Below are 71,787 nucleotides of genomic sequence, written 5' to 3' on the forward strand. Positions count from 1 at the left end.
CTATTAGCATGGCTAAACATCGAACAGTGAACAAGTGATGACAAGGATATAGAGAAAATAGAACCCTTTTACACTGTTGGTGGGAAATGTAAAATGGTGTAGTCACTTTGGAAAACATGTCTAGTTGTTGCTCAAAAGTTTAAATATATAGCAATTTCAATGAGCCAGCAATCCCATTTCTAGATATATTCTCAAGAGGACTGAAAATGTATAGTCCACACAAGAACAAATGTACACAGCAGCATTGGTCATAACAGCCAAAATGTTAACTCAAATGTCTATTTTTTTTTTTCTTCTTGGGGCCGCACCTGCAGCATATGGAGGTTCCCAGGCTAGGGGTCGAATCAGAGCTACAGCTGTCAGCCTAAGCCACAGCAATGGGGAACCACCGCATCTGCGACCTATGCCACAGCTCATGGCAATGCCGGATCCTTAACCCACTGAGCAAGACCAGGGATTGAACCTGCAGTCTCATGGTTCCTAGTTGAATTTTTTTCTGTTGCACCACGACAGGAACTCCAACTCAAATGTCTATTTACTGATAAATGGATAAACAAAATGTGGTATATCCATTCAACAGAATATTATTTGGCAGTAAAAAGGAATGAAGTGCTGATACATGCTATAAACATGGATGAAACTCCAAGCTGTTAGGCTAAGTGAAAGCCAGGCACAAAAGATCATGCAATGTATGATACTATTTCTATGAAATGTGTAGAATAGGCAAATCTATTCATAAAGTAGATTAGTGGTTGCTTGGGTAGGGGACAATGGCCAATGGGTCCTGGGTTTTTTTGGGGTGACAAAAATGTAGAGTGGATTGTGGTGATGGTTGCACACCTCTATCCTAAAAATCATTTGAATTGTACACCTTAAATTGGTCTTGCTTGGTATGTGAATTCTATCTCAGTAAAACAAAAAGCATGAAAGCATAATACATGATGAGACTTTTTCTAAAAAGCCTCATGTTTTAGCTACTACACTATCATTGAAGTAAAAATCTAAATAAGTGCATGCTTTGTCCATTTGGTATGAAACAAAGTGCTGTCCTACAGTAAGAACAAGGTGTTTTCAGATGTCAATGCTTATTCCTTTTCTATCATGAGCTTTTTTTTTATTTTTAAAATTATTTTTTTTGGCTATGCCTGTGGCATACAGACGTTCCCAGGCCAGGGATCAAATCTGAACCACAGTAGTGACAATGTCAAGTCCTTAACTACTAGGCCACCAGGGAACTCCATGATCTTTTTATTTTTAGGCTGCCTTGCTTCTCTCAGACACAGGGAATGACTGCAAGCAGGATGTTCCAGATGGAAGGACACAATTTTAGAACATCTTCAGCTCTGCCTCCCGTAAGTCTACCACAGCCTAGATCTGGAATTACTTTTCACCTGATACGTAGATGAAGAATTAGAATATGCCCCGTTCTTCACCTGTGTAACACCCCTTCCTGGGCTTACCCACAGCTTTGGAGGAAACAGCCAGTACCCCTTCACAGGCTCCAAGGCCCATGTGACCTGGCTCTTGGTAACTCCATCCTGCAGTGCTGCTTCCTGTCTCAGAGTCTGCCTCCTGCTGCTGTCATTTTCTGGATTGTCCTTCCTTCCACATGGGAGCTGGTCAATATTTGTTAAACTAATGAACAATTTAATATGAGTTCTTTATTCCTCAGATACAGCACATTTTCAAGCATGTCATATTATGGTAAGTTAAAGGGAAGGCTTAATTGTTAAGTCATGAGGAGTTTCCATCGTGGCTCAGTGGTTAACGAATCCGACTAGGAACCCTGAGGTTGTGGGTTCAATCCCTGGCTTTGCTCAGTGGGTTAAGGATCTGGCGTTGCTGTGGTATAGGTTGCAGATGTGGCTTAGATCCCAAGTTGCTGTGGCTGTGGCATAGGCCGGCGGCTACAGCTCTGATTAGACCCCTAGCCTGGGAACCTCCATATGTCGCAGAAACAGCCCTAGAAAAGGCAAAGACAAAAAAAAAAAAAAATTGTGAAGTCATGAACTTCAGGGATCTGTGAATTTTCTAATGTATCTCACACAACTGTTTATATGGGAATGTACATTTTTTGGAGAAAGCATCCATAACTTCTATTAGATATCCAGAAATATCTATGACACAAAACAAAGCATCTGAGTTAAGGAAATACTTTCATCAGTAAAGAAGGACAAGACTGAAGCAGCCATCGCATATTATAAAGAAGGGTGTTAGCAAAAGATCAACTGCTCTCTTTTTTTTTCTGCCTCACCCTTGGCATGCAGAAGTTCCTAGGCCAGGGGTCTAACCTGTGCTAAAGCAGCAACCCAAGCTGCTGTAGTGACAATATAGGATCCTTAAATATTAGGTCACAGGGAACTCCAGCTCTCTTCTTCCCCTTGATGATCCTAACCACTAAGGACTCAAGGACCCCTACGCCTAAAACAAGAACTAGCCACTTAGCTGCCTCTTTTCTTACTCCCTGTGGTTTTAACTACAGAAACTCACATGATCCCTTCTGGGGTAGAGACTCATGTTGGCAGTGATTTGCAGTAGAGTATCATGCTCTTCAGGCCTTTGAAAAAATCACCTACACTAGCCCCCATTCCAAGATCTAATATGCCTTCTGCTACATCAGGGGTGTGTGCTGGGTTATGTGTGTGAACTTGAGAATCACAAATCTAATAATGTACTCAAAAATCCATCTAAAATCCCAATCGTGGGAATTCACGTCGTAGCTCAGCAAAAACAAATCCAACTAGGAACAATGAAGTTTCAGGTTCGATCCCTGGCCTCACTCAGTGGGTTAAGGATCTGGTGTTGCCGTGAGCTGTGGTGTAAGTCACAGACGTGGCTCAGATCTGGCATTGCTGTGGCTCTGGCGTAGGCCAGCAGCAACAGCTCCGATCAGACCCCTAGCCTGGGAACCTCCATATGCTGCGGGTGTGGCCCTGGAAAAGACAAAAAAAAAAAAATTGTTTAAAGAAAGTCAAATGTCCAAACAGCAGTGTATGTACATGAACCAATAAAAAGTCTAAGTGGCAATTTAATTTTAATATTTTTTCAAAAAAAACCCCCAAGTTACAAATTACTATGCATTTGTGTATGGGCTTACACAAGTAAATACACATCATTCATTCATCTTAGATTCAGCCTTCTTCAGAAGCAGGTTTCTGGGGCTCCGAGATGACTTTGCTAGTCGGAGCTGGTGCTCTGAGGAGTCCCTCCGTCTTGAACTGGCTGCCAGATGTGCTTGTGCATCACAAGGGCAGGGCCCGCCCTATAGCACCATGGATGCACAGTGCAGATGCCATCCAGCTGAAGCCCAAGTTCATGTATCCAGGTGCTTATAGAGTCTACGACTTTTCTCTTTTTTATTTCTGTTGCCATGTTTTTTCCAAGGCTTCCCAGCCCCCCTCTCAGAGCTCACAGTTGCTGCCATCACCAGGCCACTCCCAGGCTTGTAGCCCATTACAGCCTGGACTCCTTTGGTCAAAGCTCTTACATTTTCCTAGGAAATAAAAGAAAATATTATTTGCATTGTCAGCAGTCTCCTTTGGAGGATTATGGAAGATCCAAGATAGTGGACTTCTATCTCTCACTGGTTCTCCTTCTCCCCATTCCTTAAATGACAAGTTACTCAGTTTTTGTCTTCAATTCATTTTCCTTGTCCTCAACTTTGTTTAGTCCCATAGCTTCAAATACCATGTATAACTAGACTGGTAATACCAACTTTTTTTCTGGAATTCTCTCTTGATATCAAAATTCAATCTGTCACAACCCACAGTTAGTTAGTTAAGAGCTGACTCTCCATTCTTTTCTGCTAGTGGTTCAGAATCTGCCCAGCGTGAAGATAGAACATGCTGCCTTCCTCATCTGTCACATAACGTCAGGCTCTAAGTCTGTGGATTCCAGTCCCTAGAACTTTGCATACCCTTCCCGTCTTTTCCATCCCTCCTGCTCTCACGGGAGGTATTCATCAGCCTTCCTGAGACACTCAGGACTACTTGAATCCAGTGTCCACACCTCCAGCAGAGCTCTCTAATCTGCACCTCTCTAGTCCTGTCCTCACTGATCTCTGACGGCCTGCTGTAGCCTGGGGAATCAAGTTCATGTTCCCGTATATGGAATATAAGGACTTATATCATGGGCCCTTTACTGGAAAACCCCAAACTCCCGTATCTTTTTGCCTTTGTCTATGCTACTCTTGCCTGGAAAGTTGGCCTTCACCATTTCATCCAAGGGACACTTTTTTTTTTTTTGGTCTTTTTGCCTTTTCTAGGGCTGCTCCCATGGCATATGGAAGTTCCCAGGCTAGGTGTCTAATTGAAGCTGTAGCCACCGGCCTACACCAGAGCCACAGCAACACGGGATCCAAGCTGCGTCTGCGACCTACACCATAGCTCACAGCAACGCCGGATCCTTAACCCACTGGGCAAGGCCAGGGATCAAACCCGCAACCTCATGGTTCTTAGTCGGACTCGTTAACCACTGAGCCATGACAGGAACTCCCAAAGGACACATTTTTATTTGCTCCTCAAAGTCCAGCTTAAATATCACGTCTTTTCTATAGCTTGTCAAGAATGCAGAGAAATTAGAACCCTCAAACACTGCTGGTGGGGGTGTACTATGGTGCAGCCGCTATTGGAAAGTTTGGCAGTACTCAACCAAACTTAACATGGAGTTCCCACGAGACCCAGCAATCTCACTTCTAAGTATATACCTAAGAGAAATGAAGTATATGTCCACATGAAAACCCACACATGAATGTTCACAGTAGCATTATTCATAACTGGCAAAAAGTGGAAACGACCCAAGTGTACACCAACTGATAGACAGATAAACAAAATGTAGTCTAGCCACTCATTGGGACATTAATTGGCAATACAAAAGAATAAAATAAAATACTGATACATGGATGAACCTTAAAGCCATTCGTCTAAGTTAAAGAAGCCAGTCACAAGGGACTATATACTGGATGACTCTATTTATACGAATAGACAAATCTACATAGAGAAGGTAGATTAGTGGTTGGCAGGGGCTGGGGGGAGAGGGGAATGCAGAATGAATGCTAAAGGGTACAGTCTTTCTGGAATGATAAAAATGTTCTAAAATTAGATAATGGTTATGGTTACCCAACTCTGAATATACTATAAACTACCGAAATTTAAAAAGGTGAATTTTATGGTATGTGAATGGGATTTCAATAAAGCTGTTAGACAAAATGTCTTGGATCAAAAGTGCACGAAAAACTTTAAAACTTACTTGATGGAAAAAAGTTTTGTCCACTACGTTTTCAATCTGATTTGCTTTTTTATTTCTGCCTGGTGGCATTTTTACTTCCCCACCATTCCTTCTGTTCTCTAGGAGTCGCTGGTATTGATGCTGAAAGGTCACAGGATCTCTCCCAGGAGGAGGGTGACAGTATAGGAGTTTGCCCTGCAAAGACAACACAAATGGTAACGGCGCATCCTCAGGGCCAGGTGTGTGAAGTCCAGAGGGCTCTCCACGGGGCACACTCTCATGGACCTTTCTGCCTTCCGATTAAGCTCAGTGAATTGAATTTTTGGTCAACTGTAACCAAAGAGTCCTAATACCTGGATGATGGTCCTTGGTGTTCTAGAGGCCTGGCTCTTCCCACAGCCCCACACTAGAATGCAATCTTTCTTCTCTGTGCCCCCCCCTTACCTTATTTAACGTATGCTTCAGTACATGGATAGGATTATACTTGAAAAGAACATTTCCCAAAACAAAAGCCGTGGGCTGGGGCACGGGTTCAGAGGGTTCGAATCCTGGCCTGGGAACTTCCACATGCCAGAGGTTTGGCCAAAAAACAAACAAACAAAAAAAAGCCAGGACACAGTTGGACAGTGTGGCTGTACTCACTGGGCCTGCCACAGTGGTCCACAGGGTGCAAATCTATCTCTTTCCATCATAAACACGCTAAAAACTTTTTTTTGGGGGAGTGAGGGGGCATATGGCATACAGAAGTTCTGAGGCTAGGGGTCAAATCAAGCTGCAGCTGCCAGTCTACACCATAGCCACAGCAACACCAGATCTGAGCCGGGTCTACGACCTATACCACAGCTCGTGGCAATGCCAGATCGCCAACCCAATGAGTGAGGCCAGGGATCGAACCCACTTCCTCATGGATACTAGTTGGGTTTGTTTCCATGAGCCACAGTGGGAACTCCAAACTGGTTTTTTTTAACTCATCTTGCCCATTCTCCAGCTTTACAAATGGTAAATGACTCATTTATCCATATAAATATTCTATGAACCATTTTCTTCCTAAATTAAAATGAAGAGAGAGAGAGAGAGAAAAGAGACAATGGCTGTTCTCTTTTATTTCCATGCTCTGATGATGACGTATTGACATGAGGCGGGGATAAAAGGAAATTCTCACAACCAAATCCATCAAAAGAAAAGAGACTCTAACTCCAGTTATAACAAATCAATGAGAAAATATCTCCATAATAACTCAGCTGGTTGCCATCACCCTAAACACAGGTTGTGGAGAAAGAAGACTGACTTATTCAGGAGAAACAAGGAGGGGTGACTCACATTGACATAATCCTTCAAGATGTACCGTGCAGATCGAGGTTGGTCTGGCTGTCCATGTGCGGTCATGAATCCTCGCATGTCTGTGAGAAAGGAATTTTGCAAAACCTAGGTTAGAAGACATCGCAACAAATAACTGAGGTGATAGAAGTTTAGTCTTTTCTGTTACTACACTGTGCATTCTTACTCTACCTTAAAAAAAAATCAACTAATGATGTAGAAATTATTTTGGTTAGCATTACAAAATCAGATAATCCAGGAGAAGACACTATACTGCTATATCTGAATGTTTGACAACTACCTAGCATCACACTGTGACAGGCAACCCGTCTCTACTCCAGTTATTTCTTCCATCTCTTGATTTTAAATATTGATTCAAGGAGGCTACTTGCAGAGTGCAGTGTATATTGTCAATATTATTAGCAAAACCACAAGTGACAGAGCAATTGCTTAATGATTTACCTACACCTTTTTTTTTTTTCAGTTTCCCAAACATACAACAAAGATCCCTTTGATACTAACTCGATTAGAAGGGAGGAGCAGAGCACAGTGGGTAAGAACATGGGCTTGGACAGGTTCAAAATTCAGCCCCTTCCTGTACTAGCTGCATGTTGGTTCTTTCAGATTAGAAGTAAATAGTTTGAAATTCTAGGTAACAGTACACACAAAAATACATTTAGGAAGATGAAAAATCCAAAGTTTTCTCTTTTTTAAACAAAGGCATTATAGGAAAACAGTTTTCCCCAAATATAACACCAAACCCAACCAAACTAAGAGGGACAAAAAAGCAAAACAAACAAACAAAAACAAGGGACTGATGGAAGGGGAACCAAGCTCCAGTCTTCCCCAGTCTCTCAGGGCTTTCCTGTCATTCTCCCCTCAACTCTCCTACCCGGCTCTGATATGCATATTCAATTTCTTCCCAATATCCTTTTGGAAGAAGACTCCAGAAGAAGCCAACATAGCCTTAGATCAGAACCCCTGTGTCTACACTTGGGTCCCAGGCCTCCTATGGAAGGGCCCTGAGCCCAGGAGAGCACGGAAGATGTGCCTTCCAGGCATTCGTTTCTACGATGAAGATCTGGGGAAGAGGCAAAGGATTCAGAGCATCTCCTCCTCTAACTGTAAAAAGCACTTAACACTGAAATAAAGTATCACTTGGGCAGCAGCTGGCTCTCCCTTCTTCACTGTTGGGCCTTGAAACCACCACTGAGCCAGCTACCTGGAGGCCGCTTTGTGGGCAAGACCAAGGGGACAACAAAAATATCAATGCTGGAAAATGACATGATAAATGCTAAGGAAAAATTCTGAATCCGTATTCTTGCCGGGTACTTCTCTCAATAACTCTCTTGTTATTTTTTGTTCATGTTTTTAAAATAAATCACAACTCACATCCATAAGCTGTCAAGAATTCTTCTGATGTTGGCGGTCGATGGGGATCTTCATCCTCTCTAGGCTTTATGATGTCAATGCCGTACGTAGCTTCTAAAACGCGTCTTGGAATATTCTGGCAAACGTAAGCTTGTCAAGGACTCCGTTCCTTTGAAGGGACCCCCTCCTCTTCCCCATGGCATCTGATACATGCTTCTAAGAATGCAACCTTTTCTCCTCCCCAAAGGAGAAGCATGATTATTCATTAACTTAAAAAGACTTCTCCCCTCTCTCTCTTTTTTTGTCTTTTTGTGATTTCTTGGGCCGCTCCTGCGGCATATGGAGGTTCCCAGGCTAGGGGTCGAATCGGAGCTGTAGCCGCCTGCTGTCTTACACCATAGACACAGCAACGCGGGACCCGAGCCTCATCTGCAACCTACACCACAGCTCATGGCAACACCGGATCCCTAACCCACTGAGTGAGGCCAGGGATTGAACCCACAACCCCATCGTTCCTAGTTGGATTCTTCAATCACTGAGCCATGACGGGAACTCCTACCCCCCTCTTTTAAACAAAGCCTTATACCCCAATCATCACTTCCTCTGAAACAGACCTTGAGGATGACACATTTTTACCTGAATACACTGCAGGTTTGTGAGATGATCCTAATTCGGAGATAAAGCGCCGTCTGTTTCACCTATGTAAGGAGTGATTATTTTTTCCTCTCCTGTCTATTACCCAGATTTTTTCTTAAGCTCTAATACACAGGTAACAACCACATTGTGGCGCAGCACAAAGGATATTAGTGATATGGCTGGGACGTGATCTCTCATCTGGTCAATCGGGAGGATCCCACTGCAGATCATCTCGGCTTTGGTAGAGACAAAGGATGGCATCACCAGGCCGGGGCAGTCACATAAGCACAGGTCAGGTTCCACATAGAGAGTCTGAAAGACAAGTAAGAGGTCCATGCAGGGCATGCAGCACAGGAAGGGGAAGAAGAGCGAGCGGCACACAAGTGGCAAAGAACTTCAGAAAACACCCACAGGGAGGAATGGGCTGAGAAGGAAGCACAGAGGCCGATGCTGTGAAATACCTGAAAATGCTTGGTGTGGCCAGGTGTGGCAGACACAGATACTTTCTTGTTGCCCATGATGGTGTTGATCGTTGAACTCTTACCAACGTTTGGGTAGCCCACCTAGAAGAGACCGAAGGAGCGTCTACAGTAGAAAGCGGCAAGGATCCAGGACGCCAAAAGCCTGCCATATCGACAAAGCCCACCTTATCTACAAAGCCTGTCTAAAGGTAAGAACACTGGGCCAGAGGCCTGAAGGCAACCTTATGAGCTCTCATCCTAGGAGCTCTTGTAAGTCACGTGACAGGTTAGGGAGGAACTGGGACCAGACTGTAGAAGACAATTAACAGAAAGGGGGTGTAACCAATATAAGCCTTGGGAAAATTTCTCTGAGTCATCCCTGCCCGTCACACAGCCTGCTGCCACGATGCCTGTGGGCTACAGGAGGGCCTCAATGTTCCCTATGATGCCCAAATGTCACTGACTGGTCTCTGGGGCTCCAGTGCAGCTACCAAAGAAGGGGGAATACAGACCCTCATGTAACAGTCCTGTCACATAGGTCACCTTACCAGCCCAACAGTCAGCTGTCCATCCTTCACCTTCTTTCCAGAGTGTAGCTGCTTAAAGATCTCCAATAATTCTTGTTTGGATACCAGGTGGCTAAAATTGTGTATCTGCCTCTTCTGCAGGGTTTTCCTTTCTTGGGCCTCAGAATCTACAGCACAGCTTTCCTTCCAGTCCTGGCCACGGGCCTCCTCGTCCGGGTCGCTGCCCTCTTCTGAACACGTCTGCCAGTCTTCCTCCTCCTCCCGACAGTCCTCATACTCACTGTCACCTTCGTCACTGCTGGCAGCTTCACTACACGGAAGGTGTTCAGTCTCACCGTGTGGAAGTTCAGCCTTGTCGCAGCTGGAGTTTTCAACCTCAGTTGTGACGGCTTCTCCAGGGTCTCCATTCACTTCTGCCTGATGAAATAAGAGAAACCACAACAGGTCAGTAGTGTGTAACAACTAGACCCCTCACTCTGCTCAAGGTCGGTTATCTAAGATGAACAGAAGACAAGAGAAGGTTATGAATGAGAACAGAAAAGGTGAATAGAGGGAAGAGATGACACAAGCCTTTCAACTCGAGGACACAACCAAATTTTCAACAGCGGTGACTCTGGAAGGTGGACCTTCCCTTTGTACATTTTTGTATTATTTGAACTTTGTACAAAGAACATGTGTGCTTCTTTTTTTTTTCTGGCTATGCCTGCGGCATGTGGAATTTCTCTGGCCAGGGACTGAACCCATGCCACAGCAGCGAACCCAGCCACTGTAATGATGCTGGATCCTTAACCCACTGAGCCACAAGGGAACTCCTGCATTACTTTTCTAATAGATAATTCTTTCATCTATTAAAAGAAAGGCTTCGAAAAGTCTTTGTCGAGCCAAATTCCTTGGCAGTACATTATTTTGTAATGGGTTGTAGAATAAAACAAAGCATTTTTCATTAACAATAAAACATTTACCATTCTCTTCTCTGCACAAAGCAAGAGGGGCATAATATGTAAAGAGCTTCATTTTACCTTTGTGTTTTCAAGGACAGTGGTTCTATAGTGAGAGAAACTGCTATCCTTTTATATAACTGTCTTTTAAGAAATATTATAAAGTATTATTTATTGCTTTCACTTCCGTTTTCATTGTTGTCTTTTTCTTTTTGGCTACATCTGTGGCACGTGGAACTTCCCGGGCCAGGGACTGAACTTGCATCACAGCAGTGATAATGCTGGATCGTTAATGCATTGTACCGCAAGAGGACACCTATAACTGCCTTTAACAAATCATAGCACCTTGGAGCATAGCTCCCTGTGTGTGAAATGTGAGGGCAACAAAACTCAATTCTGTGTGTAGAAATTATTCACCAACCAATGATTTCCTTTGGAAGCAGAAAGGTAAAAAATCATTTATAATTCATGGGTGTGTTAATCCTTCTGAATTCCTACTGATAACGAAGCAGAAATAAGGCAATTTAGAGTATTACCAATTTGTATCAACAAGTGTGAACTGGTTGGAATTCAGAAGTGATGCAAACCTTCTATCACTTTCAAATAATCTAGTGTTAGAATGAATAGCCACCACAGAAGAGGACATGATGAATTCAGTTAAACAGGTATTCTATATTTTAGGAAAGAGATATTTAAAAAAAATGTCATGGAAAAAAGGTATGATTTCATTGTCATGCCCAGCAACTCAAACAGAAACATGGAATTGGAAGCAATTTCTTTTCTTCCTTTCTTTTCTTTTTTTTGCTTTTTAGGGCCGCACCTACAGCTTATAGAAATTTCTGGGCTAGGGGCTGAATTGGAGTTGCAGCTGCCGGCCTACACCACAGCCACAACAATGTGGGATCTGAGCCAGTTCTTTGACCTACACCACAGCTCATAGCAATGCCAGATCCTTAACCCACTGAGCCACAATGGAAACTCCAGGAATTTCTATGATAAATGAACAATGAGTATAAAGAAGCACAAAGTGGTGTGCTCTTCTGAATCATTTAAAAATATGGGGCAGAACACAAGAACATGAACTGAACATAGATGTGTGTTAGGAAAACTAAGGCTGGGCATGGCTTAGGTTCAGGAAAAATGGTAAAAGGCAACCAAAGGACTTTCCAAGATAAAGTCAAAATAAAAAGGGAAAAGTCAATTTTTTGGGGAATACAGCGCAATTTAACATATGACCAAGAGAAAACCAAGGTACTCAATTAAAAAAAAAAAAGTTCTGTTTTTAAAAATAAGAATGCTTACACAACTGTAGAGGAAGAACCAAACTTCAGATAAGTGAGAAAACACTGAATATCTATTTTTAACAAGTTCATGTTTGATACTCAAATGACAGCTGTGATGACAGATGTGACACCACAAGAGTAGCTGGTATCTCGACTTGAGAAATCATGAATAACGGGGATTGCACGAGATTTGGGAGGAATAAAAGGGGTTCAGTTTTTAAAAAGGAAGAGTGAATAGCTTTCACAAACCATATACTGTTAACCCAGAGTCTGACAGTGAAACAAGTTAGCTGGTGAGCTGGTCAGCAACGGAGGCAGCTACAGTTTCCCATGAGCAGATCATGCAAACAAATTCCACTTGCTTTTGGAATCTAGTACTGGGCTGACAGTTCAGGGAATGCTGCAAATGCAGCCACTACATTTCCCATTTTTGATGGTTACGGGGTTAGTGCATGAGGGCTGAGTGATATCTAGTGAAAAACATTAAAAAACTTCACCAAGACATTGACCTCCAGGAGAGATTTGCAACAAGTAATGGTGAAAAGGACAAGCTATGAAGCCGGGCTGCCTGAGGATAACAGGCACTCATACTCATTATGGAAAAGACAAAATGAATGAAACATAGAAGGTACTCAGAGTAAGTTCCCTATGGGTTAGTTTTTTTTTTTACTAACAACCGTACTATCGGAATAATTATTGTTACATCCTTTCAAATACATCTGTATTCATCATATTAAAATGCTTGGTACTGAGTGCTTGGTACGTCCACGTAAGCTCATGGAGTTCTAGCCTTGGCCCCAATCTACTCCATGTTATCAATGCTGGAAAGAACGTATAGAAAGGCAAACATGAAATGTGCAGATGGTTCACAGCTAGAAGAAGAGAAAAGCAAATGGCATATTCAAAATGAACTCTACCCAGTTCCCAAATCACTGACAGTTAAGAGGAATAGTACTGTCCTATGCTGAACTAAAAACAAAATGAAAAACATTCCTCACATGTAAGATTGGACGATCTCCTTAGAAGTCTTCTTTTAATTATCTGAGGGTGAGGTTGTTCACAGATTCAATGAGCCAAGAGCATAAGCTCCTTTGAAAGGGGTGAATTAACAAAAACTCTGTATTACTGGGAGTATCCTGATCACAAGAAATCAGAGCACATGCCCTGGGCAAACCACACCTGGAATAATGTACTCAATCAGCTGCCACCCATTTCAAGGGTTATCCTGACACAGGCAGCCTCGCACTCTGGGCAGTGAGTGCTCCAGAGACTATGTTCTATGAGGAATGGGAAAGCAAAAAACGCAACTTCTGCAGCTCCTGTCATGGCGCAGCAGAAACGAATCCAACTAGGAACCATGAGGTTGCAGGTTTGATCTCTGGCCTCTCTCAATGGGTTAAGGATCCGGTGTTGCCCTGAGCTGTGGTGTAGGTCACAGATGCAGCTTGGATCCCGCATTGCCATGGTTCTGGCGTAGGCCGGCGGCTATAGCTCCAATTAGACCCCTAGCCTGGGAACCTCCATATGCCACAGGTGAGGCCCTAAAAAGACAAAAACACACACACACAAAACGCAACCTCTGCAGAAGAGAGAACATGGGGACAAAGGAAAAGGCCTGAGACCAAAGCTGGGGAAGCTTAGTTTCAGTGGACGTTCTCCCCCAGAGACAGAAGGAATGAGACACCTGGTCTCTGCCATTTAGAGCAGTCAGAGAGTCTTCTTCCCAGAGTTAGATCTCACTAACTCGTGAGCTCACCAAGGGGATGGCTAAATTCATAGACCAAGCTCGGCACACCAGTCAATTAATGGCTGATAAACAGAAACAAAAGGAAAGGAGGTGAATAGGAAAAGATATTAGATATTACTTTACCTCTCTTTCAGCTCTAACATTCTATTACTAATTTTTTTCATAGTTGGTTATTGTTAATTTTTACTTGAAATTAACCCTCAAACTATTTCTGTAAAATGTGGGTTAAGAGGAGTTCCCGTTGTGGCACAGTGGTTAACGAATCCGACTAGGAACCATGAGGTTGCGGGTTCGGTCCCTGCCCTTGCTCAGTGGGTTAACGATCTGGCGTTGCCGTAAGCTGTGGTGTAGGTTGCAGACGTGGCTCGGATCCCGCGTTGCTGTGGCTCTGGCGTAGGCCCGTGGCTACAGCTCCGATTTGGCCCCTGGCCTGGGAACCTCCATATGCCGTGGGAGCGGCCCAAGAAATAGCAACAACAACAACAACAGCAACAACCAAAAAGACAAAAGACAAAAAAAAAAGTGGGTTAAGAGATAGAGAAAATAACAAGCTATATCTTAATTAGGATTATTTTATTTCTTTGTTTCCAAAACAAAGTCAAAAGAGATTCCAGGAGTTCCTATTGTGGCTCAGTGGTTCATGAACCCGACTAGGGTCCACGAGGACTTGGGTTCAGTCCCTGGCCTTGCTCAGTGGGTTAAGGATCTGGCATTGCCGTTAGCTGTGGTGTAGGTCGCAGATGCAGCTCGGATCCCGCGTGGCTGTGGCTGTGGTGTAGGCTGGCAGTGGCAGCTCCTATTTGATCCCTAGCCTGGGAACCTCCATTATGCTGTAGGTGTGGCCCTAAAAGGACCAAGAAAAAAAAAGGAGATTCTAGAGGGGATAAACAGCAAGGTCCTACTGTAGAGCACAGAGAACTTTATTCAGTGCTCTAGGATAAACCACAATGGAAAAGAATGTGTGTATATATATGTATGTATAACTGAATCACTATGCTGTACACCAAAAAGAAATACCATAGCATTGTAAATCAACTATACTTCAATAAAATAAAAGATCTAATCAAATCCAGAGAAGTTACTACATTTAGTTGTTTCTGTCTTAAAAGCAATTACAAGGTCATTATTAAACTTGATATATAATTGTCCGCCTAAAATTAAAAAAAAATGAAGAATTATAGCTAATATTGGTGTGTAACATAGAGCCTTGGGGATAGCAGACTATTTGACAACCAGAGAAAGCAACCCTATGACTCATTTTTCTATAAGTCATCCTATCAGCACTTATGGAAAAAAATAAAATAAAATAAACCCCCACGAATCCATGATAAGAAAAAACAAACACAGCACATTGACCAGAAACTGAAACCCACCCTGAAAAAACTGCCCAGGTTACCTTAGAGTCACCAGTCACTTGAATGGCTTCCGCAAGAGCTGACCAGAAAATGACCTTCACATTTTCCTTTTCGAAGAATTCGGCCCAGGCACTCCGCTGCTCGGCCGTCAGTAAGTCTGCCTTATTTATCAGAATGACATTCTCCTTGTTGTCATCGAGTGACTTCACATAACACTCCTAGGCCAGACAAAGATATTTAGATCTCTCTCCAAAAGGAAAAAAAATCAGGCAAGTAATATTGAAGACGTCCAGCTCTGACTTAAGGTTATTACTCACAGTTTTAAATCTTTTCTAAAGACTTTTAATCACGGTACATTCTATGGATCTTTTCAGCAAGCTTTGAAGTTAGGTCACATATTGAAATACTCGTCACATAAAAAACTGGAAAGGGTCAAAAGAAATACTCTCCTGCCCTGTATTATAGGTTCTTATTTCTTCAAATTATATAGTACCTCTCTTTAATAATGCTAAATCTTTTCTTTCTTTCTTTTTTGGCTTTTTAGGGCTGCATCCGCAACATATGGAAGTTCCCAGGCTAGGGGTCAAATCAGAGCTGTAGCTGCTGGCCTACGCCACAGCCACAGCCACACCAGATCCAAGCTGTGTCTGCGACCTACACCACAGGTCACCACAACGCCGGATCCTTAACCCAACTGAGCGAGGCCAGGGATTGAACCCAAAACCTCATGGTTCCTAGTCAGATTCATTTCCTCTGAGCCACGACGGGAACTCCCTAAACTGTTTCTTTTAAACAAAGTTAAAGAACCACATAACTCGTAGATCTGTCAGCCAATGGGGACTATTTTCAAGCCAAGTGATGATAGCCAACAATAATCTCACCTTTTAATGTAAAAAATAGTTTTGAAGTCCAAAAGGAAAACAAGACCCAGTGATTAAATTAATTCCCAAGTATTTAGCTCCCCACTAAGAAATACACCAAAAGTACAAAAGCTGAATTAATGTTTCCCCACTAAGATTTTTATTATTCACTGATGGATTTCAAAGTAATCAGAACTATTCCTACTATAATCCTCGAACAGAAATGGGAATACTTTATGTGCGTTCAGTGTCTTATTAAATCAAAGCCTGTGTTAACATTATTTCATGTGATCCTCACACCTTAATTACTACCCCCTGTGGTGTTTTACAAACTTAGTTCACTTGTAAAATACCACCGAGGGTAATAACTATGGTGTGAGAAGAAAAAACCTGGATGGATAAGGAAAGGGATCAGGCAAATGCTAAAGTGAGCAAAATGCTATTCTGACTGGTCTCTTAAAAAATGAGAAACACTGGTAAATGCCTATTAACAGAGTGGCTTTTTAACCAAAAGCTAGAAAGTTCAAGTGTTGGTGGCTTCTTGCAGATGGAAACAATTATCTGAGCAGAGAAAACATGTCTAAAGGGCCCCACAATGCAAGCTCCTGATCTGGCAAGGAGCAGGATGCCTGATTAAACAAAGCTAGAGGAGAGCTCAAAAGGTCTGCCTAGAGCCATTACTGTCGGGGTGCTGTCCCGGTGCTGCCCAAGGACTTAAGCGTGAATCATGTCACACTTTACTTACCAAATCTTCACACCTAAACAGGAGTGGATTTCGAGCATCTACTATCTGGACTACGATATCACTGAAAAACAAATGCAAGATAAACAGTGATCGCAGCAAACACTTTCCATATATGAGGCACTGATATACTTAACTTTTAAAAGGTACAATTAGTCCCAGTTTACATGAGGAAACTGAAGCTTAGAACAGTTAAATGGCTTGTTCAAGGTCACCAGCTACTAAGTGATGGACCTGGAATAGGAACTCGACACTCTGGACCAGAAGCCATGCTCATAATCAAAACATTCTCCTATTCTTCGGACGGCCTAGAGAGGCTCTGAGGATGCTTTATTGCTAACACTTTTAACTGTATCTTCTAGTAAATTCTCCTGGAGAGACAACGGTATTTCAAAGGTTTCAATCCAAGTTGAGGTCTACTGTATACTCAGTACCTAGTCTACACTTGTTAAGGCCTCAAAAAAAACCCCTAATATAGCACCTGCTCACAGCTGCCACTATTAAAGCCTCTATCTTATTTAAACCCAGGGCTGATAAGAGAAAGTGTGTATCTAGCAAATTATCATCCGCCAATTTCCAAGAATGTGTTTCAATGGCAAAAATACAGAACAGCAAAACATCCACTGAAACTGATACAGTGAAGCAGGAATGAGTCCAACTCCTTCCATCACTTATAAGCAGATGTAGCAATTTGAAAACTCCGTGACTGACAGCAAGGCCCTCCAGTCCCTCCCAGATGCAGTAGAGACCTCAGCAGCCCAGCACTGAGAATAAACACCTCGCTTCTTCCGCAGGATCCCCTGTGGCGAGGAAGGATGCTTCACAGGCAGCTCTGACTGCCCTGGAAGGAAATAAGCAGTGGTACTACCACCTTCCAGCAGTCTCCCCCAAATCCATACCTAGTTAGCTTTCCTGAGGTAATGCCTATCCAACTATGCTGAACACCAAGGAAATACAGTGAATAAAGGTTAGCATATAGGGCAGGGCTTTTGACAAGGTGCATCTTCCTTCAGAATAGTTCCTTTCTAGCATAATCTTGTGACTCAAAGAAACTCATAGACTTACTGATTTATGACAAATTGCTTTTACATTCTCTAGCTAAGTGGGTCCTAGCATGTCCTTCTTCAAGATGGCATCTGCCGCTTTCAAACTGCGCGGATTTAACAGTAAATGCAAAAATGACTGCAAAAAATGGACAAAGCCTAATGAACTAAAACTACAGGATCCAAGGAGTTCCCAGTGTGGCTCAGTGGGTTAAGAACCCAACTAGCAGCCATGAGGATGTGGGTTTGGTCCCTGGACTCGCTCAGTGGGTTAAGGGTCGGGTGTTGCCGCAAGCCGTGGCATAGGTCGGCAGCTGTAGCTTCGATCTGACCCCTAGCCTGGGAACTTCCATGTGCTGCAGGTGCGGCCCTAAAAAAATAAATAACTAAAACCACAAGGTCCACAAATATTATGTCCACCCACCAAACATGAAGAAAGAATGGCTGGTTTAGACATAGTAGTAAGAAAAGACCTGGTAAGACAGCAGTCCTTGTGTGCTCCATTAGGATGCAGAGTGAAGGGCCAGCTGTGTCCCGGGAAGGGCAAGGGTGATGCTGCACTATGGAAGTGCCTTGTCTTACTGGAACATAGCTCTCTGCCTCAGTGCCTCGGCAGTTTCTTGTATTTCACTGACATGTTACACATCAAATCTCTTCTAATAACTGCTCCTGAAATTAAAGAGGCAGATGGCGTAGCTAGTCTGTTACCAAACAGGGGACATCTGCTGTACTTCTGTATCCTATCAATAAATATTTCCTGTTAAAAGGCACAGCAGTAGTCACTTTATTGATAGATATTTGTATGTAAATAAGATCCACTTCCATGTGATATACACAGTATTCCTTGAGTCAGAAATGTTCTCTTATAAAAATACAGAGAAATATTGCATGATAAAAGTAACAGAGCAAGTGGTGCTGTAATACAATTGAAGCTAGAAATTTCAAAAAATAAAGGCTCACTCTGGTGAGACAAATTGCTTAATTAGGGGTATAAAGAGCAAGGGAAAGGGGAGTTCCTGTTGTGGTGTAGAGGAAACGAATCTGACTAGTATCCACGAGGACGCAGGTTCGATGCCTGGCCTCGCTCAGTGGGTGAAGGATCCAGTGGCTCAGATCCTGTGTTGCTGTGGCTATGGCATAGGCTGGCAGTTATCTGAACCCTAGCCTGGGAATTCCACATGCTGCAGGTGGAAGGGCCTTCTTGCTAAACATGGAAGAACACCTATGGTTCCCTCTCAAAAGCTACAAAAAATGAAAGTAAAGACTGGAATGCATTAGGAAAAAGAGAAAGAAAGAACAGCAACTAAGAAACGTCAGCCCAATGAGAAGCAGGCCCATTTATGCCCCAGAGCTCTGGGAAAGCTCACGATCAGGAGCATCAGATCCCGTTTTTTGAAAGGGCAAGAGTGAGGTATCGGACCGAAATAATGTTGAACAGGGAGCTATTAGGTCCACCCCCTGTGCCATTCAGCCAGGCAGCCACGTTCCAACCCACAGCACCTCAACCGGGTACTCCAAGAGCAGAAGGCCAGGGGTTACTGGAGAAAATGAACCTCAGATGCTCCAGAACTGGGGCCTCAAGGACAGGAGAAGGTGGGAAAGAGGTGTCATACTGAAGAGGGGATTAAACATAAGCCTACATCCCAAACGGTGAACACACCCAGCCCCTTGGTATTACACCACGGCCTTTAGCCCCCATTCTTGGCAGATCGCTCCTCTTTAAAAAACTGGCTGATCCTAGGGAAAACAGCCCTAGACACTAACACCTTGGGCTATTTCAACAAAATAAAACTGATCCCTGCTTAGTCACTGTACAGTGAAGTTCAAACAGTTGGCAAACTCCACCCAAACAAAAGTCCTGTCAGTCAGCTTTGTAACATTTTATGCTTAAATACGAAAAGACAAGTATCACTTGACATCTGCAGAAGGCCTCTCACATAAAGGTCAGAAACCAGAATAAACAGAAAAAAAGGAATGCAGAGAAGAGACAGACAATAAGGGAAGTAGGAGAAAATCTGGAATTAAAAAAAATATATTACTTAAGTGTGCAGAGAGGGGCATTCCCTCCAGGTTGAGGTTTCAGTATTTCACATTGTTAGCATTTCTCTTTGGAAATAAGAAAACAGACATTTTTGGAGTTCCCATCCAACTAGGAACTGAGGTTCGGGTTCCATCCCTGGCCTTGCTCAGTGGGTTAAGGATCTGGCATTGCCGTGAGCTGTGGTGTAGGCTGCAGATGCGGCTTGGTTCCTGTGTTGCTGTGGCTGTGGTATAGGCTGGCAGCTGTAGCACAGATTAGACCCCTAGCCTGGGAATCTCCACATGCATGGGAGTGGCCCTGAAACCCCCTGCCCCCCGCCCCCCCCCCCCCCCCAAAAAAAACCAGACCTTTTCAGCAGTACACACTCTAACTGCTAATGAGGCACTGAAAGAGAGATTAGTTCACTCTGGTCCCCATGAGAATCACACTGTGTCTTCCCAAACCCCACTTAAGTCTGCATAGAGCTCCGCAATCAGGAGCAAGCTCCCCCCTTTCTCAGGCTTAGAGATTTGCGTTGCTACTCTGACCTCCTCACATCCTAGGCCAACAGCTCTCTATGCTCTGAGGGAGCAAGCTGCAAGGAGAGGCACATAAATGACTTTTTATTAAAAAAAATATAATTCACATATCATAAAATCCATCTTTTTTTAAAAAAAATAAAATCCATCCTTTTAAAAGTATACAATTCAGAGGTTTTTTAGTATATCCACAGTTACACAACCATCACAACTATCTAATTCCAGAACATCTTCCTCACCCTAAAAAGAAATGTCAGTAACTACAAATTTAATCCAAGTCCTTTTTTTGGTAATGATGCTAACTGTGCTAATATTCTTTCCTGAGAATGCCAGTTAAAGTGTCCTGCTTCCTAATGTTCTAACTGGGGATATTTTATGGATTTAAAAATATGGTGGTCCAGTGGTTACAGATTTGGCATTGTCACTGCTGTGGCTTGGGTTTGATCCCTGGCCCAGGAACTTCTGCATGCTGTGAGTGTGGCCAAAAAAAGGAAAAAAAAAGCCCATAACCTATAGGCTCCTTGTTAAAAACATCATTCCAAATATAAGGTTCATGTAAAGAGTCCTTATAAATAATTCATATACTCTTTCATAAAAATAAAAACCTTTTAGCTACGACAAAGAGGTGAGATTGGAGAGCTGATTCATCAACTTCTAAGAATCAGGACATGGAGAAGACCAAAAATCTTCCATCCATTCTCAACTTATCAAAGTCCAACTAAAAGAGATCACACCTTAGTTTCCCCTAATCTCATTAACTGCTCTAAATCAGCCTGCCACCCTTCTATCTGTAGGAGTCACACTCCACTTTGTATTTTACTAGGAGCTGAGTCACCTTAGTGTAAGGGCTGCATTTCATCCGTGTGCCCCTGGTGCTTGGCCTCCCCCATAACATATTTTCTCTTTGCAAGCAGACACCTTCTATACTACCAATAGGAATTCATATACATTTGCTGAAATAATTATGGATGCTTCAGGACTCATCTCACAGAAAAGCCACCATTCTTACAAGCTTATCAATGTATTTAATAAGGAAAAAACTCCCAAATTTTAAAAGAAATGTAGTATTATACTTGCAATTTTTATAATAATTCTTGGTAGGGATTCTGTCCTCCCTTCTGGGCCCATAATCACATATATACAACATCCGACTCTAAGGTAACACCACCACCACATCAGCCTTATAAAAAAAAGAGAACAGTAACCTACCTTCTCTCAATCACCCTCCAGAGCTGACGCCAAAAGTCCAAATTCCTTTCAAATGGAGTCAATATCAGGTTTTGTTCCTCTTCCAATCTGGTTTCAGAATGAGACATTTATAACAATAAATCTCTGCCAGACTGTAATAGTAGGTCTCAAGTCATTGTATTAAAAAGTAAGGACACAAATATTAACTATCAAATGATTTTTACATACTTTCTACTTAGTCAATATGTAAATCAAATTCAAATTTTATATTTAAGCCTTTTAAGCTCTGAGGGTTTATCTAGCACACAAAGTGACATTTCTCCCTGACATCTCTTCCTGGAAGAATGTTCCAGAGAGCAGGGATCAGCTCCAGGGTGACTAGTGGCTAGAGAGGAGTATGAAAAAGAGAAAAGGCCAGGAATAGAACAATCAATTCGCTATCTTTGTGCAAGGACACGTGCACAAAGCAATGCTGTTTACACATACACAATTTGCACTTATAAAATGAAATCTACCATCTTCCTTTTAAAAGAATAAAGGCTTTAAAATGCAAACAGCAATGCAAGAACACCAAAATGCCTAACTCAGAATTTTAAGGAGAATCTTTGTGTAGACTAACACTCACCGGACAAGCTGACGCCTCCATTCTAGAAAGTTGTCTTTCTCTGCCTGTTTGAGTTCTTCTGGGCTAGTTTTTTGGTCCCACTTTGGTCTGAAACAATCATAAAAGAAAAAAACTTCTACATGAGTTATCAAAATAAAACAATATTTGGATTTAATAATGACTGCTGAGAAAAGCAGAAAAAAAGTGAATACCAAATAAAAAACTTCATATTTAGTAACCTTGTTATGCCTTTTTTGTTTTTCTTTTTTGTGCTTTTCAGGGCCATACTCTCGGCATGTGGAGGTTCCCAGGCTGGGGGTCCAATCGGAATTACAGCTGCTGGTCTTCGCCACAGCCGTAGCAACATCAGATCCAAGCTGTGTTTGCAACCTACACCACAGCTCACAGCAACACCAGATCCTTAACCCACTGAGCAAGGCCAAGGATCAAACCCTCAACTTCATGGTTCCTAGTCAGATTCATTTCTGCTGCACCGCTAAGGGAACTCCTTACTATGCCTATTCTTATGCAACTCACCTCCTTGGTATACACAAAAACTGTTTGTTTTCTTCGTGGAGTTTTTTAATTCTCTGGTTCTCCTCAAAAGACAGTAGTCCGGTTCTAGCTTCAGGAGGCACAAACTTAATATTAAGCTTCTCTGTTAGAGGAAAAAAAAAAGTACTGTTACTTAAGAGGCATTATTGAGTGAATGTTAGTCTATACTTAGAAAACTAAAAATATGAGCGTGTAAAACAATTTAAGCTTTCTTGATTTGAATAGATTTTACTAGCCTTCAATAAATTATAATTTCTAAAGGAAGTTTTCTTCCCCCCCCAAAAAAAAAGAATATAAGGAAAGATTTTTACTAAAACTTTCAAAAGGTCAACCACTTTTTTTTTTTGCTTTTTAAGGTCACACCTGTGACATATGGAAGTTCCCAGGCTAGGGGTCGAATCGGAGCTGCAGCCATAGCAATTCAGGATCTGAGCTGTGTCCACGACCCACAAGGAAGCTTACGGCCACGCCAGATCCTTTAACCCACTGAGCGAGGCCAGGGATCGAACTGGCATTCTCACAGATACTAGTCGAGTTTGTTTCCGCTGAGCCACAATGGGAACTCCTCAACCACATTTAATTACTGATTTTATAAAACTCCACATGCTAAATGTATTTCACAGAAACAGAAACAGTAAGAGTGGGAAGGGATTATAAACATTCATTATAACTAATCTCCTCATTTTACATGTAGAGAATAACTGTAAGCCAATGGGAGTGAAGCAAGGAGACTCACTCCTGTTAGAACTGCTGAACTTCTACAAATGCTATAATTTATATAAAATGTTTATGAACATCCATAACTAAGCTATATAAGACTCCAAAGGAGTAAAAAAATACTCAGTCTCTGTATGAACTACAGTGACATCTGCCCTAGGGCTCTACCCCACCCCCAAGTTGCTCCAGGCTTCTCTAATGCACCACACCCAGACACCTAGTCTCCTGGGCAGGTGATTCCACTGAGACAAGCACCAGAGAAGCCAGCTAAGCTTCTTACCAAAATGCCTAGGGGAGGTCCTATTCAAAGATAACAGGACATCTTTAGCAATGTTCCTTTTATTTATTTTTTTGGCCACACTCATGGCATACAGGAGTTCCTGGGCCAGGGATCCACTCTGAGCTGCAGCTGTGACCTATACCGGATCTTTAACCTGCTGCACCACTGCAGGGACTCCCAAAATGCTCCTTTTGACCTTTACGCAAAGACCAAAGTCTGCCTCTCTCATGAGATCACCAGTACTGTGGTCCAGTCACCTGGAGTCCAACCTCTGTAAATGCTTCTAGCTGCCTGATCCCCTTCTATTCACCTTCACTTCTTTCCCTACTTGGGTAAAAAGCCACATGGCATATCCACTCCATCACTCTGACCAGACATCAAATTTCTTAGCCCACTGCAAGCACTCCCAAATCTCCAACCTTAGAGAAACCTGAGTATCCATTCTCATTTCAGTAGCGATGCCTGAGTGCTGCTGGAGGTAATCACACACCAGTGCAGCTGCCTGTCTCTTAACTTTTTATGACCAACACGAGTCATGGAATGTGTGGGTTTTCCCACACCAACAACCAGTTCTTCAACTCTCCAGACACCAACTGGGTGTCCCACAATTCAATTCTATTCTATTCTTTTCTTACACTGTCAAGACACTGCCCTACTTCAGATGCTAAGTCTCTGAGTGGGTTTTTACAGAGGCCCAATTACACAGGCCCCATTGATTAAATCACTGACCACCGGTGATTAACTCCATCTCCAGGACGTCTCCTACCCCCAGAGTTTGGGGGTGGTTTTTTGAAAGTTCCAATCCTCTAATCAAAGGGCTGGTTCCTGTGGCAACCAGCACCCCCCCCCCCAAGAAGTTACCTAGGGCCCCATCAGTCACCTCATTAGCATAAACTCAAGTAAGGCTGAAAGGGACTTATTATGAATAACAAAAGATGCTCCTCTCACCCCTTCACTCAAGAAATTACAAGGGTTTTAGAAGCTCTTGAATCAAGGAACTGGACGTGAAGACCAAATATAAATGTACTTCTTATTATATCACAGTATCACACGCCTTTTGATTTTTTTTTTTTTTTGGTCTTTTTTGCTATTTCTTGGGCCGCTGCCGTGGCATATGGAGGTTCCCAGACTAGGGGTCTAATCAGAGCTGTAGCCATCAGCCTACGCCAGAGCCACAGCAACGTGGGATCCGAGCCACGTCTGCGACCTACACCACAGCTCAGGGCAACACCGGATCCTTAACCCACTGAGCAAGGGCAGGGACTGAACCTGCAACCTCATGGTTCCTAGTCGGATTCGTTAACCACTGCGCCACGACAGGAACTCCCACGCCTTTTGATTATTTGCTGAATATAAGTGAGTACTGCCTGTGTCCAACTTTTAAAAGTAAAGAGTTCCCAGTGAGCACTTAGTATTTTTCATTGTTTTGCTCTCCTTTGTAAGGTCAGCTTTTCCCCATGAGAACCTGCTTAAAATCCATGGGCCATCACACTATCCAAAAAGGCACTACCTGTACACACGTATACATACACACACACACACACACACACACACACACACACACACACACACACGTACAATTGTGCCTGCAATCTGAAGGGCAGCTGAACTTGCAGCCCTCAGGTTAAGAATCCCTGTCCCTGTGTCCAGTAGGAAAGTGCGAACTGAAGGCCATAAAGAATTGAGACAAAATTCTATTACTTCTTCAGGAGAAAAGGTATGAAATTAACTTCAAGAATTTTTCTGTATTTTTAAAAGGCTATGGAAATTTTCCTTACGTTGGCATGACTGATCAAGTCATTGGCCAGTGGTGGGGCTGAAAGTCCCCACCTTCTAAATATGCTTACAGTGGTCTGAACACCAATCCCTATCCTGGAGCTATTTAAAGGTGCTCATTAGCGAACAAAAAGATGCTCCTTACTCTTCCTCACTCACTGCACCCCCTCCACCAAAGTCTGATTTATTATAGCCCACTAACAATATTGTTCTTATTCTTTTCTCCATTCTACAACTCCTATGGCAGTTCTGGCCTGATTCTCTCGCTGGACTAGAGCAACAGTCTCCTAACTGGTCTTTCTTCCCCCAACCCATCAGTGATCTTTAAAAAAATGTTTTATACTTGCTTACATCTCTCCTTAAAAGCCCTTACTCTCCCCAGCACCTGGCCCTTGCCCTCCTCCCCAGTGTTTGTTCTTTACAGCTTGTCCCCAGGTACTTTAAATACCAACAAGGCGAAACTTCTAACCATTTTCTGAACAAAGTAGGCTGCTGCTCAGATCCTAGCTTGAGTCCTCTGCCTGCGTGTATAACTTCCTGTGTCATCTCACCTGTCCTAACATCTACTCATCATTTAAGACTCAGCCCCGGAGTAAGTCCCAGTTTTCCTTCAGATAGAGACAAACACTAACTCCATCTTTGATGACACCATTCTCTGCTACAGACTTCTTTTAAGGCACCTAAAACAAAATTTTGCAAAAACAAAATTTGCCTTATTCAACACCATACTTGAAGTAGTCAGTACAATTCCTGAGAGTAGCTGGGGCTCAGTAAAAGCATTTTGAACAAATGAATGAATTTGCTTAACCATCTAACATTTATAATAGGAGTTCCTGCTGTGGCACAATGGCATCAGTGGCATCTCTGTAGCAGCAGGATGCAGGTTTGATCCCGGCCTGGCACAGTGGATAAAAGGATTGGTTATTGCCACAGCTGTGGCTTGGCTTGGATCCCTGGCCTGGGAACTCCATATGCCATGGGGCAGCCAAAAAGAAAAAACAAAGGTGAAATAGAAATAGTCGTTTATAATGTTACCTCTGTGCCAAGTAGTTTTCTAAGTGCTTAGAAGACACATACCAAAACAACAAAACAACAATAAGGGAATGCAGTGACTAAAACAAATCATATGCATGGAAAAATTTACTACCATATGTTGACAAGTACTGTAAAATACTATTCAAATTGCCTAAGTAACAGCAGCAGGTCTAGGATTTTGCTTCTAACAATGGTATCAGAAAATATTTTCTGGAAAATGCTGGTCTTGTCTAGTATAATGTTGACTGATCTCTTTCCTTAGATTCTGAGTTCTTGAACTTGATATGATGATGGATGACATGAAGACTGGGGCCTCTTTCTGGCAGCACCCATGGCATAGAAAATCTCCCCGGCCAGGGACTGAATCTGAGCCACAGCAGTGACAATGCCGAATCCTAAATTTCGAGGCCACCAGGGAACTCCCCTGGAGTGTTCTTCAGGGCTATATTTTAAAACTTGGCACATTCCATACTTCCCAGTTGAGTGCAACTAGACCTTTCCACACTGTTCCTGGGATGTCTGCCTTTGGATTAAAGACAGCTCCTTTATGAGTTTAGTAGGATCCACAAAACACTTCCAAGTAGACTTCTTTTTATCTAGTCAGTAAAAATAGAAATGTGCCCTATGCCCTCAGCTATTAAAAAACTTACCAGCTACAAACTCTGTTCCTGCAAGTTCTGCAGTTGCAAGGAAGTCATCCAGGGAGCTCTGTTCAGTTACTGACTGAAGATTGAGACGACCCCAATCATAGCCATCATTGAGTTCACTTGTGTGCAACTATGAATAAAACACAGGGTGATAAATACAGCTGCTCTCTTCTGCTCCTGACATCCAAAGGCTATAATACTCCCAAGGAACTGTTCTAGGTCTTGAGGGTGGTGTCAGCCCCCTGAGAGTCAGTACTAACAGTTAACATTTAAATGAGTACTTTCTTACCTCATAATAGTTACTTTCCATTTATTTTCTCATTTCATTTTCAAAATCTCTTGCAATAAATTTTATCTCTAGTCTACAGATGAGGAAACAGGATAAAATTCGATAAAATAACTTGCCTATAGTTGCAAGCTAGTAAGTGGTAGAGATGAGAATCTGAACTTGTATTCTCTGGTCCTGGCAGCCACTGTTAGTTAAATTTTTTTGACGGAGACCCACAGCAAGAAATACATTTCATACAGTGACCCAAATACTGTGATACACTTAGTGATACAATTGTGTACCATTCAGTATGGTAAAATGGAAACCAAAGAATCCTGAAACAGTTACCTTATTACATGCAATACACTCTGGAATTTTCTCTAATTCTCTTCTGCAGGAAAAACCTGCCTACTTTCCACCCATTGAACTGAATTCCAAAGACAAACCACAGTGTGATAAGATAAACACCATCCTAAGCTATATGCTCTGTACAGGTACAAAGAAATGAAAAAACTGAAGGTTAAAAGGTTAGGTGGTTTGTCCAAGACCAAGGAACTAACAAAAACCGGAACTAAGGATGAGAATTCATTATCGAGTCTTCCCATTACTTTTTAAATGGTACATTAACAAGTTGCTTCAAAATCAATTAAAATTATCCGTAATCTAAAATCAAGAAGTTCCCAGCATGGGTAAGAGGTAATGAACCTGACTAGTGTCCACGAAGATGTGGATCGTTCCCTGGCTTTGCTCAGGGGGTTAAGGATGCAGCGATGCCATGAGCTGTGGTGTAGGTCACAGATGGGGCTTGGATCCTGGCAGCTGCAGCTCTGATTAGACCCCTAGCCTGGGCACCTCCATATGCTGCAGATGCAGCCCTAAAAAGCAAAAAAATAAAACAAGCAAAAATAAATAAACTCCAGAGTAACTCTCTCTCATAAATATGCTAAAATCCAGAGCATATTGATGAGCTCTGTATGCTGTTCACTCTGCAGATTACAGATGGAAGTTAGTGTGATGTGCACGTGGATAATTAGGGACACTTTTGACTCCCCAAAGATTCTTACTGAGAACTTAGCGAGTTCTCAAATAAGTGGGAGAATGAATGCCAAGATGACGAACACAAGTCAAGCTTCATCCCGTTTTCAAGGATCCCCAAAGTATGATAGTTCCCAGGCCCAGGGAACTATTAAGCCCGACAAATTTTGGAGATAGATCGTTCATCTATGAGTGAAGCCCCTAGGGAAAAAAGGGGCGAAGCAGTTATTTTGTACTTCTGGCACCAACCAGCAGCTCTTGCAGGGTCAATTCTTTGAACAAATGAATACAAAAAGCAGTTTTTGCGACTTTTCTGTGCAGGCTTCCAAAGCTTACAGGGCAAAAACCAAACTCTTACCTTATTCAAGATCTCACTCCAACCTCACCACACTAGACGCCACCTCTGGTCCCTGTGCCTAGCTACCACGGCCTGGTCGATTCTAAGGGACTTGAGTATTTGCGCATTTTGGTAGCCGCTGGGGCAGAGGGGGGCGTTTACCTGCAGTTACCGGAGGACGACAGTACTCACCCTTCAAAACAGTATTTTGGCGTTTCCTCTGGAAAATTACACTGTGACCTCTGACGCCAAGCTTCGCAGGGTTCAGACTCTCATAACTAGACAGAAAGACTAAAAAAGATGGCAGGGTCCGTCTTACCCAGGCGTCGGTGTGACGATGGCTACGGCTCCGCTGAACTTGCTGACGGATAAGGGCCCGGCCGAGGGACCCAGCATCTGGCGCTCTCTTCCGACCCATTAGAGCGCAGCCGGGACGCCAATCTTCTTTGCCGGACCCACGCCTGGTTTTTTCGGTATTTAGGTGTGCGATCTCCGGAAGTGATGTATGAGCGAGCCCAAGTAATTAAGGCCCGAAGTTGAAGGGAAACAGAATAATTTGTCTCAAATTGCCACTTATATGCCTCACATTTACCACTATGACAGAAAAGAATATAAAGTGGTCTTGGGACTTAAATTTCTATGTATATTCCTACCAATATCTCATATTTTGATAAGTTGATTAAATCAAAAGGATGGTACCTTCCAAGTTTGTGCGTCGGTCTTTAGTGTCCGGTGCGAAACTAGGAGACGTGGAAAAAAGCGGCCGTTCATATTCGCGGTACGAGCCCCGCCTCCCGGCTGTTTCGTCAAAGGAGGAGGGGACCCGGGTGAAGAGTCCCCCCGCTGCGCTAGGGGGCGTTGCTTCCTGGCGCTAGATTTCGGTCGGTGTTCTAAGGTGTGGCCTCGCCGCCTTCACGCCCAGCAACTAAACAGCTTTTTGTTTACTTAGCTTTTCTGAACCGCGATTTGGAGAGAAGAGTCCCTGCCCGGATGGGAGTTAAGAATGGAAAGAGCTTGTCAAAGTTGCAAGGAAAGCCAAAGGGATCTGACCTGAATGCTTTTATCAAATAACTTTTTAAAAAAGTTTAAAAGTTAAACCTAGAATTGTATTTAAATTTTCCTGTAAATTAAAATAAAGTGAAAACTGTGGCTGGGTTCCACTCTTTGCCGCCTGACTTTTGTTCCTCATTTTATCGTTAGGTTTCCCTATGATGAGAATATAAAAAGTCCGGTTAGAGATGTGTGGGTGCTGGGCTTTTAGTTCCATCCTCATCAATCAAAATTACCTCAGTGTTGTGATGCTCAGAGACGAAGAAGCTTAGCAAGCCAGGGAAAATATTCGGAGTCAGGCATCAAACCCAAGTTTCATTATTTTATTCATTCCCGGGGAAAGGGGAGAACGAGGGCTGTTAGCAAGAATTTTAGAAGCCAGTTCTTCTCAAACTTTGATGTGCATGTGAAGCCCCCTTGGGATCTTATTAGTGCTGGTTCTGATTGATAAGGTCTAGGGTGGGGCGGGCACTCTTTAAGGTGATGTTGATGATGCTGGTCTGGTGGAAGGCCACTCTGAATAGCAAGAGAGGCCCACTTCCTTCTGGTGCAGATGAAAGCCCTGAAGTGGACTGGGTAAAGTCAGTCCCAGCAAGTTTGGGTCAGGCAGAGCTGGGACAACATTCTCCCCTCATCTCTGCATCCTTGTTAAGCCCCACTGTATGCTACCCCTCACTAATGACTTCTGCTGAATTGGAGTGAACTCTGGGAAACCCCCAAAGGATTGTCCACAGTTCATGTAGCAGTTGGCAAGGCTTTGGGAAGGCAGTGCTCGCAGGTGAGAGAAGAAATGCATCAGAACATGGTTTCTCCCATTTCCCAACCTAGGAACGGTATATCTTTAAAAAACCTGAATGTAATCTCCACAAGTAAGATACGGAGAAGACCCATGGAAGAGAATTAGCAATTTCTGTCATTGTCTTGGAATTAAGTATTTAAACATAAAACTAACTCATAAAGTAAGATTCAATGCATTGTATAGTCTAGTCATAATAGTAATAATAATATATGATATAAAGACCCCTGCTCTCTCCTTCTTAGATGTCAGTCAGAAACTTATGACTTAGCTCTCATTTCCTTTTCCAGATTTTGTCACCTTCAGAGACTTAGGGAAAAAAAAAAAAAACACGCTTTGGGCTTCTGTTGTTATTCTTACTGTGGGCTCCAAAAAATCTTGACCAAAGTTATAATTTAATCAAGACAGATGGGGTCAAAAAGACACTGACATTGTAAAAATAAAATAGCAGCTACAGGAGTTCTCATTGTGGCCCAGTGGAAACGAATCCAACTAGTATCTGTTAAGATGCTGGTTCAATCCCTGGCCTCCCTCAGTGGGTTGGGGATCTGGTGTTGCCATGACCTGTGGTGTAGGTTGCAGATTGGATCTGACATTGCTGTGGTGTGGTATATAGGCTGGCAGCTGTAGCTCCAATGCGATCCCTAGGCTGGGAACTTCTACATGCCACATGTGCAGCCCTAAAAGGGAAAAAAAAAGTAGCCATGGAGTTCCCATTGTGACTCAGTGGGTTAAGAACCCAACTAGTATCCATAAGGATGTAGGTTCCATCCCTGGCCTTGCTCAGTGGGTTAAAGGATCTGGCGTTGCCAAGAGCTGTGGTGTAGGTCGCAGAAGCGGCTCAGGTCTGATGTTGCCGTGGCTGTGGTGTAAGCCTGTGGCTGCAGCTCCAATTTCACTCCTAGCCCAGGAACTTCCACGTGCCACAGGTGAGGCCATTAAAAAAAAATAATAACAGACACTAGTCTTAGCTGACAAATAAGTAAGGCATAAATAATTCTATTTCCCTCGAGATGCTCCTCAAATCTACCACTGAAAAAGAACTATGTCTCAGTTTTCTTATCTGATTAATGGGCACAATAATAATTCCTGTCCTGCAGAGGTAGCAAATGAGCTAATGTTGCAAGGTCATTGCTTAGTATTTTATGGAGGTACCTATGTTCATAACTGAACAATTTTTCCCCAACAACAAGACAATGCAGATGAGAATCAGATGTATAGCTGGTCCATGTAGAGGGATTATGAGGCTAGTTCAGTGAGAAGGGCAAGGAAGAGGGGAATTGAGGGTGCTGATGAGATCCAGATTCAGAGGAAAAAAGTGTGATGAAGAGGGGGAGTGATGATGGTGGCGATGAAGGGTGGGGAAGGTGTTGGCTGGTGCCTGAGTGAGGGGGTTGCAAAGATGAATCATCCTGGTCCCTGCCCTCTGACTCCAGAAGCCATCCCGCCCACACGAGTCAGGGAGCAGCACAGCTCAGCCAAACGCCCCTCATTACTTTGTCATGACAGTGGAAATACTTGTGTCTGGAGGACTGGTCAGATCCTCCCAGTTCCCCACGTAGCTGAGACCTTCTGTCAAAGCCAAGAGTCTCGGAAGAGCTGACCCCTGGAAGAAGTTGCATTGATTTGGGGATTGGAAGCCTTGTATTCAATTTCCAAATAGCAACACAGAGTTTTCCTCATTCATGAAGTTGCATAATGCTTGATTTATTGTGATTCAACAAATGTAGTTCCAAGCTCCCCCAAACCCACACCCAGGCACAAAACTTGGAAGGGTTTTCTGCTGTCCAACTCAATACTGTTGTGCCTCCGGGCTACACATCTCTCCAGGGAGGGAGAGGCGTGAGTGGATGGGTTTCTCTTTACCCCTTGGCCAACAATGTGTCAGTGGCAGAAAAATGGTTTCAAAGCAAGCTTGTAGCCCTGCCCCTCCCTCTCTCCCATTCTCAACACCACCTTCCACCACAAGGCCATTAAAGCAGTTTGCATAAGGCCGAGAGTTGTGAAAATAGAAGTCTGGCAGTCTCTGTGGAATCATTGAATCAATAGGGAAACTCCCTTCAAGTATCTGCGATTCTCAATTTATCCCTGTTGAAAACAGGTCAATTCTCACACATGAGTGAGTTGCAATAGTTCAGCAGCCCTTTATTTGTGGTTATTGTAAATAATTGAGTCATTTCAATCAAACATCGATTGCCTGCTTGTGCAAGCCATTGTGTGTGCAATGAAATGTGTAAAAGATCTCTTGCTTTGGTGGCCACAGGATCTTACGTATACTGTATCTGAACCTACGATTTTTTCCCCCAATTCTTATAGTTATATGTGAAATATCTGGGTCTTTTATTTATAGAGGACTTTGCAATTATTTTTTTCCCTCACAACAGTAAAGTGAGAAGCGGCACTGCCATTTTTTCTGAACTTTTAGTTGTAGACATTGAGACCTTATAAAGTTCAGTGAAGTAATACAAAGTAAAGAAGTTTCTAAGTAGAATTAGTAATCACCAGCTCTAAAGTCTGCAGATGAAAAATGCTAGGTTTCTCCTATTCAGCCATCCTTCCATCCATCCATCCATCCATTCATTCATCACTAGGCTCTGGGAATTCTGCATTAGACAAACTCCCTGCCCCCATGAGCTTACCTTTTGATGGTGATCAGCCAGACAGAGGAACTCAGCAGCTCTGATTCCACCCCTAGCCTGGGAAAACACAAAATAAAAAGAGAGTGTCTGCTGTTTTAAGCCACACCTGCTTATGGTCAATTATTATGGCAGCTCTAGAAATCCGACACAGCTTCCTATGGTCTTAGAACTGGAGGGGGATTTGCTCAGCTCACAAGCAGGAAGGTGAGGGCCCAGAAAGAGGTAGCATCTTGCCCTGGGGCCCTCAGTGAGTCAGAGCTGGGACGTGGGTGTCTGAACTCTGGCTCTGATCACGGCAGGTACCTACACCAATGCCTCAGGTGACTCGCCCAGCTTGTGTGATGCCTCTACCTGCTATTCAAGGTCTTCCAGAGTTAGGCCCTGGCCTGACTCAACACAAAGTGCATAGGCTTTGGAGAGATTAGGTAGTTTTATTTTCTTTCTTTCTTTTTAAAGAACTGACGTATAGTTGATACATTATATTGTATTAGTTCAGGTGTCCAGCATAGTGATCCAGTATTTTTGCAGATTATACTCCATTATAAGTTATTACAAAAAAATGGCTGTAATTCCTTGTGCCATACAGTCTATTCTTTTTTTTCAGCCTTGTCCCTGGCATGCAGAAGCTCCCAGACCAGGAATCAAACCCGCGCCACAGCAATGACAATACTGAGTCCTTAACTGCTAGGCCACTAAGGAACTCCCTCATACAGTATATTCTCATTTCTTATCTCTTTTTTAATCTTTTTTTTTTGTCTTTTTGATTTTTCTAGGGCCGCTTCCCTCGGCATATAGAGGTTCCCAGGCTAGGGGTCTAATCGGAGCTGTAGCCGCCGGCCTACACCACAGCCACAGCAACGCCAGAGCCTTAACCCACTGACCTAGGCCAGGGACCGAACCTGCAACCTCATGGTTCCTAGTCAGATTCGTTAACCACTGCGCCACGACAAGAACTCCTTTTTTTTTAGTTTGTAGTTTGTATCTGTTAATCCCACACCCCTAATTTGTTCCTCTGCCCTTTCTTCTCTGCTACTTTTATTTTCTGCGAGTCTGTTTCTCTTTTGGATATGCATTCATTTATCTTATGTTTTAGATTCTACATATAGGTGATATCATACAGGTTTCTTAACTCCCCCAAGCCTCACTCAGTGCTTTCCCTCTTCTGTAAAATGAAGGGGCTGTCATGGACCTCCCAACACTCTCAAGAGAGTGAAACATCTGGATGGATCTGAAGCATCAGTGCAGTGACTACGTGTAGTAGGTTCTCGATATGCTCGAGTTCCCTGATTTTGCCCCTGTCTTAGCGTTCGACGCTAATACCATCCACATGAACCCTGAACCCTTTCCTCCCTCTGGACTTTTCGCTCCTGCCTCTGTCCAGAACAACCTGCCCATCCCTCAGTGAAGCCTGCAGCCCACCCTCTCCATGAAGAGGGCCCCGGTCTCTCACTGTTTGGAATATTCTTTTCCCCACTGAACTCCCAGAGCACTTTGCGTTTAGCTCAGCCCTCCACCATCTCAGATCAAACGTATTTGCACCGATGTTCCATCCCCTGCAACATACCAGAAGTCATCTCTGAATCAATGAATACTGGATTGTAACCTCCTTAGGGATGAGAATGTGTGCCTCCCCTCGGCATTCAGTGAGGAGAGGCCAGCGAAGTTAATATCTGTGATTGAAGAGCTGTTCCTCTGCCAGCGCATTTGCACAGCCCAGCTAAGATGTGACAGGCCCACATGCCCAGAGACAAGTTCAAAACCAAGAGACAAACTAAAACACCAATTGTGTAATATCCTCTCTGCCCTCATTTTGAAAATTTCCAAGGATTTATGACACACCTTCATTGTACTTGTACTTCTTTTGCGATTTCCTGAGACGTAAGAACTGCGACATCTCATCATTTTAGACGTGAAAATCCCAGTGAGGGTGAGGGTCACAGGGCAGAGCAGAGGAGCCCAGTGGGCCACCAGACTTCCATGGACTTGAGCGAGAGCTCCATCACGGGGGAGACCACAGAACCACTGTGTGGATTGGGTCACAGCCATGCTGGTCTTGAATGTCTTTGGTGGTGTGAAGGCCAATAGCAAGGGGCCTTTTTATTAAGGGGCTCAGTGAGTGGCAGCTCAGTGCATCACAGGGAGACATGTGTTTGGCTGATGAGGGCAGCTTCTGCCCCATCTACTATTGAACCTGTGAGCCCCCAGACCCAGCCCTTCATGGAAGGGAGAGCGTGCAGAATATGTGTGCCTCACATGTATGTGCTGAAAGGCCTCTGGCGTTATGTTTAGTTGAAGGCACTTTCCTGAATTGAGATTCAGGCCACATGGGTCCTAACCTTGGCCAGTAAGTAACTGTAAGGCTGGCACCTATACTCTCAGGGCGTCAGTCTTCTGTCTGTAAAACCAGGCGGTTGACTGGTTTATCTTGAAGGGCCCATCCAGTTCTGACCGTCTGTGCTTATGACAGTCCAATTGCTGTGAAAATAAACACATGGTTTATGTCCATTCCATACACAGTTATACTGACTTGGGGGCAAGCCTTGGGCTAGGAGCTGGGGACAGAAAGATGAATTAAATACTGCTACTTCTGTCAAGGAGCTCCTGATCTACTGAGGGAGGCAGAGAGTTAAAGACAGCAATATTGCAAGCAGGTGAGCATGGAGGAGAGGTACACATGAGGGGGCATGGAGAAGGAGTTACAGATCCCAGAACATTTTCCTAGAGAGGATGGGACCTGAGCTGACTCTTTAAAAATGAGGCAGGGTCAGCCAGGGGATATAGCAGGAGGAGCCAGGGGACATAAGCAATGGCAGGAGGACAAGACACTGTCCCATGAACATGCGAGAAGCATAAACTATTCTCCATCACTGAGCATAAACTACAAGGTCAAGAGAGGTGACAAATGGGCTGCAGGGGAGGGCAGGTGCCAGACCTGAACATTCTCATGTGTTATGCTAAAGAGCTGGGAGTGTAACCTGTGGTTACAGGGAAGCTGGTGCATGGTTATAGTGGGAAGAAGTACAAGGTCAGATTTGTGGTTAGGTGGTGACAGAGTGAAGGATGAATCTGAGGTGGGCAGGCAGAGAGAGAATTTTGAGGCTGGAGTAAAAAGGCAGGAATGGGCGCAGATGCGGCTAAATGACTGGGTTAATTGCGGTTGCAGTTGGTATACAGTTAATGTTACTCTAATTGTTTTTTTTTGTTTGTTTGTTTGTTTTTTTTTTTTGGAAGCAGCAGGTCCTCTACTTGGTGGTTCTGACGGGGAGTGCATGGCTTCGGAAAGTGGTGAAGTTTCAGGGTACTCATTGAGAGAAGAGGCAGGAGGAATGGACAGTCGGATGGGAGGTGTTTTGCTGCTATAACAAATTACCACAATTTTGGCTTAAATCAATGTTAATGTACAATTTCTGCTGGTTACAAGTCCAACATAGGTCGGGAGTTCCTGTTGTGGTGCAGCGGAAATGAACCCAACTAGAAACCATAAGGTTGAGGGTTCAATCCCTGGCCTCGCTCAGTGGGTTAAAGATCCATCGTTGCCGTGAGCTGTGGTCATAGATGCAGCACAGATCCTGCGTTGCTGTGGCTGTGGTGTACATTGTCGGCTACAGCTCTGATTTGACCCCTAGCCTGGGAACCTCCATATGCCATGCGTGTGGCCCTAAAAAGACAAAAGACAAAAAAAAAAATAAAAAATAAAAAAGTCCAACATAGGTCTCACAGAGCCTCTTTTCTGGAAACTCTAGGGGAGAATTTGTCCTTGCTTTTCCCACTTTCTAGAGGCCGCCTGCATCCTTTGGACAATGGCCCCTTTTTCCAGCTTCAGAGCCAGGGAAGGAGAGTTGAGTCCTTCTCATATCACATCACTCTGACCCTCTCTTCTGCCTCCTTTCATTTTTAAGGAAAAATAGAGCTGAGATGCATATAACATAAATTAACTCTGTAAAGGGAATAATTAAGTGGGATTTAGCATACTCACAATAGTGCTACCACTACCTCCATCTAGTTCCAAAACATTTTCATTACCCCAAAAGGAAACCCCATAGTCACTTGCTCCTATTCCTTCATCACTCCAGCCCTTGACAACCACCAGTTTGTCTTCTGTGATTATGGATGCACCATGCTGCATGGTTCATGTAAATGGACTCATTTAGTTTGTGTCTTCTTTCACACAGCATAATGTTTTTGAGGTTTCCACTTTCACTTTTCTTTGGGGGGTTCTTTTTAGGGCTGCACGCATAGCATATGGAGGTTCCCAGGCTAGGGGTTGAATCGGAGCTGCAGCTGCCAGCCTATACCACAGCCACAGCAACTCAGGATCCAAGCCACAGCTACGACCTATACCACAGCTCACGGCAATGCTGGATCCTTAACCCACTTAGCAAGGCCAAGGATGGAACCTGCATCCTCATGGATGCTAGTCAAATTCCTTTCTGCTGAGCCACAATGGGAACTCCACTCCACTTACACTTTTAAGGACCCTGGTGATTACAATGAGCCCATCTGGATAATTCAGGATATTTCCCCCTTTTAAGGTTAGCAGTTTAGCAATCTTAATTCCATCTACAATCTTCCTTCCCCTTTGCTATGTACTGTAACATAGGCACAGGTTCTGGGGATTAGGGCATAGACATCTTTCTAGGGGTCATTATTCTGCTTTCTATAGGACAGGTCAGAATGTGTTGAGGCACTGCCTGAACAGATAAGGGCTTCTACTCAACACTTCAGCTGCAGAAGCAGAGCAGAGAGAATGTGGTAGTGGTCCAGGGATAGGGTGGATGCAGCGCACAGAAACTGTGGACCTGATGCTCATGCAGAAGGCGTTGGATGGGAGGAAGGCAAGGATAAGAGGCTAGGAAGGAGGTGATTGTTATCGGGGGTGGAAAATGAAGTGGGCTAGTGCAGGGCTTCCCAAATTTTAGCATCTATTCAGTCATGTATACTCCCAGCACCCAAAGCTAGAAAATTCCAAGGTAGGGTTGGGATCCAGGGATTGGCCCAGGGAATTCTGATGGGCTACAGAATGGTGGGTGAGTCTTCTCTGAGGAATGCTGATGTACATCCTGGAGGTCCTTTTTTAAAATTAGTTTATTTTTTGTTTTTTATTTTTTGGCTCTGGTATGCAGTGGCTTGATGTGGGATCTTAGTTCCCAGACCAGGGGCTGAACCACGGCTGCAACAGTGAAAACACTGACCGCGAGGGACCGCCCTGGAGGTCTCGAGGGGGTTAAATAACTGATGTGAGAGGAGTCAGGAATGAAGAGGGCTGGTTAGAATAAGAGGCTGTAATCACATGTGGAATTTCGAAGTTGGAGAAATCTTGAACCCACTAGAGTCATCTCACCATGGGGCCTTCACACTAGCTCTTTGCCTAACACAAAGTTGTCCATATGTAGCAGCTACATTAAAGAAGTAAAAGGAAACAGGCAAATTTAATTTTAATAGTGTGTGTATTTACTCAATACAGCCAAAATATTCTCATTCAATATATATTTATGACAAACTTATGGAGATAGTCTATATTCTTTTTATCTTACTAAGTCTTTAAAATCCAGGAGTTCCCTGGTGGCTCAGTGGGTTAAGGATCTGGTGTTGTCACTGCTGTGGCTTGGGTCACTGCGGTGGTGTGGCTTTGATCCCTGGCCCGGGAATTTCTACATGCTGTGGGAGTGGCCAGTAAATAAATAAATACTTTCTTCTTCTTCAGAAAAAAATCCCAGCGTGTATTTCATGCTTGTATCACATGTCAGTATGGACCAAGTACAATATTGGCCAGCATAGGTTGGAAAGTTCTCTGTCTGTATCTTTGCCCAGCTGGCTCCATCTCATCCAGGTCTCTGCCCAGAGATGTCTTCTCTGTCTAAACCAGCTACTTTCCACTCCTAATATTGCTTTCTTTTCTTTAGACACTTGCCAGTAACTGATATTTTATTAGTTATTTGTTTGCTTATTATCTACCTCCTCATAGGATATAAATCCCATGAGGGCCAAGACTTGTCTGTCTGCTTTGGTGCAGTATCCACAGCAACTACATCACATCTGCCACAGATGCTCAACAAATATTTGTTGAATGACTGTCTTTTTTTTTTTGCCTTTTATAGGGCCACTCCTGCAGCATATGGAAGTTCCCAGGCTAGGGGGTTGAATCGGAGCTGCAGCCACCGGCCTACGCCACAGCCACAGCAACGCAGGATCCGAGCCACGTCTGCGACCTACACCACAGCTCACGGCAACACCAGATCCTTAACCCACTGAGCGAGGCCAGGGATCGAACCCGCAACCTCATGGTTCCTAGTTGGATTCGTTAACCACTGCACCACGACGGGAACTCCATGACTTTGAAGATTCCAGATATGTCATTTGCCCTCTCTGAAGCCAATGTTCATTCAGTGGGACATAGCCGGAGGGGGACCAAGAGGGAGTGTTCTGGGAGAAATAAGGTGGTAGAAAGCCAGCCTGAAAGTTTCCTGCGAGTTAAAAGGCCAGCTCTGGCATGTTACTTAGAGGCTGGATTTCTTTCCAGCTGTGGCTTGACTGCATTTTTAAACTGCTCCCTTGTCTGATTCTGTGAGAAACCATCTCACCAAGGGTCACTTCTGCCTGGCGCCAGTAGATGGCGCAGTGTCATAAAACAAGGGCAGTCTTCAGTCCCATGCAGTTTCTAAGCCTTTTCCAGCAGGCTTTGCTGAGGTCTATTCTGGAACTTCTCTGTGTCTCAAATCTGCACAGAGTGTGACTCACGTGCTGGAATGTCCACATTTGCCTAGAACTTTTCTGTCCTCCAGAGGTTGAAAACGTTCTTATTAAGAAGGTAGTCCAATAACACCTCTGCAGGCCTGTACATCTGGGACTGACACTCTGGCTGCCATTGGAAAGCTCTGTCGATCACTGGAGTCCTCCCTGGCGCGGTGGTCCACTGGTTTCCCTGTTACTTCATGAAGCCCAAGGAGGTGCCTTTTGCGGAGGCTAAGACCAGCCTTAGCTCCCACCCCTGGTTCCTCATCTTGTCTCCAAACCCTTCTGACCTTGGACCTCTGGGTAATTTGGAAATGCTAACTGCTTGAACATGATGTTTGTGTTAATAGAGTTCAGGCACTTAGACTACGGACCAGCTAAAGGTCACTTAGCACAGGTTCATTTGGTGTTTTTTATTGGAATTTTTTGTTTGGAACACATGCCATCTACTTCATTGCCCCTGCAAGATATTCCAGAAATGCAAGTAGAAGAGAAATTCACTTGGGTTTCAATGGCTTATTAGAGTCCTAACCAGCTCATTCCAACACCCTGCCTCCATTAACCCTCAGTGCAGCTCAGGAGCAAAGCATTATAGCTCTGGTCTAATGACACTTTGGGGCCAGTCAGCCATGAAAAGGCCAGTCCTTCCCTCAGGGACTAGGAGGGCCCCAAATGCATGATCAGGAGACTTTCTTGTTTGATCAGGAAATTTTCTTCTTTCATTGTCGCAATCATTAAACACCACCCTAACCTGCACATGGGCATGCATTTTTATGGTCTCTAATTTTGCTGCTCTCTATATCTGGAAAGCCCTTCAATTCTTCCCTACTTGACACAATCCTGTTCATCCTTTAAACATCACCATCTCCGTGGAAACTTCTCTGATTTTCCTAGTCACAAAGAACTTTTTTCTCCCCGTTTCTCAGAGTACTTTGGTCCTTCTCAGGGCATTTTGTTCACTCTGAATTCCTGTGCACATGCATGTTTCATTCATTCATTCAAAAATTAAGTGATGCCAGGCACTGGGGGAAACAAGGGGCTCTCATAGAACCTGCATTACAGCAGGAGCCCAGAGCTGGGTGAAGTTTACATCCTTCATTGGACTGGGAGGTTGTTGGAGACAGGAATTGAGTCTGCTCTCAGCTCTGGGACTAGCACCAAAAGGTACTCAGGAAAGTTAGTTATACTGAAACTCAGCACAAATGACACTGAGAAAATTGGGTTAGAGTTCAAAGAAAGGTTAAAAGGGTAGATGGCCAGAGAATTTCATCTACATTGAAGAGCTATGCTGGTTCTGAAACCAGGACCTGACTTGGAAGCCAAGACATCCAGATCTCCAGGGTATGGGGTCTGGGGAGCAGGAGGGTCCACTGCCCTCCTCTGGGATGAGCTTGGGAATTTGAGGCAGAGTCATCCAGACATTTATGACCCATTCCAGCTGGAAGTGGTCTTGCTTTGATTGAGCAGAACGTAGAGGCAAGCCGGTTGTTTTAAGTGCCCAGAAATGAGTTACTAGCCAAGGGTCAGGCCGGTTAGATGATTAAAGCGACATTGTCCAGATGGCACTAGAGAAAAGAATGATTAATGCTAATCATTCTTGGTGGAGGGCGGCCGGGCATTATTTGACACAAATTTAAAAAGTCCTTTGAATTTTTACTAGGAATTCTCATCCATAATATGACAAGGATGTAATAAAACCAAATGACTGGCCTGACAAAGTAAAATGAATTCCAACCAGACCCAAGCATTACTTAGAAATGGTATACATCTCTATAACCCGCTCTACTCTGAGGCTGATGGAAGGAGCATTGCTGGGTGTTAGGAGTGGTAAGACTTTATTTGTCAGATCTATGCTATAGTATTCCTTCTAATCGTCTACTACCACTCATCTCACTGTTCACTGTCTGCTCTGTACCTGTGGAGAAAGGGCTCCTACATAGTAAAAGATAAGTCTCAGTGGTTTCCTTGCCCCTCTTTATTTTAATAAAATAAAATTTTGAAAAAAAAATTAAACGTCACCCAGTCATTCTCAGCAGTCACACGCGGAATCACTATTTCCCCTACCTTTGGGCATATCGAATTATAGCCTAAATCCCATCTTGCACCACCTTCCCCAGAAGTTTCGATGGAGACACATTTATTCAGTGAGTTGCGATTCAGCCTAGGGGTGGAGTGTCAGAATTCAGGTTGCTTTTCCTGCGGGGTAACCCCAGGTCTTGGCGATTTTCGCAGATAAAAGAGATGCAGGTAAATTTGGGTTGTAATGGCCAGATTGGACTGGTCTCCCCTTTCCCTCGTCCAAGGGCTGCAACCAGGTCCCTTTAAGAGACCAGGAACCCGTGGGGCGTCGGAGTCCGAAACGGAGCCTCTTCGCTGCTCCTCCCCTGTCCCCGCGCGGCGAATGGTTTGTGCCGGCCTATATTTACCCGAGATCTTCCTCTCGGACGGCAAGGATGTGAGGCTGGCGAGGCGGCTACTGCTCGTGGCACCGCAGGGGGCGCGCTGCAAAGGCGGGCAGCCGAGCTAAGAGATCCCGGGAGCGGAGTTGGACACTCTCCGGAGGGAAGAAATGAGGTAGCGACCGTCCCCGGAGCGGACTATGCGCGTGCCCTGCCCTCTGAGCCCCGCGCTGCCCCGGCCGAGCCAGCCCGGACAGTGAGCCGGCGGAGCCGGAGCCCCCGGCGTCCTGCCGGAGCGAAGATGCAGTGACCCACCGAAGGACTGCTGCGCGGGGCCCGCCGGGGCCAGCCGGACCCACCATCTGAGTGCACTTGGGGCAAGCAGCTGATTCTGGGACCCGCTCGGCCGAGCGGCTTTTTGCCTCCAGCACCCCTTGGGGTGGGGAGCACTGGCTCCTGGGCACACTCGCGGTTGTTTCCTCGGTTTCTGGCCCTAGCCCTGGGGGTTGAGTGTGTGAATGTGAGAGGGGGGCCCTTTTCACCTTCGCCGAGGAGTTCCTGCGTATTCTCGCACCATCCCGGCTGCTTTTGCTGGGGCTTTCTCATTTATTTGCACGCGCGTATCTCTCTCTTTTTTTTCCTAAAGACATTTTCCGCTCCACTCTCGTGCTGTCTTTCTCTCATTTGGCTTGCCTAAGACTCTTTGCCCTCGTTCTGCCCAGGCTGGGGTAAATCTGTGTTCGCCCCCCCCTTCCCCCCACTCCCGCAGTTAAACGTTTTCTTCTTTTTAAAAATTCTTTCCCTACCTCTTTCGGCGGGGTTCCGGAGCGCTATACACGCCCCCGCCCCCACTCCCTCCGACTGGGCCACTCCCAGCAGAGTTTTATTTTTCGGTCTTGCCCGGGCCCAGCCCGGCCGGGGCGGGTGGCTCAGCCGGGTTTCCACCCGGCGCTCCGCCGCCACCGCCGCCAGCTGCGCGGGGGCGCCCTCCGGAGATGCTGCCGTGGAAGAAGCATAAGTTCGAGCTGCTGGCCGAGGCGCCGCCACGGCAGGCGTCCAAGCCCAAGGGCTACGCGGTGAGCCTGCACTACTCGGCGCTCAGCTCGCTGGCTCGGGCTTGCCCCGAAGGCGCGCTCAGCAGGGTGGGAAGCATGTTCCGCTCCAAGCGCAAGAAGCTGCATATCACCAGCGAGGACCCTACTTACACCGTGCTCTACCTGGGCAATGCCACCACCATCCAGGCGCGCGGCGACGGCTGCACTGACCTAGCGGTGGGCAAGATCTGGAGCAAGAGCGAGGCGGGCCGTCAGGGCACCAAGATGAAGCTGACTGTGAGTGCGCAGGGTATCCGCATGGTGCACGCCGAGGAGCGCGCGCTGCGCCGCCCAGGCCACCTCTACCTGCTGCATCGTGTTACCTACTGCGTGGCGGACGCGCGACTGCCCAAGGTCTTCGCCTGGGTGTACCGGCACGAGCTCAAGCACAAGGCAGTAATGCTACGCTGCCACGCGGTGCTGGTGTCCAAGCCCGAGAAGGCGCAGGCCATGGCCCTCCTGCTCTACCAGACGTCCGCCAACGCTCTGGCGGAATTTAAACGGCTCAAGCGGCGGGACGACGCGCGTCACCAGCAGCAGGAGCTGGTGGGCGCGCACACCATTCCCCTGGTGCCGCTGCGCAAGCTGCTCCTGCACGGACCCTGCTGCTACAAACCGCCAGTGGAGCGCAGCCGCAGCGCGCCCAAGCTCGGCTCCATTACCGAGGACCTGCTTGGCGAACAGCAGGAGCAGGAGCAGGAGCTGCAGGAGGAAGAGGAGGAGGAGCACACGGAGGGCTGCCTGAATGAGGAGGAAGAGGATCGAGCCGGGGAGGGAGGCCCGGCAGAGCAAGAGGCAGAGGCGCCGCAGGAGCTCGTGGTGGCCATGCACTTCGAATGCGGGGACTTGCTGGAAACGCTGGAAAGCAGCCGCGAGGAGGCGCTGGGGGAGGGCGGGGTCTCGCCGGGCCCTGAGGCTGGGCCGCCGCCTCTGCTACTGGGCAGTGCCTCCGACATGAAGGCCGAGCTCTCGCAGCTTATTAACGACCTGGGCGAACTCAGCTTCGGCAACGACGTGCGCAGCCTGCAGGCGGACCTGCGGGTGACGCGCCTGCTGTCGGGCGAGAGCACCGGCAGCGAGAGCTCCATCGAAGGCGGGGGCCCGGACGCCACTACTGCCACCACCGAGGACCAGTCCACCGACTGCGCCAGCCCAGATGAGCCCCTCTCGGGCTGAACTCCTAGTCATGCACTGTGCGCGCCCCTTTGGCCCCCTACCCTCTCCATCATCTCCTTACCGTCCCCCACCCCCCAGGAAAGGGGAAACGGGACACTTGAGGCCCAGACCCGCCCCCTCATACTTTTGGCTCTGTTTGAAGCGGGGCTCAGATTGCACGTGGAGATATGGGGGAGAGAAACCCTAACAAGGCAGGGGAGAGAGGCAGGCCTCTGGGGTCTGGAGAGAGGAAGGGCCGCTGGTGTTAGCAAAGCCCTGCAGGCGTGAGGTGCCTGCCGGCCAGTTTCCTGTTTGTGGGGCAGCTGGGGCCTCAGGAGGAGGGGTTAACTTCCTCCCCCACCCCCCAACTGGGAGCGGCCTAGCGCTGTCATTGACAAGTCATTTGAAAAAAAAAAAAAAAGAATTTGTTCTCACAATGTTTGAGGCTTTGATGCCACCTCCTTGCCCCTCGTCTTCTTGGTGCGAACGCTTGGGTTGTTTACCTCAGATTCAGACCCTTGAAATTTTGCCAAATTCCTCAAATAACTGGTGGGGAGAGGAGGGGGGAAGAAAGAAAGTTGCATTTTGTTTACAGTTAAAGACATCGAATATCTAAAAAAGGAGTTTTCCTTTAGAAACACACACACCTTCCTACTCAAAAGATCACACTCCATGATACTGTGTAAAATATTTTTGCACTGTCGTGAAGTATTTTTGACTTTTTTTTTGTACATAACTGTGTTCTCAGAGTCGAATGTTTATATCTTTTGCTGTGCAAAAGGGACATGTAAAATGTTGTTCAGTTGTATATACGGAAATGTGTATAAAACATTTTGTTATTTTTTAAGAGTAGCACTGCCCTGGTTCTGTTTGCACGCCAGTGGGGAAAGAATAAAGAGGAAAATTGAACAGACAGGTGAGTGTCCAGAGCTGCTTCAGCAAATGCTTGGCCTGGTGGGCGGGAGAGCATATGCCCATGGCTGGGAGGGGGTGGGAGGACAGCCTTTGGCCATGGTGGGGCTTGGAGGTGATGGGGGAACAGGAACCCACTTTATGTGTGGTCTGTGGGCTTTCTGGTCCTCTGCAACTCTGGGCCCTATTCTTTGCTTATTAAGTTGTGTGAGCTCGGACTCTTCCTGGCCACTTTTGAGTTCATTCTTGGAGATGCTGGGCAAATTCTGTGCCCCATTCCCAGACCTTGTGAGGTTATTTAGGGCGGGGTGAGTTTCAACGTCTTCTGAGGTTTTACCACCTCTTTCTGTGGTTCATCTTTTCCTTTCCTAACAGCTCAAGGAGCTTTAGAGATGAGAATTAGAGACCTAACGAAAGTCCTGGTGAGGGGTGGGGAGGGAGAGGAGGGGTCTTAGAGGAGTGAGACCATCTCTGCTTTTTCCTGGGAGGAAAATAAAGGAGAGAGGCAAGTGGAGAAGTTCCAGTCACGGCCTGAGTGAGTCATGGTGCAGGTGGGCTTGGGGCGGGGGGCGGGGGGCAGGTGGAAGAGCCTGTTTCCTTTCCTTTGACACCCCAACATGACCCAGTGGGAGAATGGTGTGGAGGTCAAGGCCGAGAAGGACTGTTAGAGCTTGGGCTGTGTGTGTGTCTTAGCGTTTTCATGCTTTCTGTGTGTTTGTTTCTGTTGTAAATGCCAAACAGATGTCTCTAGTTTGGCTACACCCGATCAGCTGGAAGCTGTAACAAGAGCTGCAAAAACTATGCCTTCTGCAAATTATTTTTTTCCCTTTGCCCCTGTGGGCCCCCTTTCCTGTGCTGCAGAAACAGATCGCCCTCCTGGCCTTCCCTGGTGTCCGGAGGCCCTTGGCTTTGTTTTTATCATAAATATGTTCTGAGTAACTAGACCTAGTGATCCTAAGGAATCTGTAATTCATTGGAACCAGAGAGGAAGGTGAGGTGGGTGGGGGAGGCTGGGGGAAGGAGATGGGGAAGATTTTCTAGCAATTAATAGGAATGGGTCATGCATCAGATGATCCTTAGAAAAGCAAAGGGTGGGTGGATGGGAAATCTTAGAATATTCATAGTCACTTCTTGCGGCATTAGATTAAGATCCATCTTTTATTTCTATTCTGTTATATTTTTGGTTGGGTTGGGAGTCCCAACCCTTTCCCAAACATGTCACAGTATTGAATGATATTTTCAACCCCCCAGGTAGAGAGCGGGCAGGGAAAGTCTGCTGTGGGAGCCATCACTATTTTGCATGATTAGATTTTACATTTCAATTTATTTCCACACACTACCAAGTTCCTCTCTTGTTTGAAACTGATGAGAACATTAGACAGGGTGAAGATCACTTGGCTAATACTGGGAGTGGGGCAGGGTCTGCATGTCTTCCTTTTTTTTTGGCCATGCCCATGACATGTGGAAGTTCCCAGGCCAGGGTTGAACCCATGCCACAGCAGTGTCCGGAGTTGCTGCAGTGACAACACCAGCTCCTTAACCTTCTGTGCCATCAGGGAACTCCTGCATGTCTTCCTTCTTAATTCAACTGATGTGTCCAGTGAGAATGCCAAAGTGGCTTCTGTCTGTGACCGACTGGGATATGGTGATTAGTCAAGAGAGTTCAGACAAATGACCTTTACAGCAACACAATCAATAAATATAAAGTAACTGTCTCCTTAAAGCCTGATTTCCCCTGTCATCTGATTTATTAACAGGGAAAGGGGGCTTAGGGGCTGAGGAAAGAGGAGGAAGAAAAGAAAGAACCAGCAAAAGAACCAGCTCCCTCTTTCCCTCCCCCCTGATGCCCTCGCTTCCCTCCTTCCTCTCCTCTCCTTTTTGGCTTTTATCCCCACTGCACCCCAGGGCTCTGGCTGATGTAATTCTAGAAGAGATGCAAAGGTGATACATGATTCACCTCTTCTTACATCTCAGTCTTCCAGGGAGGATATCACTGGTGTAAGGAGAGATGTTTTGAATGAAAAACCCTAAACCTGAAAACCAATTTAGTCCTAACACTCAAAGGGAAAAGAGTGGTGTGACAAAAGCAAAACAAAGCAGAGGAAATACACATTCCAGAAAAGCACCCGAGGTCTGGTGTACTCATCAAATTTAGTTTTACAAGGTGAAGCTTGCATTTCTCCTTTACAATCTGATGGTGCTTTAAATGTAGTGAGATGCTTGCCACATTCTTCCCCAGCCTCGGTAATCCTCCGTGTCCAGCATTGCAGTACTGACTGCGTGAAAAACGGACTGACTTCTGCTGCAAGAGAGATGGTTGCAGGGCTGGCCGTGTGTGTTCACAGAGGAGGAGGTGTTCCTCAGCCTCTCTTGGCACCAACTCCCATATTCCTTTGTACAATTTGTGGTGTGTGTTGAGGAAGGAGGGAGGAGTAGGATGGTGTAAAATAAACAATAGTATTACGTACTCTCTCAACTATTACAATTTCAAAGAACACCAGCTCTATCTATATGCATGCTCCTCCCCAAAGAAAACCTCCCTCTCATTGCACCACAGTCAGCAGAAGAGTAGGTTTTAAACAAATTAGAAAGGCTCTGTTATACCAAGAGAGCACAATGCCCTTCCAGGGACAGAGCCACTTTTAAGAGTTCTGCTTGTGAACAGAGAGAGAACTGGTTGTGAAATCCATCCGTGGCACTACACTGGAGATGAAAAAACCTCATGAGAGTCACCATGAGAAACATAATGATTCTATTAGGAGCTCCTTGCCCTCATTTTTAACAGGATTTAGTCAAGTAATGAACAGAACTCTTTCCTCTGTGTGGTATGCATCAGTGGCCCTGGCATCTGCTGGTAAGTGATGCATGACGGAACCAGAAATGTGTGTGGACTGCTGGGGCAGGAGCCTTGTCTGATGTATGGGAAACTACTTTGGGCTCCAGGTGGGCAGGAGGCAGGCCACCAGGGCCAGGGTGCTCTGCACTCTTGGCACCAGACTTTTCTATAGTCTAGGTATTTTTTATCTCTAGGTATTTTTTGATTTCTTCTTTGGTTTCTCCAGTGATTCATTGGTTGTTAAGCAGCATATCATTTAGGCTCCACGTGTTCATGTTTTTTGCAGATTTTTTCTTGTAGTTGATTTCTAGCCTCACAGTGTTGTTGTTGCAAAAGATGCTTGATATAATTTCTGTTTTCTTAAATCTACCCAGGCTTGCTTTGTGACCCAGCATGTGATCTATCCTGGAGAGTGTTCCATGTGCTTGGCCACATCCGGATCTGGCTTTATTGTTAGCTGGGGCCTTTTCTGCTTCTGCTGGCATATCCATGTCACCCATCCACAATGTGTTTGGAACCACTCTCACTGCCCCTGGCCCCCAGCCCCGGCTCTGGAGTGACCCAATTTGAACAGCTTTGACTAACCATCACTTTGGTGGTTTGAATGGCTAAGTGGCCCTGGAGGTGAAACCCCATTCCTTCACTTCTATAGGGCTGTTCAGTGGCACCAGCAAAGGCCCTTGTTTTTGACCTCCAGAAAGAGCAGCCCTTCAGATGGCCTCCTTTCCTGTCTCTCTATCTCTCTCCAACCCTACTTCCTCCTGTAACACATTATTCCCCTCAGGCTTCTTCTTTTACCCAGCTTCTTATGAGACCCTGGATTCATTTCTCTCCTCCTTCTCACAAACCTAGCTCAGATTTTAATCACAACAAAGAAAAGAAAGCCCAAACTTGAAGGGAAAAACAAACTAAAAACATAGTCAGCACCAACCCTGCAATTCCAGGACATGCTCTGGCCCTTGCCCCCATTTATAAATGAACAAATGAGGCGCAGAAAGTGATGTCCTGCCCAAGGTTATACACAGAGACACCAAGACCCAGGGGTCCAAACTCCTAAACCTGTGCTCTTTTCACGTTCTTCCAGATTTTCAGCTTTGGAATGGCAGAAACTGGCAGTTGAATTGTTCTTTGTTTCTCCTTTTTTTTATGTGCCCCTACACATTACACATGGTAGATGCTAGATGATAAACTTGTGTGCCATTCATCAACATGCCACTCCTACCACCAAGCATGCATGAGTGTCTATTAGCTGTGTGATACTGGAGGTAGAGGGGTCAGGTGTCTGTCTTTCTGGCAAGGATGCTGCTAGTGGGTGTGGTGACAGCCCCCAGAAAAACTTGATTTCCTTTTTCTTCCACCCTTGAGATCTGGTCTGGCAAGACCTCAATCTAGAAGAGCAGGTGTATTTGAGGATAGGAGGGCTCTTTGCCACTGCACCCTGTTTATTAATCACCTGTATCCATCCTGGTTGGCTGAGTTCTCCAAGGAGAGGCATGTGACTTTAAGCATCTCTGATTCACCAAACTTAGCACAGGACCCACCACTTAGTAGGTGCTTAGGAAATGCTAAAGAAAGAGAAAAGGGAGGATTCCACTTGAGGCTAGAACAGGGCTGATAAAGCCCTCATCACCGAGATGGAGGAGCTAATATTTTAAGGATATATGTTTGGAGAGGAAGGAAGATTGGGATAAATTGACTCCTTATCTCTACATGAGATAGATTCAGTTCTCAAGATTTTCCTAGAACTTCCCTGACCTTCCTAGGGTGAAGGGAGAAGGAAGGTTAACTTGAACATGGCTTTGAATTGCAGTCACCAAAGTTATTTCCCAAATCCCTATAATTCGACCCCAATAAAGGCTCACATAAAGTGGCATGGCAGAAAGCTGATAGAAAGAACCTTGGACTCAGGCCTTGAAGTGATCTGGACTCTGTCTGCATTGACCTGGTCACTTCCCCTCTCTAGCCTCAGGATCCTCATAGGTAAAATGGATGGGTTGGATCAGATAGGAGCAAAACTAATGTTCTGAACTAAAGAAGGAACAGAGGTTAAGGTCAAGTGTGTTTCTGCCTTCTCCTAGTGGGTGAGAATAGAAGAAACCTCTGACTTGGGCTAGAAACTTTCTGGGGATCTGAGGACATCTTTAGGACTCATTATAGCCTGGACCTTCACCAGAGTCTAATTTGGAAGTGACATTTCCTAGGTTGGGTCAGAGCAGGAATTGCCTATTAGGCATCCGTTTCACACTACCTCAAAACCTGGAGGCCATGAGGTGTCCTACAAAGCAGGCTGATAATGAATCTGAGGGCCAGGGTAGGAAATAGAGAGTAACTTTCCTAAGACCACTCAGCAACCTGGGGCCGGAAGTCAGATCTCCTGACTCCATGTCCTATACTCTTTTTCCTGTATCTTTTAGGTTGGGATAAGTTAGTTTGGAAGTAATGCAGACACATCCAAGGAAATCTGGAAGAGCCCAGGTGTCTGATTAACCACTGAGGCTACCTGGTGGCATGGCACTTTGTTTTTTTAACAATGGAGACCAGGACCCACAGCAACAACTCTGAGAGTAAGCAGGAGTTGGCATCCTGGGATATGCTTCCCCACCCCCTTTTTCTTCCCTGCCCCAGGATCCGTTCCAATCCTGGCATCCTGGGATATGCTTCCCCACCCCCTTTTTCTTCCCTGCCCCAGGATCCGTTCCAATCCTGGAATCCTTCTCCCAGAAGAATTTTTTCTTTGCCTCCTGTCAGGGATTCTCCCTCCCTTCTGTTCCGGGATTAGCCAACAGTGAATGGCTCAAGAGGTCCAGCTCACCCCAAGGCCAAGGTCATCTACCCTCCCTGAGAGCCTGAGAGCTTCAGCACTTCTCTAGACCAGTCCTTTCCTTTTATAGATGAGGACACTGAAGCTCAGAGAAGGGAAAGGACTTGTCCAGTTATTGCAGGGAGCTTAGAGCAGAGCCACAGTTAGAATTCAAGCTTCTACTTCCTCCCAATTTCTTTTCAGGATGACTTTCAAGAACCCTCAGTAGTAACACAGAGGAGCCCCACTTCCTTTGTGACATGGGCCAACCATGTGCATGTGAAGGGCAGAGCCCTCCTCCCTTCCCTAAGTGGTAACCTGCACACTTTTGCCTCCTTAAGTTATTGTTCCCCAGCCTACAGTGAGTCCCAAGCTCTTACGTAAATGGTCTTATCAAGAAACTGACATTTTAATAGGGGACTCGAATATTAAAAGCCTTTGAGATATAAAAGGCTGAATGATGAGAATTTCAGGTGCTTTGATGGGAGGAGGCTAGAATGGGCGGGAAGAAATATTTTAGGGCAGGGAATACCTCTCCTAACATTACATATGTTCTAGCATCTTAAGCCACATTCCTGAAGATTGCATTCTTGCAGCTGAACTCATACACAGAGAAAGTGATGTTTCCAAGGTCATATGAGTTCAAGGAGGAAGGGTGGGTAGGTCCACTGGGTCCTGCATTGGCACACTCTCAGTTCTGTGTGCCAGCTCAGGGCTTGCAAATGGCACCATCTAAAGATCTACAAAACCATCAGCAGTTCCTTATCCACAGTTGCTCTCCCAAGTCTTCCTCTGCAGATAAGGCTGTCATAGCCTTTGCATGCCACTTTGTCCTCAGTGTCCTTGATTCCCAGGGAAAACCACAAACACCACCTGATTTTCAGTAGAGATCAGCTCTTTAGAGCTCCAGTAGAGGTGCTTCTGCTTGTGCCTGCACAAAACTGTGCTTCTTGTCCAAATGAGATGTACAGTGATGCCAAGGTATGTGGGGCCATTCCTTTTGCATCTGTAGCAGTCATTGCTGATAAAGGAAGCTCACAGAGCCCATGACTGGTCAGACCCTTTTATATGTATTCACACTCGTGAAATCCAAAGAGGTTTTAGTCTTACGCTGTTCCTGTGCCACTTCATCCCTTTGACTCAGTTCTTGGCAAATATCTAATATTGACTGACAAATGTGGGACTGGGGGCTAGGGTGGTGTTGGGGAGCAGCATTCCTATGAGCGAGGCTGTGGGTATAGCTGAAAGAGAAGTGGACTTGAGACTTGGTTTTAACCTTGGTTTTCCCACATCAGCTCTTTAACCTTGGGCGGATTTCCTTTTGTGGGCAGTTCTCTCTGTGAAATGGAGATAATGGCTGAGCAAATGATCTTTCATGTTGTGTGGAGGCTCCATTGAAATGTTGGTTGAGTCAGTGCTCTTTATATAAAGCGCAGTCCAGGAAAGGAGTGGTGGCTGCTGGGATATTCAGTTGAAATAACACAGTTGGGATGGGTGAGCCTCAGTGGGGCTCCTGGGAAGGGATATTTTCCATGAAATATATTCCATGGCCCAGGGAGGGAAAACAGGCAAAAACGAGGAAGTGATCTATTAAGAAAAGGAAACAGTTGGTGGGTGTTTAAATGGCACACTTTACGTGGAAAGAGTATGGGCTAACTTTCCATCCAAAGCTCTAGATGTCCACTTGAACTATGCAGCTCCACCTCCAGCCCCGTCTCCTCCATCAGCAGTGGCAGGAGAGCGTGGCAACTGCCTGTGTTCTCTGGTTGGATTTTTATTTGTTCCCTGTAATGGGATTCATTTTGTCAGCTTGTGATGATGAGCCCAGATCAGTATTTTTAGCGTGATTGCTGGTCTATACTCAGACAGACAGACACATGCACACTCCTTCCCCAACCTTTCCACAGATATTTACAATCCTGATTTCATCTGCCTCTCAAATAGATGTCCATGAAATGGACACATTTCTCTTAAAGTGAAGACTATTTTCTAGAGATGGGGAAGTTCTGAGGTTTTCCTTGGAGGCATGCTATATAGACAGAAGATACACAGGAATGCTTAGGATCCTCTTGTCTCCGGTGGAACTCGTGTGTGTGTGTGCATGTGTTCCTGTGGATACGTCTGGGACTGTGCTCTAGGGCGAAGCTGAGCTGTACTGTAAACTCAAGCTGTTGTGGTTGGCATTTGTGTGAAATTATCAGTGACAACTCACAGCGCAATGAGGGAGCTGTGCTGTTCTTCCCAGATTTCTGCCAAGAAAAACTTCAAACCCCATCACCCTTTCCTTTCCGTTGTACTCAGAGTTTGCCTTTTTCTTTGCTTTTAATCTTCAAGGGTCTTTACTAGAAATCACCAGTTTCCTTGAGGAATGCTCTGTATTGCTGGAGACCATGATCCACCAAAGCCTCTGCTGGGGTAACTGGAGACTCGGGGTTTCTCAGGACTGTCCCTGTTTATGCCCAATGTCCTCACGTAATTATGGTAGCACCACCTTTCTCTCTCAAAAGTGTCCTGGTTTGGATGATATGTTTTCCTACCTATGACCTAGACAATTTTGACCTTAACCCATGCATGTCTGTATCCATTCACTCCTTCACTGAAGAACCACTTATAAGGTACCTCTTGTGAGCTGGAGTGGAGATGAGCTGGACCTAGGGAAACAAGAAGTCGTTCTTGCCCTCATGGAGCTTGTAATCTAGTGCAAGAGATCCAAACATGTAATAACTGTAACAATTCAAGAGGTATAGTCAGTTTATGTGTAAAGTATTGAGGGAAAACAGAGGAGAGGCAGCTGACCCGCCCCAGCCCACCCAAGAGAGGGAGAGATGGTCACAGAGGGCTTCACAAGAGAGATGATCATCCTTTTCAGCCACTCAGGTGGTCTTCTCAGAGGCTCTGCCTGCATTATAGAACTTTGCCTTATCTAGGTTCTGGACAAATCACAGTCCTTCAGAGATTTAAAAAAGTTTTTTTTTTCTGCCTTTTTTTTAAGGGCTGTGCCTGTGGCATATGGAAGCTCCCAGGCTGGGGGTCAAATCAGAGCTGCAGTGGAGTTCCTGTTGTGGCTCAGTGGTTAACGAATCTGACTAGGAACCATGAGGTTGCGGGTTCGATCCCTGGCCCTGCTCAGTGGGTTAAGGATCCGGCGTTGCCGTGAGCTGTGGTGTAGGTTGCAGACGCGGCTCGGATCCCGAGTTGCTGTGGCTCTGGAGTAGGCCGGTGGCTACAGCTCCGATTAGACTGCTAGCCTGGGAATCTCCACATGCCGTGGGAGTGGCCCTAGAAAAGGCAAAAAGACAAAAAAAAAAAAAAAAAGAAATCAGAGCTGCTGCTGCTGGCCTACACCACAGCCACAGTATACAGGATTCAAGCCTCCTCTGCCACTTATACCACAGTTCATGGCAACGCAGGATCCTTAACCCACTGAGTAGGGTGAGATTGAACCTGCATCCTCATGGATACCAGTTGTGTTCTTAGCCCGCTGAGCCACAATGGGAATTCCAACATTTAAAAAAACAATTTTTTTTTGTCTTTTTGTATTTTCTAGGGCCACACCCGTGGCATATGGAGGTTCCCAGGCTAGGGGTCTAATTGGAGCTGTAGCCGCTGGCCTATGCCAGAGCCACAGCAACATGGGATCCGAGCCGCGTCTGTGACCTACACCACAGCTCATGGCAACGCTGGATCCTTAACCCACTCAGTGAGGCCAGGGATTGAAGCCAGAACCTTGTGGTTCCTAGTCGGGTTCGTTAACCACTGATCCATGATGGGAGCTCCCATTTTTTTTAATATGTATTTATTTTTTTTTATTTTAAGGGGTGAGGGATTGGAGGGTGTATATGAAAATCTCCTACCTGCAACCTCTCTCTCCAGTCCTGTACTTATAAAGGCCATTTCAGAAGAATATTTGGGTTTTCTTCCACACTGGTCCATTTCCTGATTCACGAACTTGGCAAGTAGAAGAATTAGAATATGGTGAGTATAATTAAATAGCGTAAATAATGCTAGTTTCTTTGGAGTTCTCTTTGCAGCGCAGTGGGTTAAGGATCTGGTGTTGTCGCTGAAGCAGCTTGAATTACTGCTGTGATGTGGGTTTGATCCATGGCTCAAGAACTTCCATATAGGCATGGCCAAAAAAAAAAAAAAAAAAAAAAAAAACCAAACCAACCAAACAAACAAAAATAACTGCTTTATAAATCCCATGCTCTTACTGGCTTAACATAAGGAAATTTTATTTCTCACCTATCTAGGATTCAGTGTGGTTGTCAAGCAGTCATTCAGGGGCCCAGACTCTGTCTCCATTGTGGCTCTACCATCTTCTGAAGCAGGACTTGTGGGCCAAATTGGACCTGCTGGCTGTTTTTGCATATGAAGTTTTACTGGAATGCAGTCATGCTCATCCATTCACATACTGCCCGTGGCTGTTTTGCACTGCAACAGCAGAGTTGAGTGGATGCAACAGACTGTATAGCTCACAAGTCTAGAACATTTGCCACCTGGCCCTTTACAGAAAAAAGTTGCTGACCCCTATCCTAGTGCCTCTGAATTCTCTCTGGATCATCTGCTTCCTGCCAGAGAATGTCTTCCAGTGGACAGAGAAAAAGTGCATGATCATTTGGAGGTTGTAATGGGCAGGCCTAGAACTGACACACACAACTTCTCAGCATGTTCCATTGGCCAGAATTCAGTTCCTGTTTACATGTAATTTCGAGGGCAGCTGGAAATGTAGTCCAGCAGTGTGCTCAAAAGGAAAGGAAAAGGGCTTGGGGAAGAGAAATAGTCTCTGCAATAGAGCGTCTTTATCTTATGATGACAGGCCCAGGTTTATATGAGCTGAGACTTTAGGAGGATCTGGGGACAATTGTTATTTATAAGAGTTTGTGAAAACTTTCATCGTTCAGTCTGCACGTGGTCCTAAGAGCTATTCTAAAGAGCTCAGGACCCAGAGATCAAGTAATTTTTCAGAAATAGCTGCTGCAAACATTAGCCCTGTGTTAGAAGGAAATTTTGAAGGGGACTGTCCCTCTCTGGGGGTCTGTGAATTCCTGTGATCTCTCTGCCTCTTGGGAAAGCCCAGCCCTTGGATGGACAGTTCTTTTTTAATTTTTAATTTTTTTTTGCTTTTTAGGGCCGTACTTGTGGCACATGGAAGGTCCCAGGCTAGGGATTGAATCAGAGCTGCAGCCACCAGCCTACACCACAGCCACAGCCACTCCAGGTCCAAGCTGTGTCTGCCACCCACACCATAGCTTATGGCAATGCTGGATCCCCAACCCATTGAGCAGGGCCAGGGATCAAACCCTCATCCTCATGGATCACCACTTAGCCACAACAGGAACTTCGGACAATTTTGATTCTTGAAAATTTTTCTAAGATTTGTCACACTGCCCAGTGAGGCTGCAGAGAGGGAGTTGACTAATTCTTCCATGGTCAAATCCAGCCACCTGGTGGGGAGATGCCTGGGTTTTTCTCTCCTATCAGGGCCTCAGGTCCTCCCACCAGGAAGTGAGAGCACCACCTGGAGAGACACTGGTCACCCTAGGCTGTGGGAAGAGGCCCTGAGTGCCACCTCCCACCCCCCAATAGAGGTTCTACTGTCCCAACTCAGAAGTGCCTCTATTGCATACTGACCTGAGGGAAGGCAGGGGAGGGGGACTTTTACTTTATATGATACTGGACTGGTTGGGTTTTTTTTCATTTTGTTAGCATGCTATATTTATAATAAGCTAATTTTATTTATTTAAACTTTTTAAATTATAGTTGATTTACAATGTTCTATCTAAACTAATCTAATTTTAAGGATAAAGAACTGTATTTAGTGCATTTGGAAATATTTTAATTCAAAATAGTATTTTTTAAAAAGGCTTAGGGTACCTAACAGGATTATCTGGGAAATTTATTGGTATGGGTGTTAATGGAATATGGTGTCACTTTATTAGTTATTATGCTTTGATAAGCTTAGCGATAAATTAGTACATAGTTGAAAAAAGTGTATCATTATCAAGAGAAAAAAAAAAAGAAGTAAGGAAAGGAGGGAGGGAGGGTGGAAAAAAAAGAAAACAAAGGCAACCAGCCCTGTGTCTTCCAGAGGGAACGACCACTCAGGGAGAAGCACAGGATTGCAACTTGGAGGCTTGGGTTTGTACTCCATTCTATAAGGGTCCCTATGTGACATTGCACAAAGAGGCACAATCCTCTGAGGTCTGGTAAATTTGTACATAAGGATAATGCATGGCACTGTGCAATTCAAAGGAAATTACAAATATAAGCCAATTTTTATGGAAAAGCATGATACAAAAGTGAGGACTTTTCCTTGCTGTCCTCCTGGAGGAACCTGGAGGGCAGGCTCCGATTGGGGAGTGTGCTGGAGACAGATTCTGGCCATGTGGCAGCTGAGCCTGCTCTATCTTTCTCTAATTGCTTCCTGGAAGTTCCACTTCCCCCAGACTTCTGGAGGATGGAGATCTAGTATTTCCTCAGGATCTGCATTACTGACAGCTGGTCCCTAGACCGGAGTGGCCCCACCATGGACTGTCCCCCTGGGAGGCCCCTGTGGTCAGTGATCCCTCTGGCACTCCAACCCTCCCGCCTTCTGAGGAGGCCGTGCTCCAGTGTAGGTGGTACCTTGTACCTTACAAAGGATGCTCTTAGCCATTTCCTCTTCTGATGTGGTTCTGATGCTGACTACTCAGGGAGGCAGGAAGGGAGGCATCAATAACTCAATTTTCAGGTGAGAGAGCTGGGGGTTAAAGAGTGGAATAGAGTAGAGAGTTCTTGTCGTGGCTCAGTGGCACGTGACTAGTATCCAAGAGGATGCAGGTTCCATCCCTGGCCTCGATTGGTGGGTTAAAGGATCTGGTGTTGCTGTGAGCTGTGGTATAGTTCTCAGAGGTGGCTTGGATCTGGCATTGCTGTGGCTGTGGTTCTACCCCTAGCCTGGAGGCTTCCATACGCTGTGCGTGTGACCCTAAAAAGACTAAATAAATACATAAAAGAAAAAAGAAAAAAGAAAGAAAAGAAAAAAAGTGGAATTGTGTAGAAAGGAAGGCCACCACAAGTGTTTAGCCCCTACTGCATTCAAGGCAAAGTGCTAGGCACTTCAGGTGCATGCATCTCCTGGTGGTGGAGTCGGTGATGGGCAGATCTGGGACTGGGCCCCAGGTCTCCAGATTCCAAGTGTTCTATAAGCACAGACTGACTTGGGGCAGGGGGGTTATGGGCCAGGGATCCTGGGGGATGGGTGGGCAGACAGGCAGGAAAGTAAGAGGGAGGGGTGGGGTGGGGTGGGGAGGGGAAGTTGGTAGCTGGCAAGTATAAGGCCATGGGTGGGGTCGGGGCCATAGTTCCCATTATGTAGCTATCATCAAAGTGCCCAAATAAATAAAGGTTTGCAATTACAGGGAGACATGGGTTTGGGACTCTCCCAGCAGCAGGGCCCAGATGTTAATTAAGCCTTTGGTAGGTTATTATCTCTCTCCATTGGCTTGAACAGAGGGAAACTGATGCAGACGGCAGGTTGGGGACTTGCCCATGTGGCTGTTGTGTGTTATTACTTCTGGTTTTTTAAGAGGCACCTAACCTGGGGCTTTGGGGCACAGCCGAAGGGAAGGAGGCCACATTTAAGTGCTAGTCACCGAGGACATTTCCCGTTCCTCCCTCCCAGTTAAGGAAGGGCTTAACCAGGCACTCAGCGTTTGCCCTGTGGCTTTCTAAAGCCACTGGACTTGTATTCCCACAATGAGGCTACCACAGAGCCAGAGTGCGGGGTATACAACTCAGCAACCCTGCAGTCTGTTCCATCCTAAAGTCCTCAGTGCAGAGAGGCAGGGAGGGTTGTTTAAAAAGAAAGAAAGAAAGAAAATTGGCATGAAAGCAAAGTCCAGGGGTGCTGTTGCAAAGGGATATAATATCATCATTATTATTATTATTGTAAAATATTTCATATTTGTAAATTAACTTACAGATAAAAAGTTAAAAAAGTTAACCAGTATGCCGTGTTCACCCACCCATCTGAATGGACACAGGCCATAGCGCTGGCCTAGAATAGGTCCTGACAGCCCCTGTTAGGCCGGGTGCTAATTCTTTGATTGCTGGATCGTGGACAGGTGTATGTGTGTGTGCGTGTATATGTGTGTGCATTTGTGTGTGTGTGTGTGTGTGTGTGTGTGTGTGTGTGTGTAGGGGTTCCAGAGGAAGGGCCTGGCAGTCAAGATGACCCAAGAAGCTGTACTGCATGGAGGCTTGGGTCTGTGGCTATTTACCAACAGATATGGAAATAATTCAATGTTTTATCAGTCAGTATGGCTGTACAAGCAGAATAGCAATCATGAGAAAAGTACTTTTTAATTTGTAAATTAATTTACAAATATCAAAGAGTTTACAGTAATAATAATGATATTATATCTGTTTACAATGGCACCATTGGACTTTGCTTTCATGCCTATTTTCTTTCTCTCTCTGTTTTTTTCACTGCACCAGCAGCATATGGAAGTTCCCAGGCCAGGGATGGAATCCAAGCTGTAGCTGTGCCCTACACCACAGCTGTGGCAATGCTGGATCCTTAACCTATCGTGCCACAGTGGGAACTCCTTATGCCTATTTTCTAATGGGGTGCCTTTCAGATACCAAGAGGATGTTTCTGACTTGCTGGTCAGTGGATCTGGAGTTTTGGTTAACTCTTGCTTTTGCGGGAGAGTAAATTATTCTTTCTTCCTCAATCTCTTCCATCGGCAGGAGTTTTTATTTTTAATTACACTTTTTTTTTCTTTCTAAGTCCACACTTGTGGCATATGGAAGTTCCCAGGCCAGGGGTCAATTTGGAGCTGCAGCTGCTGCCCTACACCACAGCCACAACAAAGCAGGATCTGAGCCACATCTGTGACACATGAAGCAGCTTGCGGCAAGGCCGGATCCTTAACCCACTGAGCGAGGCCAGGGATTGAACCCATACCCTCACAGATACTATGTCCCATTCTTAACCCGTTAAACCACAACGGCAACTCCCTGCAGGGGTTTTTACACCGTTGCAAGATAGACCATCAGCTGTGAATAGGCCACCAATGTTTGTCCGCCTTTGTAGATCAAGTGACTGAATATTGATGAAAAAGTGAGTTGCTTAGGAGTCAATCTTTTACTCTGTGCATCAGCTTGAATGAACAGAAACTGCACTCTCAATATCACGTGTATGGTGAGGGGCATTTAGGGAGGGTCTGGGCAGCCAGAGTGACCCAAGCAGGGGGACCACAGGGGGTCTTGGGTCAAATGACTATTCACTGACAGGTGTATTTACCAACTAGAGCTTCTCTGCTAGTCTGCTGAACAAAAATAAAGAGAGTGGCCTTCTTCAGTTGGGGCTTGGAGGAGTGGTCAGCCATCATTTTCAGATGAAAGCTATGGAGCAACATGGACAAGGTCAAGACTCCGAGGTAAGCCATGTCTCACTTTGATCTTGAAGATCATGGGCACACTCTGTCTAGCAGCCTACCCTGGGTCTCCAAGCACCATAAAAGTCTAATTAGCAAATCATTATGGTGTCCTTGAGAATGGGGACCTGACCTTGTTTTTGAAGGGCTGAATAATAATGATAATAAATATGGTGGAGCGAAGATGTTTTGAGATACCATAGTGACCTAGTTACGCTCCACCTGGGAAAGGCAAACAGGCATGAGTTACTTTAATTCTCTTCAGCACATCTGTTAAAGGACTGACTGAACATTCGGGACAAGCCTTAGAAAAAACAGACATGCCTGGATTGTCATGGCCAATCCTTTGTGTAGATAGATCTTGTGGAATAAAAAAGCCATCATGAAAACCACAGGTCTGGCCTGAAATGACTGTCCTTAGCTCAGCTCAGAGGTGAGTTTACCCAACTGCGTGAAGGGTCCCCATTTGGAGGTCTTACCTTTTATGTATTCTTGCTTTTCTCCTGAATTCACATTTGCCATCATGTCAAAATCTATTCAAATCACCCAGGAACGTTTATAAAAGACTTTTGGCACACTTAATCACTTTCATTAATCATAACAACTAATATTTTATAGCTATAGCACACGAGAGTATTTTTATATCCATTAGGTTATGCCCTTCGCTAGCCCTCTGAGATGGGTAGATGTTATTCCCATTTTATAGATGATGGGATTGAGGCACAGAGATGGGGAACTGGCTTAGGACTGTAGTGTCAGAGAAATTAGTGATCATCTGGCCACTGACTTTCCTTTTCAAATGGAAAAATCCACTGGAGGAAAAAGCCTCGCCAAGTCTCTGAGTAACTGGAGCAGAGCTACCTTGCTAGGGGTATTTTCTCGCAATTATTTTAAGGAAACTACCTGCACTCTGAGACATTGACCGCTTGATCTGGGACTTACTTTTGAATGTTTTGAGGGAAAGGGGAGGGGCTTGGGCCTGGGTAAGAGCCTTTAACTTCGGCCATGTGGTGGTTTTGAGTCCATAATTACTTGACGGAAAGCAATGTAACAGACTTAGAATTTAAGAGATGGGATTTTAACTCTGCAGGGTGGGGCATTCAGTCCCAGAAGTGGGACAGAGAAAACAGGTGGAAGTGGAGTTCCGGGAGCCTCAGCCACCACAGAGGGCTCTGCAAGGGCTCCTGGTTTTCACGCCCCTCCCTCCACCCTCCCCCGAGTCAGCCACCTGTACTCCTCTCTGCCAGGAGCCTTGCCAGGCTTTGGGATGGGAGAGGTCCTTGGCTCTGCACAGTCCCACTGCCTTACCCCGTTGCCCTCCTAGCACCACCCTCCCATCTCCAGATCCAAACAGACTGTCCCATCAGCCAGGGATGCAGCGCTAGGGAGGGAGAATAGGAGACTTGCTTGAGGCTCCTGCAGGGAGAGAAAGGCAGAGGTACACAGAACCAGCCACGATTCCCCATAGTAAGTTCCCCACTGAGTTCTCAATAAAAGCCCATGGGAATGTGGGGCAAGAGGGGCTGGAGGAAGAAGACAGTGTTGATGAGTCCAGTGGGAGGAGGAGAGGGATTGTGACTGGCGCCACGGCATTTTAGACTGGAGAAATATCCAGGAGGGCATGAAGAGTATCATGGTCCAGCAGAGAAGTGCCTCGGGGTTCAGAGTGTGTGTGAAGATGGAGACGTGGATGGGCGTCAGGTCATGAAGAGCTTGCGCAGGAGTTCCCCTCGTGGCTCAGTGGTTAATGAATCCACCTAGGAACCATAAGGTTGTGGGTTCGATCCCTGGCCTTGCTCAGTGGGTTAAGGATCCGGCATTGCCGTGAGCTGTGGTATAGGTTGCAGATGTGGCTCAGATCTGGCGTTGCTGTGGCTGTGGCGTAGGCCGGCGGCTACAGCTCTGATTAGACCCCTAGCCTGGGAACCTCCATATGCTGCAGGAGCAGCCCTAGAAAAGGCAAAAAAAAAAAAAAGAGCTTGTGACAGCTTTGACCTTTGCATTGAAAACCACGGGTGTGAGGGATCTGAAGGCTGGGCAGCATGGTGCTGAGGGAGGAAGGTGTAGAGGGCTCACTCCTGATGCAGGGGAGGGAGGGAGGAGGGCCTGGGGGTGGATGGAACAGGGAAGAGGCCCTTGCAACAGTCCAGGGAGGAGATGATGAAGACCTGGGCTGAGGGAGAGACGCTGGGCATCGGGGAGGAGGGCAGGTCCTAGGGACATTGAAATAATCAAGAGGACAAGAATAAGGGAGAGTGAGGTGTCCCAAATGCAGGGGTGTGCTGGTGCCTGCTGGCGCTGGTTGAGGAGACTGACCGTGGACATTTTTCCCAGCTCTGCACACAGGGATGACATATTGGGAGCCTTTTTTTTGGGGGGAGGGGGGTCTTTTTTGGGCTGCACATGCAGCATTTGGAAGTTCCAGGCTAGGGGTCAAATCGAGCTGTAGCAGCTGGCCTATGTCACAGCCATAGCAACGCCAGATCCTTAACTCATTGAGTGAGGCCAGGGATCGAAGCCGCATCCTCATGGATACCAGTCAGGTTTGTTACCCCTGAGCCACAGTGGAACTCCCTCATGTCGGGAGCTTTAAATCAGCTGAGGGAGAAGCATTCACACCACAGAAATCAAAAAAGTCTGCATATCAGGACCTTTTCTCCTCAGAGAGCTGGCTGCTAACCATTTAGCAACACCCCACTGCTGCACTTCTGCTGCGGGTGGTACAGAGGGCAGTCAGAGGAAGTGGCCTTGGCAGGTTTCAGAGACATTTGAGATGAGAGCGTTGGGCAAGGGATAGGTTTGTTGTTAGTAGGGGGTAAGGGAAGATGTTTTTGGTGTGTGCTCAGTGTGAGCAAAGCCCACCTTTGTTTGGCACAGACAAAGGGAACTTAAGAGATGCTTGGTGAACATGGATGGACTGTTGCCAGTAGGGTCTTCAAGTGGAACTTTATGAGCTAATAGATCAGATGCACTGATGAAATCCTTAAATTCTTACAGGTACGTAATGCACTTTTGCCATGAACTAGCCTCTTTGGGCCAGGAGTTCCTCTTTACACGGAGCATCCTCTGAATTCCATTGTGACAGCTCATTAGTTACCTTAAGAATGAATCAGAAATTTTCCCACATTATTTTTATCAGGGGAGCACCAGGAAGTGCCCCAAAGATTTTCTCAAGTTCACAGCTAGTTAATGACTTTCACCAGGATTAGCACTTTGGAGCGGGAAGTCATATTAGTTACCTATAGCTGCAAAATACATTTCCCACTAACTTAAAAAAAAAAAAAAATCAGGATTTCCCGTCATGGCTCAGTGGTAGTGCACCTGACTAGTATCCATGAGGATGTGGGTTCGATCCCTGGCTTTGATCATTGGGTTGGGGATCCAGTGTTGCTGTGAGCTGTGGTATAGGTCGCAGACACACCTCAGATCCCACGTTGTTGTAACTGTGGTGTAGACTGGCAGCTGCAGCTCCGATTCAACCCCTAGCCTGGGAACTTTCCTATGCTGCAAGTGCAGCCCTAAAAAGCAAACCCCCCCCCAAAACAAAAAACCCCTCCAAAAACACAAAAAACAACCCCCCCCAAACCAGTTAAAATTTGGCTTAAGACAACAAGAAACATTTATTATCTCACAGTTTTTGTGAGTTAGCAATTCAAGAGTAATTTAGTTGGGTGGATTTGGCTTGGGGTCTGTATTAGTCATGGTTTTCCGGAGAAACAGAACCAATAGTTTTATATATATGTGCATGTGTGTATATATATACATATATAAAAAACAATATATAACATAGTTATATGTGTAACTTTATATAGCTATGTATGTAGTTTATACATAATATATAAATTATATAATAATGTATACTATATACTACATATTTAATAGTATATAATATATAAACTATTGATATCCTATATTACATATAGTACATAAAATATATACAATAGTTTATATAGATATACAAATTATAATTATTATTATATGTAAATTATATGATACATAACATAGTATATATTAAATAGAATATAACATATAACCTATTGTACATACTATATAAAATGTATACAATAGTTTATATAGATAAATTATAAATTACATTATATATAAATTATTTGATACTTAACATGTATATTATATATACAATTTATTATGAGAAATTGGCTCACATGGTATGGATGCTAAGAAGCCCCATGATCTGCTGTCTACAACCTGGTGCCCAGGAGAGCTGGTGCTGTAATTCAGTCTGAGTCTGAAGGCCTGAGGTTCAGGGAAGCCAATGGTGTAAATCCAAGTCTGAGGGCAGGAGAATATGAGATGATCAAGCAGGAAGAAAAGAGATGAATTCCTCCTTCCTCCACCGCTTGTCTTATTCCAGCCCCCAACATATTGGATGATGCCCACCCACACTGGGAAGGGTGGTCAGCCCTACTGGGTCCATGGATCCAAATGCTAATCTCATCTGGAAGTACCCTCACAATTATGTTCAGTCTGGACACCCCAGGGCCAGTCAAATGGGCACAGACAATTAACCATCATGGAACTCTGGTGAATCTGCACTCAAGATGTGGGCTGGCACTGCAGTCCTCTGACTGGTGCTGGGGGACCTGCTTCCATAGGGGCTGACTCACATGGCTGGCACATTCCTGCTGGTGTGGGCAGAAGGCTGCAGTTTCCCCTCAGGGCCTCTCTGGGGGGCTGCCGCTCACAACAAGGTAGCTGACTTCCTCCTGAGTGATTAATAGTTGGAGTTCCCATCATGTCTCAGTGGTTAATGAACCCGAATAGTATCCTTGAGGACTGGGGTTCCATCCCTGGCCTCGCTAAGTGGGTTAAGGATCCAGCAATAGTGTGAGCTGTGGTGTAGATAGCACATGTGGCTCAGATCCCACGTTGCTGTGGCTGTGGTGTAGGCCAGCACCTGCAGCTCTGATTCAACCCCTAGCCTGGGAACCTCCATTTGCTGTGGGCACAGCCCTAAAAAGACAAAAAAAAAAAAAGTCATCATCATCTTTCACAGCATCCTAGCGGTCACACAAGTGAGTCTATTCAGCATGGAAGAGGTTAGCACCAGAGGTTAGCATCACAGGGGACCATCTTTCATGTTGGTTACCATGGAACCCAACACAGGAAATGAGTTAAAACCAGGAGACTCTTAGAATCAGAGGACATGGTTCTGCTGTTGGTAGGTAGGGATCCTGTTAAAGGCTCAACTTCCTTATCTATAAAGTGGGACAATTGGTCCTGCCTGGTTTGCCATCATGGGGTGTGATGAGGACAAAACTGCAAAGAACATTACAAATGCTAGCTCCAGTGACTATTCGTAAGCCATCTTTGGTTTTTTAAAAAACTGCAAAACTAGAAAAAGCAAGAGAGAACCCTACATCCTAGCTTATTGATGGCTATTCACAAAGCATAGGGATTTAGGCCTCCAGGGTAGGCAACTGTAGTGCAGAGGGTACAAGGATGGGCTCTAGAGTGAGGCTGCGTGGGCTCAAAGCTCAGCTCCACTTCTCACCCACAGTGAGGCCTAGGGCCAGATACGCCATCCATTCGTGCTGCTGTCTCTGCACCTATTCCCATCGAAATGATGACAACGCTTGCTTCAAAGGGATGTTGTGAAAATTAAATTAGTTAATTTAGGGGAAATATTTAGAAGGGTGCTTCCTGCCACTTAGTAGTGACTGCTCGATATAAATCCTAGCTTTGTCAAGGAGTGGCCACAAAGTCTGGAAATGTAGATACTATTTTATCATGCATTATCATGGGAGATCCATAAACCATTTATTATATATTTGCCTGTTTCCAGACTTGGTGGCCAACCTATATTATGCCTCTGATCCTGATTGTCTGGGCAGTTTTCTCTGTCCTTTAGCTGTGCCTGTAATCCAGATGGATGACCTGGTATAGGATTCTAATCTCTCATTAGCGAGGAGAAGGCCATCATTATACTTATTAATGTCAGCCCCACCTTCAAGCTTCCCCAGATGTGGGTGCTGTTAACACTGCTCTCCGGTATATTGCTCACCCCAGTGGGCCTTTTGATTGCATGAGCACCCAGGGTAGAGCAGATGCCCTGTGCTATTAAGTTGCATTTGCAAACCACAGTGGCCAACCACATAATAGCACAAAGAGACACCTTACCTCAAAGGGGGCAGGTACCAGACATCACATGAAAAGCGTTCGGAACAACCTGTGAAAAGGCCCTTGGAAAGAAATGTTCTAGAGTGGGAAGGTTTGGAGTTGCAGAGATGTACCCCATGTTAATAGGATTGAATATACAAAACTCTGAGCCTAGAAACAGGTAGCTTTGATGGTGTTTAACTTAGGGTATAAAATGACTCTTGGCAAATAATTTACCAGTTTCAGGAAATATTCAGCTCTCTGGTTTGTTTAAATTTTTTTTTTCTGCAACCATGGCGTGTGGAAGTTCCTGGGCCAGGGATTGAACCCATGCCACAGTTGCAGCCTGAACCATAGCTGAGACACATGGGAAACTCATGTTTTCTTTCTTTCTTTCTTTTCTTTCTTTTTTTTTTTAGGGGCGCACCTGCAGCCTATGGAAGTTCCCAGGATAAGGGTCTAATCAGAGCTACAGCTGCCAGTAGGCCACAGCCAGAGCAATGCCAGATCCAGGCAGCATCTGTGACCTATACCACAGCTCACGGCATTGCCAGATCCTTGACCCATGGAGTAGGGCCAGGGATTGAACCCTTGTCCTCAAGAATACTAGTTGGATTTTTTTTTTGCTGTGCCACAGCAGGAACTCCTCCTGTTTTCTTTTTTAAAAGGATTTGAGTCATATCTCTTTGGAGAACATCTATCACCTAGAAGGTTTTCCCAAAACATGTTTTTGGAACATTAATCCCATTAATTACTGGATATTCCACTAAAAAGGGTTTCAGTGATCAAATCAGGTCAGTGTTTAATCTGAAGGACTTCTCAGAGCCTTTAATATGCTAATAAGCTTTATGATTCTCTATGAGGGTGGTACAATATAAAGTTTTTCCCAAGTTTACTTGACATCAACCCATTTTTGGGGAAAATATATTTCAGAGAATACAGACAGGAATACAAATATAGGAAAAACTAATAATTGGAAACCTACTGTTATAACAATGTGGCACATCCACACTGGCCTGTTTCTATATATCTTATGTCTCTTCTGAAAACTGCTCCCAGCCCCATTCACATGGTCCCCAAGGGAGCTGCCATTTTCTTGACCACAAGAGACATACCTCCTAGCCATAGAAGTGAGCACCAGGCCTGGGCTGGGCCACTAAATCTCATTTCTGAAGTTGGATTTGGGACCAATAATTCTTTCCCTGGTGGCAGAGGCAAGAAGACATAAAATGTGAAGAGTTGTTTTTTTGTGTTGTCTCCTCTCCAGAGAATGCTCTCCTGTGGTGGGGTTTAGTGGTACTAACAGGCAGAGGGGAAAACATGGGAGATGGAAAGTCCAGATGTAGTTGACTACTTGGTTCTGGTTCTGAGCTTCTCATTCCATTCCCACTCTTGTACAGTTGGGGTGATCTACGTCAGTACTGCTCGGAGAGTACACAGTTGTGTTTGTGGAAGAGTGCTATTTCCCAAATTGTGCATGACCTGTGCACCGTGAAATAAATTCAGAAACTGAGAGCTTAGTAACTTTTATAGTAATTGATACTGGCCAGATAGCAAGTGGCATTTTATTTTTCTAGTAATTCAGATTTGTTTAATTTACCAAAGTATTGATCTACAATGAATAATAATAATAATAAAAACCTGGCCCTTCAGCACAGATAGCTTGAGAAACACTGTCTTATGAGATATCCCAGCTGGGCTGCTACATACAGTTGTGTAGGCAGTGCACTGCACAACTCTAGGAAGTACCATTCATAGAGATGACAACGGGAAAGATTCCACACTGCCTGAGTTGTACAGACCACAACAGGCCCAACAGTAGACACAGTTCTTTATTCCCAGTATCCTTCCAACAAATTCCTTTTTATTTTGCCTAAACTAGCCAGAGTCTTTTAGTTGCTGTTGCTTTCAACCAAAGGATATTTAAATAATAGATCTTCTGCTGTCCCAGTGACCTATTTCAACTGTCTACTATATAGAAGAGACCTGGTTTTGGAGTCTGACCTTCCCACAGCATGATTCACTCATTTTGCTCTCTTGTTAGTTCTCATGGAAGGAAAGCAGCTTGGTACACACTGCTTGGGAGGATGCCAACCATTCTACTCCACCACACCGGACAGTCTGTGGCCAGGCATGCTTCCATTTAAATGTTCCCTTCCTTCCACATCTGAGCTCCAGTATAATAAGCTCTTGCAATCAGCGTGGGTAAAGGGGGGCCAGCCGGGCATTCTGAACACTGTCAGGGGGCCCGTAACATGGGTGTCTTTCTAGAATGAGTGATACTTAGAGCTTTAAAAATGTCCTTTGCCCTTTTAAAAATTATACTTCCGAGATCCTCTCTTATGAATCTGAAAGGTCATCACAGATGGCCAAAGATGGCTGCTGTGTTTAAAAACAGGAATTAGGAATAATGGGAAGAATATTCCATATAGAATTGACCCTTAAACAACAGGGGTTTGAATTGTGTGAGTCCACTTACATTTGGATTGTTTTCAATAAATATACAGTCAGAACTCCTTACGGGTGGGCTTCGCAACTGCAGGTAGGGAGGACCAGCTGTATCCATTGTACTCTAGCATGTTGTATAAGGGGCTTGAGCATCCCAGGATTTTGGTACATACAGGGGCTCTTGGAACTAATCCCCCCCAGATACCAGAGGGGTTAAGCAGGTAAATATCTAAAGTGGATAATAGAAAACTATGGGAAAGAAGAATCTGAATTCATTAAAATGATGTTTATGATAATATGGAAGATTATATAATATTAGGTTAAAATTAGAACACAGTAAGGTATTTATGTAAGGGGAAAACACTAAGAAAAAAAAGACAAGCTAAATAGGCTATAATGTTAAATGTTAAAATAGCAAGTATCTCAGAATGGATATTTTGGGTGATTAACATAAAATATATTAAAGTTTATTTTGAGTATATATCACTTTGATAGTCAGAGGAAAATGAAGTTAAGTACTTAAAAAGAAAAAAGACGAAAAAAGAAAAAAAGAGTTCCCTTCCTGGTGCAGCGAAAACAAATCTGACTAGGAACCATGAGGCCTCACTCAGTGGGTTAAGGATCTGGTATTGCTTTGGCTATGGTGTAGGCCGGTGGCTGTACCTCTGATTAGACTCCTGGCCTGGGAACCTCCATATGCCACAGGTGTGGCCCTAAAAAAGACAAAAGACCGAAAAAAGAAAGACAGGGTAGTGTATGTGTTTGAGGTTGGCCCCAGAACATCAATGGTAGGCTCACTGCAGGCTTCAGGTCCCCGTGGAGCAGTGTGATTTTCTTAGCTCCTGGAGAGCATCCGGGCCAGAGGCTCCGACTCACTGACAAGCATACCCAGCCCCACTCAGTGCGGGGGTACTCACATATGCGCTGAGAGCTTACATGCAGCAGTTTCTGTTTCTGTGGGTAGCATTTCCTGATCTCATCCTTGATTCCAGGAGTGCCCCTGTCTGCAGAAATATCCATGATAGCAAGGTGTGGGCAAGGAGACGCAGAGGAGATTGAGACGTTTGGTGAAAGACACACAGTCCCCAGCCCAGCAACTCACTCCTGAGTATACAGCCTGGACACAGCCACACATATACATGAAAACTCATTATACCGTTGTTTGCCATAGTCAAAAATTGGAACACTGGGGAGAGAAGTGGACAAACTGCCTTCCATCTGAAGGAGAATGGATATATGTTATAATGTTTTTATACAATGAAATACTATTCAACATCAAAGTGAATGAGTTAGCATTAACATAGATGAATCCCTGATTCAGAATATCAGCAAAAACAAAGCATCTATATGAATATCACATTTAATGGATTACTTATTATATTGTATAAAACATATTATAATTTATTAATACTATATTAATTTATACCATTTACTTTTATGAGTCCATTAAGTTAAAAATATGTGACAATACCATTATTTATGGATGTCCACGTGTAGTGAAAGTCATGCATGGGAAAAATAAACATCAAATTCCAGAGAGTATTTTCCCCTGGGAATAGACAAAGGAAAAAAAATCAGGGAGTGGCATATGGAGGCTTCACAGATATTTGTGGGGAGTTCCCATTGTGGCTCAGCAGGTTAAGAACCCGATGTTGTCTCTGTGAGGATGTGGGTTTGATCCCTGGCCTCACTCAGTGTGTTAAGGACCTGGCCCTGCTGTAAGCAGTTGTGTAGTTCACAGATGTGGCTGGAACCCAGCACTGCTATGGCTGTGACATAATCGGCAGCTGCAGCTCCTGACTAGACCCCTAGCCCGGGAACTTCCATATGCCACAGGTGCAGCCCTAAAAAGAAAAAAAAAAAGGATATTTGTGAAGTTTTGTCTTTTAAAAATATATATCTGAAGGAAGCATGGAGAAGAATATTAGGATTTGACAAAGCCTGGTTATGTACACAAGTTATATCATTTTCTATACTCTCTGCTCTTTGGAACTATTTCATAATAAAGAAAAAATAAAGTAAGGAATAGAAAGTAGGGCACCAACCCAGGATGTTCTGAACATGAGATAGATGCAAGTCTAGATGTAGTCACACTGGGGAGCCTCTTTCCCTATCCTGTTTTCATGTCCCATCTGGCAGTTCCTCTTGGATCTGCTGTTTGCTGGGAATCACTGGCCTCAGCCCCTCCTCTGGCTACCTTTGCACAGGTGCGCTGCATGCCTGCCTGCGCCTCCCTGAGGGGCTCCAGGCTTTGTCCTCCTGACACTTGTGTAAGAACAGCACAAGTTCATGCCCACCTCCTGCCAAAGGATGGGGAATCTTGGAGGTCTGGAGATCTTTTTTTTTTTTTTTTTGGTCTTTTTGCCATTTCTTGGGCCGCTCCCACAGCATATGGAGATTCCCAGGCTAGGGGTCTAATCGGAACTGTAGCTGCTGGCCTATGCCAGAGCCACAGCAATGTGGGATCTGAGCTGAGTCTGCAACCTACACCACAGCTCATGGCAACGCCGGATGGTTAACCCACTGAGCAAGGGCAGGGATCAAACCCGCAACTTCATGGTTCCTGGTTGGATTCATTAACCACTGTGCCACGACGTGAACTCCTCCAGGAGATCTTGATTGTTTTATCCCCTTTAGGCTTCCTCCACGATAGCTCACGGGTCTCCAATGTCCTGGTTTCTTGCCCTTATTAATCTGTCTGCCCCATCTGCTTTATTCCTCATAAAAATGGGTTCAGTCTAGGTCAGTGCCAGCATTCCAAAAGAATCCAGTCTGGGCTTCCTTATCTGATCTTGGAATCTGGAGACCTACTTGCTGTGGAATCCCAGCTCAGCCAGCAAGCAGCTGGATGACTTTAGGCAAACCATGTCACCCTCCGGA

At 45.1% G+C, this 71,787-nt stretch overlaps 2 protein-coding genes across 2 annotated transcripts; one reads left to right on the forward strand and one right to left on the reverse strand.

The window, feature by feature from the left end:
* Positions 1-3,017: 3,017 nt before the first annotated feature.
* Positions 3,018-29,020, reverse strand: LSG1 (large 60S subunit nuclear export GTPase 1). The gene is made up of 14 exons (XM_047789131.1): positions 28,827-29,020; positions 26,871-26,997; positions 22,395-22,515; positions 21,879-21,965; positions 21,275-21,361; positions 16,467-16,527; positions 14,903-15,079; positions 9,560-9,955; positions 9,012-9,113; positions 8,719-8,862; positions 7,936-8,059; positions 6,547-6,626; positions 5,248-5,421; positions 3,018-3,493 (listed from the first exon to the last, which is right to left on the reverse strand). The coding sequence occupies exons 1-14, from the start codon at positions 28,923-28,925 to the stop codon at positions 3,314-3,316; spliced, it is 1,959 nt and encodes a 652-aa protein (XP_047645087.1). The 5' UTR covers positions 28,926-29,020; the 3' UTR covers positions 3,018-3,313.
* A 13,135-nt stretch (positions 29,021-42,155) lies between these two features.
* Positions 42,156-45,287, forward strand: FAM43A (family with sequence similarity 43 member A). Its single transcript, XM_047789142.1, has one exon. It carries the CDS (start codon positions 43,119-43,121, stop codon positions 44,391-44,393), a length of 1,275 nt encoding a protein of 424 aa, XP_047645098.1. The 5' UTR covers positions 42,156-43,118; the 3' UTR covers positions 44,394-45,287.
* The last annotated feature ends 26,500 nt before the right edge of the window (positions 45,288-71,787 follow it).

The sequence above is a fragment of the Phacochoerus africanus genome, chromosome 1, assembly GCF_016906955.1.
Source record: "Phacochoerus africanus isolate WHEZ1 chromosome 1, ROS_Pafr_v1, whole genome shotgun sequence".
Lineage (NCBI taxonomy): Eukaryota > Metazoa > Chordata > Mammalia > Artiodactyla > Suidae > Phacochoerus > Phacochoerus africanus.

Bases quoted from the DNA above. Each gene is read 5' to 3' on its own strand.
- LSG1 (XM_047789131.1), bottom strand. From the start codon at position 28,925: ATGGGTCGGAAGAGAGCGCCAGATGCTGGGTCCCTCGGCCGGGCCCTT. The intron at 9,114-9,559 runs GTAAGGTGACCT...GGTCTCTTCTAG, and splicing joins GACAGCTGACTGTTGGGCTG to GTGGGCTACCCAAACGTTGG. The intron at 8,060-8,718 runs ATATCCTTTGTG...TGACAAGCTTAC, and splicing joins ACGTCCCAGCCATATCACTA to GTTTGCCAGAATATTCCAAG.
- FAM43A (XM_047789142.1), top strand. From the start codon at position 43,119: ATGCTGCCGTGGAAGAAGCATAAGTTCGAGCTGCTGGCCGAGGCGCCG.